The following is a 60,948-nucleotide window of genomic DNA, read 5'->3' as shown; positions in this document are numbered from 1 at the left end:
TTGCTGTTGGCCCCCATGCGCAGCAGCACTGAGGGCCTGAAGCGGTGGGGCTAGGAACCGTGGGGGCTGCAGGGGTTTCCAGGGGAACCTGGAGGTCCATGCTTGTGCGTTGGGTGGGCAGTGGGACTGGGAAGACGGAAAGAACGGAATTGCGCAAGCCCCTAAGGAGCCCCCTTCCCCTCGCGCCCTAGGCCTAGGAATGAGGAAGAACAGCTTCCAAAAATGCCCCTGTATGGGAGAAGCGGCACCGCCTTCCGGCCTTGCTGGCTTCTACACCCTCCCCGCCTCAGCAGAGGAGCCCGGGTGTGCAGGTGCGCGATGGCGCAAATGCGCGGGCTCTGGACCCACAGGGCCAGCCTAAGGACCTGGGATACCCAGAGGGAAATCGTATGACTGGTTGCGTATCCGGTCGCAGGAGGCGCGGGGTCTCCTAGGGGAAATATTGAATCAGGAATAAGCAGCCAAGGCGACAGGGTCTCTTTCGGGGATGTGGCCATAGGCTGAGGAGGGTTTCAGGCGAGCTTGGCGCCGCTGGGTAGCGGAGGCTGCCGCAGAACACGCTCCCTTCGGGAACTCGAAGGGGTCTGGCCTCCTAGGAAGGGGGCGCGCGGCTTGGAGCGCGGGGCCACCCAGCGGAGGGCAGTGGACCTAAGGCGGGGCGGGGTAAGACCTCCCGAGGAGACCTAGCCGCTGGGGGCGCTGGGCGCGGTTTTCATAGCAGTGGGTACGGGATCTGGGGCAGGGCATCTGGCGCAGGGCGGGGCCGCACTACAGCAGGCGCGACTCGGAGCGGCTCTGTCCTCCAGACTTGAGGGTCCGGCTCAAGGGCGCGGGGCGGGGTCTCCCGAGGAGAGGGCGCGGCTCAGGGTGTGGAGCGCGGTTTCTCGGACAGAGCGCGGTTTCTCCAACCCAAGGCGCGGGCTCTGCGGCGAGGCGGGACTTCGCTAGAAGACTCTGCGCCAGGGATGGGGCGGGGCCTCCCAACGAGGAGGCGTGGCTCAGGGCGTGGGGCGATGTCCACAGGAGGGAGGGCGTGGCTCAGGATGGGGGCGCGCGTCCTGGGGCGGTGCAGGGTCTCTCGAGGAGAGGGCGTGGCTGGGCGCGGGGCGGAGCCGGCGGGGCGGGGCGGGGCCGGCGGGGAGAGGCGGGGCCGGAGGGAAGTACTTAAGAAGTCGCGAAGCGAACGGACGCCCCGCCATGGCTGTGAGGCGCATCGTTTCTGCGTTGCGCCGCGGCACTTTCCGCATCGCCCCGCTGTCCACCGCGCCGGCGGCTCGCGAGCAGACTGCCGCAGGCCGGGAGGCTGCGCCAGGATGCGGGACTGCAGAGGCCGCACGGCCGCCGGTGCCTGTCGTGGACTTCGGCAACACTCAAGAAGCGTACCGCAGCCGGCGCAGCTGGGAGCTGGTGCGCAGCTTGCTGGTGCTGCGCCTGTGCGCCTCGTCCGCGCTGCTGGCGCACCACGAGCAGGTGGGTGCGCGGGCTCGCGGGCGCGCGGGCGGGCGGGCAGGTGCGCACCGCGGCGTGCAAGCAGGGACACGCGCCGGATCCTCTGTGTGTTGCCGGAAACTTCATGAAGTTTTACTGTAAAGCGCGGGCCCCTTGAGCATCGCTTGTAGCCGGGAAGTCAGGAAGGGAGGTGTTTCCTGCATTCCCTTTTGGGCCTCGTGAATTTTCCTATATTCCAGTCACTACTAACTAAAAACAAAGACCAGTTTCTGAAGCTTTAAGGTATAAGCTGCTTGCAGTAATGCAAAGTTGTCACCAGAAATTTAAATGGAGTGTCTTCCGTGTGGCCCGCAGGGAAATCTTGGTGGTGTCAAAGGGCTCATGGCCTGGGAACCCAGAGTTCTCAGAAGATGTGACTCAGGAGTTCACTAGATACAGCCATTCCGAACAGTTCACTAGATACAGCCATTCCCCCAGTGTTGGGGGAAATGGGAAGCCACTTGAACTACAGTTTTTATTACTTCAACATAGTGACTTGTGGAAAGTGTGAGGGCTTTGGGGAAGTAAAAAGCAGAACACCGTCTTAGCCACTGTCAGTCTGGACGTATGGAAAAGGCAGTTTTTCAGGATCCTGGGAACAGTTTGCAAGGGTGCTGTTGTTGGTGCTAAGGGTCTGGAAGGCTCTTCCTCAAGTGAGACTGTGCTGAGTGTGTGGTATTGCCTATCTTGGCCCCTGGAGAAGGCTGGGGAGGCTGGACCAAAGAAGAGCACCAAGCCACACTTGAAGAAGAGCACCAAGCCACACTTGAAGAAGAGCACCAAGGCACACTTGGTGAAGATGAAACCACAGTGGGTGGGAGGTGAGGGTACAGGTCAGAGTCAGAGTTGGGAGGGTCTGAGGGCATGGTGAGGCCAGCAGAGTGTTGGACTGGGTCTTTCCAGAAGTTGTACTCTGATGCAACCTGGGACTGATGGTAGTGGAAGTGGAAGGGGAATGTGGAGGAGGAAGGGATAGAACTGGAGAGGTAGAGGCTTCTGGGAAGCCATCTGTGTTTGTGGTAGACGAGGATGCCCTTTGGCAAACTGGTGGCTGTGGAGTGTCAGGCCAACTGGTGAGGAGGGTGGAAAGGGACACTCACCGGTCAAGGAACCTGGCTGGGGGGGTGGTGAAGGTGATGAGAACCCTCTGGGGAGCACCAGCGTCTGAGGGGCAGCCTGAAAGGAGCAGCAGGTTCTCGGGGTGCAGTGGTCAGGAGGGAGGAGGTGGCTGAGGGGTGGGAACACCTAGGAGAGGGAGTGGCTGGCTGTGAGGTCTCTGTGGAGGGCAAGGGCAGGGACTTGGCTCCTGCAGTTGAGGTGTCATGGGACTCTGGGTGGGACTGCGATGCAAGGGGCAGGAATGGCGAGGGCTGCCGTCGTGTGGAAGGGAGGGAGTGAAGGCTTGGAGCCATCCAGGCCGTATTTCTCCCATCTCAGCACTAAGCATTCTTCCTTTGGATCAAAGCCAGAGGAGAAGCTAGCAGAGCTGGAGACTATTGGGTACTGTGGGTGACCGCTGCCCAAGGGCCAGAAAGTGCTGGAGTGCAGGGACCCCGGTGGGTGCCTGAAGGTGTGGGAAGGCTTCTCCCAGGCTTCCCTCCCATCCCACCTGTGCCCTGAGGACGCCTTCAGGGAGCCCTCTAAGGGTGCTCTGTGTGCCCCCTGGAAAACCTGTTCCACCCCAACATTGCCAGTGGTCACACTGGTGTCGGTGGCCTTGGTGGCTGGCACTGGAGGAAATGGGGCAATGGGGCAGACACCAGGCTGCAGGCTGCAGAACCAGTACTTACTTACCCTGTCCTCTGGCCTGGGGTAGAAATTCCTCCTGCTGAGGGGCACGGGTCTGTGCAGCTCCTGGGGAGGGGGGCAGTTGGGGAATCATCAAATCTCTTCCCAGGGAGTGTCAGCCTAAAGCAGCCCTGTTTGAGCTGCTGCATTGGTTTGGGACCCCCTCCTTTGCCAGAAGATAAGGGTTCAGAAAACTCAGGTCTTTCAAGACGAAGGCTCCTGTGCTTGGGTGTAAGCCAGTACAGACGGGGGTAAAAGAAGAGGAAGGGGACAGTCTGGATGGTGTTGTTGGCCTTGGAGGACAGGGAGGAGAGAGAACCGGCTTTAGCCCTCCTTACTCTGCACACACCTGTTTGAGTCTTTTTCAGTGAGAACAAGTATATGTGTTCTTAGGGCAAGTTTCTAAGCCCACGAAGGATGCCCCCATCTGGAGAAGAGTGTGGGCTGCCTTCCTCTCAGGCTGTGCACCCCAGGGATACACCTGACGCTAGGAAGTTTTTCAAGGGATGGCTTTGCTCTGGAGTTAGCTTTGGAATCGCCAACCCCACCCCATGTGCTTCCATAGCCTTCTGTGATGGGCTGGCTTCCTATTGCCAGGGTGGGGGGGTGAGTGACCTGATCAGTGACCTGGGCGGCCTTCCCTGCCATTCCTTTTGAGCCCCGCCTTCCCTTGGGGAGCTGGTCAGTGCAAAGTGTGGGGGCGGGGGAAGGTATGGGAGTGGGAGGTTACCAGCCCAGGGCTCCCCTGGGCCAAATTCCAACATCTGCCTGGATCCTGCTTCTTTGATTAACATTGGCTGTGGCTGCTTTCATGCTTCACTAGCAGGGTGGAGTAGTTATGACCATTACCGTGGGGCCCACACAGCCTACGTTATTTATCATGTGGCCCTGGACAGGAGATTTGGCTGGCCCGAGAGTAGACGGCTGGCCTGTTTCTGCATGGGGTGGCTCCTGACCCCTCTCAGGACTAACACGTACCATAGCCAGGTGATGGTATTCAGGTGTCCAATTGTGCCCCACCTACCACTGGGGTGATCTTTGATCTAATCAAGACCCTGCTTTTCCTCTGGCCAGGCTGTTGTGGCCCATGGATTCCCTGACCTCTGGCCTGGGCTTTGTGGGGCCAAGGCAGTCTTCTCTGTTCTCCCTAGTCGGTCTCTCATTTTCCGTTACTCATCCTCTTTACAAAAACAGTGAGATGCAGTGGAACGGAGTGCACAGAGAGGCTGTGGCAAGGCAGAGGGGATGGCCTGGAGACTCAGGTTTATTCCTAAGGGTCTCGACCAAGTGCCAACCTGTGATTCCAGGTATGTCTCCCCTCTGGCCAGTGTGGGGCTGCTAAGGATTGGTTTGGGTGTGAAGGTGTTGGATTTGCTCATACTTCTTTTTAGACAAGGGGTTGTTCCCCAAAGGGGTTCTGTTATCTATTGGGTTTGGCAGACCTCAGGCTTTTTCTGTCTCAGAGCTAAGCCTGGGGGACAGTGGACACACAGGAATTCCCAGATGTGCTCTCCCAATAGCCTTCCCTTCCAGCCTGAGAGGACTCCGCTGTCTTCATTCCTTCCTGCCCTGGCTATCCCAGTGCAGGGGATCTTTGCAACTTCTGTGTCTTGGCAAGCCCCCTCTCTGGATCTAAGTTAGCAGACATCTCCCACCCATCATGCCCTCACCACTGTTCTGAATCACTTTGTGGAGGTGACTCTCTTCTTCGAGGTTCCTCCCCTACTGGGATATATGCTCCTTATCTGTTTTGTTTAGCCTACCCGGCACAAAGCAGCGGCTCAGGACTTGGAATGAATGACAGCAGAAATTGGGGATGTGGCAAAACGTGATTGGAGGAGAAAACTGAGTGGTTTATGGGCAGCTGTCTTCCTCAGGGGCACGTCCACTCGAGCTGTGGGTTTGCTGTGGCCCTGGATGATGGTACTGAGTCCCCAACTGGTCCTACAGTGGGCTCCCATCTCCCAGACTCCGTAGATGCTCACCTGGCTTATTGTTAGCCCAGGGCTCACTCCAGCTGAAGTTAGACTCCTTCTGAATTTAGCTTGTGCTCCTCTGCTCGGCAACCACTGGAGGGCTGGCCCCTTGCCAGGCACTGTTTTAGGGACTTGGAATAAGCAGTGAACAAAACATTGAAAAATCTGGGTGCTCGCCTGCTAGGAAGCTGTATCAAAGTCTCCTCCCACCCGGCATAACCCGCTGAGGTGTGGATACAAAGAATGTTAGGATGAACACGTGCACTGAGATTCCCAGAGAGACCTGCTATTCATTTCTTTATCCACCGAGTGATGGTCAGACACCCGCTGGGTGCTGCTGGGGTCACCTGTGAGCATGCAGGGCAGGGCGGTGAGTGGCTGTTGGCGGGGCTGGGGGGCGTGCCCTGGGACCTCTTCCTCCACGAGGAGTGGATTGACAGTAGCTACAGGCGGAGAAACGAGCTGCTGCCAGTGGTGTCCACTGCTAAACCAAGGCCGGGAGTCGAGTTTGGCCCAGGGGAGAGTGTGCCAAGGTTTTATGGTTGGAGCGAAAGGGGTGGGGGAAGCAAGTGTGTCCTGCTGGGGACAGGGGAGGCCGGGCAGCCAGGACAGCCCTCTCCTTCTGCCTTTCAGCTGCTCCATCTTGCCAGGAGACTTCTGGGGCAAGGGCTGTTCGAAAAGCTGATGAAGATGACCTTCTATGGGCAGTTCGTGGCCGGCGAGGACCAGGAGTCCATCCGCCCCCTGATCCGGCACAACAGGGCATTCGGAGTGGGCTCCATCCTGGACTATGGGGTGGAGGAGGATCTGAGCCCCGAGGAGGCTGAGCGCAAGGAGATGGAGTAAGGCGCACCTGGGCATCTGGTCGTTACCCTGAGGCATCCTGGGGCCAGCTGGGGCTGGGCTGGGAGAAGGCTCCCCCCAAGGCTGGGAGAGCTTGGTCAGCCTACTCACCAGCGACCTGCCTGGGCTCTGCCCGGGCTCTGCCTGGGGTCCTGGCAGTTTTGTGCCGTGAGATTGACAGCTATGGGCTTTCACAAAAGGCCTCCTGTGCACAAGGCTGGAGGAGGGGCAGGGACTGGGGAAGGCAAACCACAGTCCAGGGCCCGATGTGGCCTACCTGCCTGGTTTTGTGCAGTTTGCAAGCTGAGATGGTTTTTTTTTTTTTTCTTCTTAAATGGTTGAAACAAAGCAAGAATAATATTTTGTGATACGTGAAAAGTATTTGAAATTCAAATCACTTTGGCTCTAGAGGGGCAGAGTTGAGTAGCTGTGGCAGGTGCCATATGGCCCACAAGGCTGAAGATAGATGCTGCCTGAGCGTTTATGAAAGATGTTTGCTGACTCTGGCCTAGGAGGAGCTCTGGTTTCCTGTTCCTAAAGCATCTCTTCAGAGGGAGCGCTGACCTGCTGAACAGGGGCCCACTGCCTCAGCCTCGCCTAGCTCCTTTCTGTCTTCTTCTTTTTTTAAAAATTGTCTTTGATTTCTTAATTTTCTTTTATTTTATTTTTAAAGATTTTATTTATTTATTTGACAGTGAGAGAGCACAAGCAAGGGGAACAGCAGGCAGAGGGAGAGGGAGAAACAGGCTCCCCACCGAGCAAGGATCCTGATGTGGGACTCAATCCCAGGGCCCTGGGATCATGACCCGAGCTGAAGGCAGATGCTTAACCATCTGAGCCACCCAAGCACCCCACCCTGCCCCTTTTAAAGACTTTATTTTTTTTAAAGACTTTATTTATTTATTAGAGAGAGAGCATGAACCAGGGAGGGGGTGTGCAGAGGGAGAGGGAGAAGCAGACTCCCTACTGAGGAGGGAGCCCAATGCAGGGCTCTATCCCAGGACCTTGGGATCATGACCTGAGCCAAAGGCAGGTGCTTAATCAACTGAGCCACCCAGGCACCCCTTCTGGAAGGGTTTTCTGATCAGAGGGTGGGCTCTGCCTGATGAGTGTGGAGCCTGGCAGGCCTGGTGTGTACCCAGGGGTCCCAGAAGGGAAAGGCAGCCAGGAGCAGTGTGGCAGGCTGACCTAGGCTCTTCTCCTGAGGTCACCAACTTGCTGCAGGACCTGTTCTCTGTGCAGTGAGCATAGGGACAGATAGGTACCTCCCTGACCGACCCTCTGGGCCACAGAACAAAATTAGAGAACGAGGCCACCCTCTGCTTCCTGGAGAGGTGGCCGCACAGGAGATCCCGGCAAGACCAGCCCTTCCTCTTTGCAAAATGCCCATTTCTTATGCTGGTACCTGCACCCCTCCATTTCAGGCCTTTGCTTGCATTTGGGGCCCTTAGTTCTGAGAGCAGCTGTGCCTGATCACGTGAGGCTTGGGATAAACCTGCTGAGTAACCTGTCCTGTCTCAGGCTGGGGTGTTTGCTCTGGCCTGGGGACAAGAGAGGCGGGGAGTAAGGAGAAAGGCATCACATGAGGCTTCTGCCCTGGGAACGGAATGTCCAAGCCAAGCAGCAGCAGCAGAAGCAGCAGCGGATTGGCCTGGGGAGCCCAGCCCCTGCCTCGCCATTTGCTGTCTTAAAGACGGGGTTCTCCAGCTTGGCACCCCTCTGTGTACTCCTTGTGGGGCTGCTGCCTTCAGTGGGGCTGCCTGTTGAATGAGTAATGAGTTCTCTGTCCCTGCTGTGTCTGGGTTGAGGGCTGAGTGGTTTCACAGTGGGATTTTCTCCCTCTGGTAGGAAGGCTCCTTTCCCAGGGCAATCCAGCTGGCTGGCTGCCTATTCTGCGGGGGGAACATGGGGAGGTGGGCCGGCCTTGCCCTGTCATGGAGCCAAGGAGCCTGTGGCCCAGGGCGACCCTGATGTTTGTGCCTCTGATGCTGTAAGAATCCCTACTTGGTGGACTTTGGGATGTGAATGTTGGCCCCTCCCATCCTAACATGGGGACCACCATCCGTTGTTGGTGACAGGTGTCAGAGACTCACACCCAGCTCTGCTGCCAGGTGGCTCAGTGCCTTTGGAGAGCTATACTGTCAAACTGCCTGGCTTACTGGGTGTTCCTGTTCTGGAGGGGCTCCGAACCATGCAGTCCCCATCCACACAACCCCCATGTGGAGAATTGCTTCTGTGCCCTGGTGGGACAGGGAGCAGAGGTCTGTCTTGATAGTCTTGTCTTGAGGCCCATAGACCCCGCTCTGGGGAGTGATAGAGAGGCTACCACCCCAAGTTAAGGCCATAGGAGTTGGGGAAGGGAGGGCACAGGTGGCATTGGGCCTGCCCTGGGCATGAGCATGCAACGCACAGAGAGGATGGACATGTCTGAATGCACAGGGTGCCCAGTAGCCTCCCCGAGGGTCTGAGTAGGGAGCCCAGGAAGCAGGAGATGGGAGGCTGTAAGTGCTGGACAAAGAGAGTAGCCATCTAGGACTGGGGTGGGAAGGTGTTTCCCAGAACACCTGCTAGAAGGCAGAGGTCTGGGCCCTGGCTCTAGAAGAGCCCCGCAGAATCTCCCCAGCAGGCTGAGAGCTGTGGGGAACAGGGGCTAGGGTATCTCCCGATGAGTGGCTGTGAGAAGGACCCCCAGGGACAGTGTGGACCGCAGGTGTGTCTGTCGTGGCTCTGCAGACCCAGGGCTAGCTGGCAGCTCAGAGCAGTGGCAGCTCTCTCCGGGGCTGGTGGTGCAGGGTGCACAGAGCACCTGGGTGCTGCCTAGAGTCAGGGTCTTGGGGGGCCAGGGAGGTAGGTGTGCAGATGGGAAGGAGCCCCATTGGACTTCTCTGCGGTTCTCTCCCTCCGGTCACCTGCATTCCCCAGCGGAGACCCAGAGAGGGCTCTCCTCACTTTTTGCTTTGTTCTAAAAGGCATCCGACCAACACATCCCCCAGTGTAGCAGGTGGAGCTTGGAGGCGGCCAGGGGGATGGACGGTCAGGCCTTCCTGCCACCTGTCCCCTGGGCCGCTGGGATTCACCCTCCTCTGCGCTCTGCCCCTGGGTGCGTTCTCTTCTCTCTTTCACATCCTGGGCTTCGCAAGTGTGTGTGTGTGCACAGTTGCGAGTTTCCCTTGGTGATGTGACCCTTCTCCCCTCCACTGCGCCTGGCAGCTGCCATCTTAGTCTTCTCGTGACCCACCCTCCAGGCCCTGTTGAGAGTGTGGCCTGGATCCTTGCTGGTGCCATCTGCTTGGAGACAGGCCGCTGCCCTCTGACCACACGGCAAGGCAGCCAACCCGGTTCTCCTGCTCAGTCCATTGCTGAAGTGCTTCCTGTCTGGTCTGTGCCCGGGAGGTTCATTGATGGAAGCAGCCACAGCCTCTGCTTTCCTGCCGCTGGGCCTGCTGGCGGCGAGGAAGGGAGTAGCCAGTGATCCCCTGTGCCTTTGGAGCCTGGCTGGGCTTGGAGGGTGGGCAGGCCAGTGCTGGGCTACTGGGGGCCTTTTAGATAATGATTTCCCATGTGAATGGAATGCGGCCCTGCCTACAAGGCAGGAACCTTGGAGACGAATACCTGTGTTTCTCTGAGCCATGGGCTGTGTGGTTCCAAAGATGATGGGGCTCGAGCCATCCTTCTGCCTGTTTGTACCTGGGCCAACAGCCTGGGGCTGTTCTTATGGGGCCCCTTGTTCCCGGTGGAGATGTTATTGCATGGGGCCGACCTCTCTCTCATGTTACAGAGTCAAATGTTGTCACACAGTGATACCTCACCCTCTTCTCTTCTGAGCATCAAGCACGTGTGTCTAGCTGGCATGAAGTGGCTCCTGTTCCCCATCCCCCGGTTACGGCCCTGTGGGCTGTGCAGCAGGGTGTGGGGGGCCTCCTGCCCCTGGAGTCCTGGGTCCTGACCTGGGGCATCCTGGCTCAGAGTTGCCAGGTATGGGCACTGGGGTCACGCAAGAGCCAGGGTCCAAAGGGAGGGCTCTCTGGAGGGTGGCCAGCTGCCCCCGACTTGCTGTAGGAGTAGGGAGGTCAAAAGCTGCCTTGGTTGGCTTTTTGACTCGACTTGAGGCCACTGCAGGTGTGGTTATCTCTCAGCAGCATCGCTAGCTTTACCTCTGTCTCAAGTGGGTGGGTGGGGCGGGCTGGAATAGGTCTCCTTTTCCTGTGAAGTATGAGCAGAGCCTCAGGGACCCCAGGGTCTGAGCCTCTGGGAGGTCACTGGATAGCCGCAGGGCTTTGGCTGAGCTCTTTCTGTGGGAACTGACTTAAGAGCCTTTAAATACAAAGTCACATGATATATGAAGCCCCTCGAATGCCACCCCCCAGGCCTGGGTAAGAGTGATGGTGAGCCGCTCCTTCCTCTGGGTGGGCTTGGCCGGGACATTTGCTGTCCCAGACAGCAGGACCGCTGAAGGGTGGACAGTGTCCACTGTGATTCTGGCAGGGGTCCAGGATTGGGGTGCCGTAGGGCAGGGGCAGGCCTGATGGGGGTGGTGAGGGCACAGCTGAGGGACTGCAGGGAGGCCAGGGTGGCGGGGCTGAGCCTGAGTTCTGGGCAGAGGAGCCATAGTCTCAGGCTGGCCTCACTGTCCTGTCCTCATGAAGGTGGGGGGTGTTATTTGAGTATGATGGGAGGGCTTGCATTTTAAAAGAAAAATTCTGGTTGTCACTTGAAAGATACACTGGAGGGGCAAGAATGAAGCAGGGGGCTGTCAGGTACTGGCCGGAGGTGGAGCTAGCTGTGGGCCCACCCAGGCAGGAGTCCAGAGCCGGGCCTAGGGCTCCTGGTGGTTGGAGGGGCCTGGATGTAGGGGGCATAGAGCAAAACGAGGAGCCTTGCTCCTCACCTTTGGGAATTCTGTGCACTGGTGGTTGCTCAGGTCCATGCCTTCTCAGCGCTGGCTGGCCCCCGAGGCTCCATCTTTCTTTGAGAAGAAATGCCGCCACAGCTAGCTTTCTTCAAGCACCTGTTCCATGCTTTGGGCTGTCAGCTAGTTGTACTCACTCCTCACCTACCCACGAGGAATCTGAGGCTTCTCCAGGGTGTAGGGCTTGTAGGCCCGGTGGGTCTGTGAGGCTGCTGCCCCACCCTGCTCAGGGAGGTGACCCTGCAGGCCTGGGTTGCGTGTGTGGGGAGGAAGGTGGGGCATGTGAGTCACTCTTAACCTGCCTGGGCTAACCCAGCCCTTCTTCTCCAGCCCTCCTTGTTGGGTCAGTTTCAGTGCTCAGCCTCTGGCTTCCTCTCACCCGCACCTGCTCAGAGGGAACCTGTGCTTGTCACTTGCTGCCTGAGGTGGCCTGACCCACCCTCACCCTCTTCTTCCTTCCCACAGGTCCTGTACGTCAGCTGTAGAGAGGGAGGGCAGTGGTGAGTAAGAGGAGGCTGCTCAGGACCAAACACTCTCTCTACTTGTCCCCTCCCCTGTTCCCAACCTCTCCCTGGGAGACCTTGGTTCAAGGGCACAGGCGAGACTGGGGGCCGAGGCTTCTCCCTGCGTGCGCGTGACTTCTCCCTGTACGCTCCCAGGCTGTTGCCCTGAATCTGCTGACATCCTCAGGACGCTCCCAGGGGTCCTGGTCCCCTTGGCCTTTGGGGGATCTGGCCTCTGCCCTTTTGGCCAGGTTTGCCATGTGACTAGGGCTCAGCCGGGGAGAAGGAACAGTGAGCGTAGAAGCAGGGAGTGATGGGCAACACGGTGCAGGGAGGCCTCATGGCCGCCGGGGAGCCAGTCCCGAGGGCAGGGGGCTGGGGGCCATCAGCAGGTCCTGCTAGAGGCCGGGGAAGCCCTGTGTTTGCCCAGAGTTGGGCGGGACCAAGAGCACTGTATGCAGCCCGTGTGTACTCAGGCCACATGCTTGCCCCTCCAGGTACAAGTAAGAGAGAGAAGCAGTACCAGGCCCACCCGGCCTTTGGAGACCGCAGGGACGGAGTCATCAGTGCCCGCACCTACTTCTATGCCAACGAAGCCAAGTGTGACAGCCACATGGAGACGTTCTTGGCCTGCATTGAGGCTGCAGGTGGGGCCCCCCTCTCTGCTGGCTGGACACCTGCCAGGGAGGGCTGACCCCCCATGTGTGGAGATGCTGATGGCTGAAAGTGAGGCCAGGCTGGAGCACTCGCCTGGGGCTTCCCCTCTGGGTGGCCTAGACAGTCAGTCATGGGGATGACATAGGCTAGGCTACAGTCATACCGGGGTCACGCCTTAGTCCAGCCCTGTCCAAGGAGCTCGGCACCCCCTGCCTCTTCCCAGTGCCTGGATGGGAACCTCAGGAAGGCTGTCAGCAGGCTGAGCTGCCTTCTGTCTGGGTCAGGGGCTTGAACCTAGCCACATGTGGCACTTGGGTTTGCCAGTGGCAGCATTGTTCCAGGAGCTGGTACCAGGGAGGACTCCTTCCCCACCCCTGCCCCCACCTCTGGGAGGGGTGCTTGCCTAAGGAGACGAGTCAGGTGGGCATGCCCCAGCCCCACCGCGTGGCCCCAGCAGCCCTTCCGTCAGTAGGCTCTGTACCTGCCTAATGTTGGAATGGGTGGGAGTGAGTGGTGCTCAGAAGCGCCCTTGTGCGAGCAGGGCTGGGGAGATGCCGGCTGGTCAGGCAGAGACTTGGCTATGCGGGTCCAGAGCAGGGGGGCGCCTCCTTCCTCTGTGCCCGCTCTGCCTAAAGCAGACATCAGAGAAGTGAAGGCAGGTCATGGGTTTCTGGAAGGGAGAAGAGAGGCAAGTGTGGTTGAGCACCCTTTGTGTCCACCCTCTATTCTGCTGGGTGGTTCTGGGTTCTGTGAACCCTAGGGCTCCCCCCAGCCCCATGGGCAGCCTGGGTGAATGGTATCATGGGAGAGGACTTGAGGCAGGGGCAGAATGACCCAGTCTTGTTGGCTCCTTTGTCCACTGGCTTCCGGGATCCATGTGGCTAACCAACCCTGCCAAGCTGCCTGTTCCAGCCTCTGAGGTGGGGTGCGCCCATGTATTTATGGGCTCAGTAGGAACATCGTCCTTCTGTCTATAAGTGGTTAGGCAGCCAGCCCAAGATACTTGGCCACTTGGGCTCTCCCCTCATGTTCAAGGCTGGGGGGGAGGTGGTGGTGCCTGGGAAGGGCCCCTGGTGCCCCTCAACCTTAGCCTGAGCTGGCCGAGCTCCCACTAGGGCTGCTTCTGGGGAGGGTAGGAAGGCCTGTCCAGGAAGTGTGGCTGCTGTGGACATGGCCGCAGCCCCTGCTAGGGCCGGGTGGGGAAGGGAGGAGTGATCTGCTGAGGCCTTGGCACCGTTAGCAGTCTGACCACTGGATCATTCAAGGCACCGTGGTGGTCTTGGGACCCATCTGGAAGGGAGACCCAGTACTGTGTATGTGGCAGCTGATTGGTAGGAAGGGGGCCATGCCCAGCCATTCGCAGTCCATCACCTGTCTGGTGAGAGCTAACTCTTGAGGGGCTTGGATGCTGGGCCCAGGCTCCTGGACCTCCCCGTCCCCATCTAGAGCCGTAATGGTGTGGCTTCTGATAGGCCAAGCCAGTGAGGACGGCTTCTCAGCCATCAAGCTTACTGCACTGGGGAGACCTCAGTTTCTGGTAAGTGCCAGAACCTTCCACCCGCAGAACTGGTTAAGAACTTGGGGTTGCTGGGAGCCGGGCACATAGGTGGAACTGGGAGGGGGCCCAGGGGCTCTGCAGGGGTCTTGGGGGTGGGAAGCTGGGCATGTGCCGGAGACGATGGCTCAGGCCTGCACTCGTAGCTGCAGTTCTCAGATGTGCTGACCAAGTGGAGACGATTCTTTCACCAAATGGCTGCAGAACAGGGGAAGGCTGGTGTGGCTGCCGTGGATACGAAGTTGGAGGTGGCTGCATTACAGGTGGGACAGCCTTGCCCTGGTGGGTGTGAGTGGGTGGGCACTGTTGGGGCTGAGGGGATGGGGGGAGCCCTGCCCAGGAAGAACTGGCCAGGAAGTGTTTGAGGTGGGTTTCCAGAGACCTGTAGCGCGCCCTGCCCGCCCGCACAACGCTGGGGGCTGCTGGGAAGGAATCTGAACAGAGGCTGAGGGCATGCTGGGTGGGAGGGCTCGGGGAGAAGGGTTTGCCTTTCAGAGTACTGCAGAGCTGTGGGTCCAGGGAGGGGCACCAGGAATGGGTAAGAATAGACCTGTCTGTGAGGCAGGAACACCCAGACTGTATCCCGTTCACATTAATGGTGTAATAAAGTCAAAAGAGCAACAGAGACGTATGGAGGTTGGGGTAGGGGTGGGTAGGAAATGTTAATGAACGGGACTGGGGTGGGTTCATGGGCCTGGCAACTCCTTATTTCCCAAGGAAAGCGTGGCCAAGATGGGCATCGCATCCAGGACGGAGATTAAGAACTGGTTCACTGCAGAGACCCTGGGCGTGTCTGGGTAAGAGTGGGCCCTGAGCCAGGAATTTGGGAGTATCTGCCCTGATTCAGCCATGGTTTCAGCAGAGCCCCAATGGCTTCTCCCACTCCTGGTTGCCCTCCTAAAGAGCATGGGCCTGGGGTGATAATGCTGAGGGACCTTTTCCCTGAGACGCACAGGAGTTGACCAGGGAGCCTGGAGTCCCCCCTATAGCTGGGTAGGAGTGCCCCTGAACTAGCAGGGCTGCTCATAGAATTGCTTGGTTCCTGAGTAAGGGTGCCACACTCGGTTCTCCCCGGGACCCACATGGTAGGCCGACAGAAGGTTGGGACAGCTGAGATCCTGCAGGGGCCCACACCTCATCCCGAGGGGTCTGGAAGCTGGGACTGAGATCACTAGGGCCCTTAGGGTGGTAGCAGCTGTCCTCTTACATTCAGGGTCTGTCTTCATCCTGGCCTCCCATGTTTGGCTATTTCCCAAGCCTGACAGGGCCCATGGTGTTCTTCGTGTTCAACCCTGGTTTTTTTTTTTTTAAAAGATTTTATTTATTTATTTGATAGGGAGAGACACAGCCAGAGAGGGAACACAGGCAGGAGGAATGGGAGAGAGAGAAGCAGGGTTCCCGCTGAGCAGAGAGTCTGATGCAGGGCTCGATCCCAGGAGCCTGGGATTATGACCTGAGCTGAAGGCAGACGCTTAACAACTGAGCCAACCAGATGCCCCTCAACGCTGTTTTTTTTTTTTTTTTAAATATTTTATTTATTTATTTGACAGAGATCACAAGTAGGCAGAGAGGCAGGCAGAGAGAGAGGAGGAAGCAGACTCCCTGCTGAGCAGAGAGCCCGATGCAGGGCTCGATCCCAGGACCCTGAGATCATGACCTGAGCCGGAGGCAGAGGCTTAACCCGCTGAGCCACCCAGGCACCCCCAACGCTGGTTTTTTTTTTTTTTTTAAAGATTTTTCTTTATTTATCTGACAGAGATCACAAGTAGGCAGAGAGGCAGGCAGAGAGAGAGGAGGAAGCAGGCTCCCTGCAGCGCAGAGAGCCCAATATGGGGCTCGATCCCAGGACCCTGGGATCATGACCTGAGCGGAAGGCAGAGGCTTAACCCACTGAGCCACCCAGGTGCCCCACGCTGGGTTTTTAATAGCTGTTGCTGCCCCAGTGCAAGAAGGTTCTTGTTTTGGTTTCCACTTTGGTTTCCATTTTTATCTGTCTTTTTTTTTTTTTTTAAGATTTTTATTTATTTATTTGACAGAGAGAGACCACAAGTAGGCAAAGAGGCAGGCAGAGAGAGAGGGGGAAGCAGGCTCCCCACTGAACAGAGAGCCCGACGCGGGGCTCGATCCCAGGACCCCGGGATCATGAGCTGAGCCGAAAGCAGAGGCTTTAACCCACTGAGCCACTCAGGCGCCTCCATTTTTATCTGTCTTAAAACTCAACACTAAGGCGGGTTGTGTGGGGGTTGGGCTTGCGGAACTCTTTTAAGGTATGGGCTGGTTTGGGAACTGGGCCCCCCAACATCCTAGTGCCCCTGAGCTGATGCAGCTTCTCCCACAGCACCGTGGACCTGTTGGACTGGAGCAGCCTCATTGACAGCAGGACCGAGCTCTCCAAGCACCTGGTGGTCCCCAATATGCAGGTGACTGACCACGCCTCACTCTTATGGCCTGTCTCATTTCGGTGCAGGGCTGAGAAGGGAAATGTTCCCTGTCCCTTACCCTGGGGGGTAGCTGCCAGGGACCCAGTTGGCTGAGACCAGTGTCCTTCCTGGCCGCACAACACCCCTGTAGTCCAGAGGAAGAGGCCAGATCCCCGAGTGCCCTGCACAGGGGCACAGAGGACCCCGTCATCTGTCCTTGCATGCCGGGTCGTCCCAAACCTCAGTGGCCTGAAATGGCGGTAATCCTGTTATCCCCCATCACAGTCCTGGACTGATGAGCTGGCTGGTTGTAGCTCCCTTGCCATTCTCAGAGGGCGGTGGGAGCTGGGGTCATTGCGGAGGGGTCCCACTATGGGAACAGATACCTTGGGTGCAGGCCAGACCTGGGGCAGTTAGCCCTGTGAGTCAGAGGGTGCTGGCTGGCAGTAAGGTTCTGGGGTACCATGGTGCCAGGTGGCCTCAGGTCAGGGCACAGATGAGGGAAGGGGTGGGGACGAGGGGCCTTGCTGGTCCTGGGGACCATGCACTGGGTATTGGCGGGGACCTGCACACATGGGCAGGAGGGTGCCCTGGGGCTGGGGATGTGGAGGCTTTCAGAGGTGGGAGCTTGGAGCCCTACTGTGGCCTGACTCCATGCTGCCCCAGACAGGACAGCTGGAGCCACTGCTGTCGCGATTCACCATGGAGGAGGAGCAGCAGATGACGAGGATGCTGCAAAGGATGGATGTCCTGGCCAAGGTCGAGGACCCTGGGATGTGCACAGAGCGTGGGGTGGGGAACCTGTCTCACCTGACCCCAGTCAAACCCTCTGTTGGACCCCTGTGCCTCTCAGAGAGCCACCGAGATGGGCGTGCGGCTGATGGTGGACGCCGAGCAGACCTACTTCCAGCCGGCCATCAGCCGCCTGACACTGGCAATGCAGCGCAAGTTCAATGTGGGGAAGCCACTCATTTTCAACACATACCAGTGCTACCTCAAGGTACAGCCCCTGCCCGCCAACTCCCTGCCAGCCCTTGGCTGGGGGGATGCCCCTTGTCTAAGTCCCGTGCTGGTGTGGGGAGAGGCCTCTATCTGAGTGTGACTGACTCTGAGCAGGAAGAAAGGCCCAGGGCCCTGTCCCCAGCTGTGTGCCAGCCCCTTCTCTGGGACTTGGATCCCAGAAGGGGTGTCTAAGTGGTAGGGGGAAGGTGAAGGAGCCTTTTTACAGTCTGCTTGATGTGCCTTAAGCCCCAGATTTTGAAGGCCTCACAAGTCACTGGTTTTTGCTGCCATTCTTTTACTTTGGGTCCCATAGGATAGATGAAAGCTCTGGCCCCTCCCTATAAAAAGACTTGCTCAGAATTTTGCATGTACCGGAGGCAGCCGGGGTGCTTCTGGGTGGGATTGCTGAGCACAGACCTAGCCTGGGTTGCTCTGGGACCAGAGCATGGTCCCATGGTTGGAAGACATGGTGTGGGATGGGTGTCAAGGCTCTGGGGGAGCGGGGATGTGGGTGGGTGGGTGGGGTCTAGGCTGGTGTCCACAGCATGCAGCACCCCTGCCCTCGAGTCGGTCCAGGGGAGACTCTCGAGTGCACCGTGGCTGCGGCATGTCATCTATCCCCCAACAGGGTTGTCCCAGGCTGCACAGAAGAATCCCCATTTCTAAGAAACAGATCAAGGGGCCTTCCTCATCCCTGCTTGTCTCCCGGCTCCCCTAAGCACCTGTAGGTCAGGTGGCTGCTGCTGGCACTGGTGTCCCACGGTGACTGTACCCTGCGAGCACCTGGGCCTCAGCGGACACAGGCTGGAGAGGGCCTCATCCCGGTCCTCCTCAGCTGTTGGCCCTGGTCCCCCAGGATGCCTATGACAACATCACCCTGGATGTGGAGCTGGCTCGCCGCGAGGGCTGGTGTTTTGGGGCCAAGCTGGTGCGGGGGGCATATATGGCCCAGGAGCGGAGCCGCGCTGCAGAGATTGGCTATGAGGACCCCATCCACCCTACGTACGAGGCTACCAATGCCATGTACCACAGGTGCGCCAGCCCTCCTTGGCCCTCAGGGCCTCATGGCTTCCTGGGCGGGGGAATGAGAAAGCAGGGCAGGGGTGCTGGTGATGACCCCACATGACGCCCATCTGGAGGGGGAGCAACCCTGCACATCAGAAGCCTCTGCAGGAGTGAGACCTATGCTTGAGACCAGAACTGATGAGCGCCTCTGCTTTTTAATTTACTGTTTCTGTTTTGGATCCCCTGCTTTTGTTCTTCCCTTTTCCAAAACTGTTAAGGTACATTTTTAGCACAGAAAAGCCTACCGAATAAAACTAAACTCGCTCAGTTCCCCCAGCCAGCTCTTGTTGACACTTAGGACAAGGGAGGGATAAGCCTGAGTGGCCCTCCTGACTTGTATACAGCTTTTGCTTTTCCTGTTATGCATCGGGGTAATCCAGACATTCTGTGTCTGCTTTGGGTGTGTGTGTGTGGCTGATGTTGCCATGCAGCAGGGACCGGCCGGGCCTGTGCCTTCACTCTAGGAGGTTGTGTGTGCTGCAAATTCAGACCCCGAGCATCTGCCTGGCTCCTGCTTCCTCCCTGGTGGGGCCCTCTACTTTCCCAGAGCTTCCGCAGTGGCCATGTGCGCCCACATCAGCTTTGGCATCATGCATTCAGCCCCGTGGCCCTTGCTTTTCTACGTGACGCCCATCAGGATCCTCCCGTGTCTGTGTGCAGGCCCACGGTGTTAGCACAACAGCTAGCAGTGTGCCCCTCGGGGTCATTAAGGTGGTGGCCTATGGCACACCTGGCCCCCGAGTGCTCACAGGGACACAGCCGTGGCACATTCCTAGCAGTGGGGTTGTTGGGCCCGAGGATGTGCACCGTGGCTGCCACATGGTAGCACCCTCACACTGTGTGCGGAGGGAGGGCCCCCCCAATCCCTTGTGGACTCCTACCCAGAAGCGAAGCTGCAGGTGTCACGGGTGCCTGGGCCCCTTTGTCCTGGCTAGTCCCCTGTCAAATGTGTCCAGCCCTGGGTGCTGCTCACATTGTCTCTCGTACCTACGAGGTGCTGAGGAATGACAAGTACAGCCTTGGCTCCACTGCTGTGGCCACGCTTGGGAGGGGCGGGCTTGCTGGATGGCCCTGGGCCTGCCTGCGGCCTCTGCAGATGGGGGCTCACGTGGCACTCCCCTCAGGTGCCTTAACTATATCCTGGAGGAGCTGAAGCACAACACCAGGGCCAAAGTGATGGTGGCCTCCCACAATGAGGACACAGTCCACTTCACGCTGCGCAGGTAGGCACCCCCCTCCAGCTGTCTGGTGCTCCCCAGTGGGGGAGAGGCCCAGGAAGCAGGAGCGCTGGCTTCAGTGTCCTGCAGGAGCCTGCCTCCCATGGCCCGCTGGGTGTTGGCGCTGCAGTGGCAAAAAGGCTATTTGCAGTTCCTCTGGTTTATAAAATTAATACCTGACTTATTAAAGTTGCAAAGTCGAAACTGAAATTTCATTAGGTGATGTAAACAGCTTACTGAAATGCACAAATACAGCGTGTAACGTCCGCACCCCTCGGGGGACCTCTGGTGCGTCACCTCGTTTCTAAATAATTTCTCTCACTGCTTTAAACTGCATTGGAATTTAATATAGTCTGTTTTCTCTTTAAACGCCTGTCCTGTGGAGGAAAACTCTGGTAGGATCCATACAAGTCAGATAGAGAAATAAGGTGAAGTAAATTCTTAAGTGTCCCAGTGTCATTACCCTGTTTTTGTGTGTTCTGTCTCAACCAAAGCAGCATCACATGGGGGCGGGTTCTAGCCCCGGTTGCAACCTTCCTGGGCTTGAGGCCCCACAGAAAACACAGCGGCCCCGGTCTGGCTGGCCCGGGTCTGGCTGGCCCCGGCCTTTCCCAGGTGCAGAGCAGGGCGCCCAAGGCCTAAGCTGGGCTCTAGGCAGGAGGACCGGGGAGCAGCCAGGGTGGGGCGCTGCCTGACGAGCTGACTCTGGTTGCCCCCAGCCCAGGCAGGGATGAGGCACTGATTCTCGGCTTATGAGGGCTCTGCTTTTTCACAGCCTGAAACTGCAGCCAGAAACCATGACTTCTAATGCACAGCAGTCATGGCCAGCAGGCTGGGGACGAGAGTGCTGAGGCCACCGACCGAGGTCCCTCTACCCCCACCCGTCCTCCGGCCCAGAGTCCCTGCCAGGGTCAGGTCTGACTGCTTCCGTAGGGTGGGTGGGGGGCAGAGTGGAGTCCCAGCTGGATAGGACTGTTCTGCCTTCTTCACTCTATCCCTAGGCCCTTCCCAGGTGCTCATTTCCTGCCTCGGCTGCACCATCCTTGTCATTGGATGTCAGAGGGCTAGGGGCACCATTTGTGCTCAGTGCAAAAGAAAAAAAGGTTTTTTTAGGTCTAGGCTGACTTTTAAAACAAACACCTGGTAAAGTTATAACTCTTAAAACCTGGTTTTCCCTTAGACTTAAAAATATTACTGTGATGGAAACTTGATCAAAGCTTGAACCCTTAGGCACCAGGGTCCTCCATGAGACGATGTACACAAAGAGCATCCCTGCACCCCTGGCCCAGCCCTTGGGGACCTGCACCCCTGCACAATGCTGGGCCCCTGTGTGGCTCAGTGGTATGGGAGGTGGTGCCCTCTTAGGTTTCTGTTACAAACTCAGCAGGCTCTGCTTGGCCACTCACATTTAATGGAGGGATCATGGGTGGTCCACTCAAACCCCAGCTACATAGAGGGCAGTGGAACCCTGAAAGCTGTAACCTGTCCCCAGAAAGGCTTCCTTCTTCCTGTCTTCTGAATGTTCCTGCCCAGGACATGTCTTAGCAGAGGCAGCTTCCTGCCCTGACCACGTCATCCCACCTCCCCCTGGACTGCCAGCTGAGCATGCTGTCCTTTCCTTGCCTCCTAGGCCCAGGCCAGGCTCCACAGATGCCACTATCGTGGGTCTCTGATGCCACATCAGGGATCTCAGTCTGACAGCCTGGGTCAGCCCTGACCACGTGGCAAAGCAACCTAAATAGTGTATTCTGAACAACAGTGTATTCTGTGGGCCAGCAGTGTGAGCTGGGCTCAGCTGGGGCTGCTTTTGCTGGCCTTGCCTGGGGTCTTTCTTGCATTTGTTGTCAGCTGAGGCCTGACTGGACCAAAATGGCTCCCCCTGTTGGCAGGGGCAGCAAAGGGGGACTGCATCACGCGGCCAGTTTCCAATAGGCCAGCCCAGGCTTTGCCTTATGGTGGCCTCAGGCTTTCAGAAGCCACGGAGAGGGCAAGGCTCTCCCACATCACATTTGCTATTGTCCTGTTGGCCAAAGGAACTCAGGGGGCCCAGCCTAGATGGCAAGTGGCAAGCCCCCACCTGCTGGGAGAAACTGCAGTCACATGGCACAGGGTATGGCCAGGGGTCAGCAGCCATTACTGCGGGAGCCACCGGAAGGTCCCCACCACCGTAGTCAGGTGGGCAGCAATACAGTGGCAGCTGTGCTCTAACAGGGTTCACGTTCACATTCCAGTGAGGACCAAAGATACTTAAACGGGAGACCAGGGCAGCATGGTAGAGATTGTGGCCTGCTTTATACTGGGTGCTCCCCCCTGCCCCAACGTCGGAGTGAGAATCTGCAGGAAGGAGGAAAAGGGCTTGTGGGATGTCCCTCATGCCAGGGTGAGGTGTCCTCAGTGGTCCAAGGGCCAGGGGCCTGAGACAGAAGAGGGGGACCCTGGAGACAGTGAAGCACACTCGTGGCCGACGGCCTGGGTGTGTGTGTGTGTGTGAGGATGACCCAGGCTAACACGCCCCTGGAAGGAGGTGGAAAGACGAGGGCGGGTTCCAGAGCGCTGGTGCAGATATGTGGTGTCTGGACATGTGGATACAGGAAGCTGGAGGTAAAAATGTGGGAATCCTCAGCACACCCGGGAATTTCTGTAAGATCCTACGAGGGGGCATGTGAGGACAGGAGGGGATGCTGGACAGGGTTGGGGGCCATCCACCCCAGCATCTGAGCAGCAGTAACAGAAACACGAGCCTCATCTATTCTAAATGTTCCATTAGCCACACAAAAAAAGATAAAGTTAATTTCAATAATACCCTTCAGCTAGCCCAGCATATCCAAAATATTACCTATATTCAGCATTTCAGAAAAATAATGTATTCTTTTTTCCAGTTTTCAAAATTCCGTGTGTGGGATACTTACAGCCCCTCTCAGTTTAGGCAAGCCGACTTCTAAAGATGGTGGCTTGCCCAAAGGCAGTGGCTAATCCTGGTCTATGGGACAGAGCAGCCAGCAGGAGGAGGACAAGAGACTGGGTCAGGCTGAGGGACTGAGGATGTGGCTCTGAAGCAGAGAGGCTCAAAAAGGGGCAGGGGAGGGCCTCTGAGAGCCTGGGCAGGCTTGCCTCGCTGGGTCAGGGTGCCAGAACAGAGGTCAGGGCAGAAGAGAGGGAAGGGGGAGAAAGTGTAGTGGGATGGGGAAGAGGGAACTTGGCGGCCATGGGCTGAGGTGGGAAGGAGGGCTAACTTGGTTTGGGCAGCACGCCGTCTACAGCCATGCCCGTACTGCAGGGGATGGAGGCTGTAGTGTATGCATGAGGACCAGGTGGCTGGTGGCGGGGTAAGGGGCTCACCTGCCACATCGTCTGTCTGCAGGATGGAGGAGCTGGGCTTGTACCCTGCAGATCGCCAGGTGTACTTCGGACAGCTCTTGGGCATGTGCGACCAGATCAGCTTCCCACTGGGTGAGCTAGGCCTTCCTGGGGAGCAGGGCTGGGGATGCCTGGGGCCGGGACTCACTGCTTGCACCCGTGTACAGGCCAGGCGGGCTTTCCTGTGTACAAGTACGTGCCCTATGGCCCTGTGATGGAGGTGCTACCCTACCTGTCCCGCCGTGCCATGGAGAACAGCGGTGTTATGAAGGGCGCCCGGCGGGAGCGACAGCTGCTGTGGCAGGAGCTCAAGCGGAGGGTCCGCACAGGCAGCCTCTTCCACCGTCCAGCCTAGAGTTCATGGGCAACCATCGTCATCTACCTTCACACTTGGCCTCCAGCCCTGGCCTGGGAGGGGCTCTGGGCGGCCCCAGGCCATTGCCACTGCTATAGCCCAACCCCAACCTCACTTGGACTCACTTTTCATGCCTTGACTGAGACCTGCTAGAAGTGGGGCCTCAGGGCTCCTCTGGCCCCAGCTCTGGATGTGGGTGCTCAAGCTGTGTCTGATGCCTGCTAGAGCCACCGTGAACTGCTAGGAACTGCCTTTCACCAAGTGGGCACGACCATCTCTGCCTGCCCCCATGACCTTGGACCTGAAGTACCACCTTCTGCCAGGGTTCATCCAACCCACGTTCCCCTGAGCCCCACAGGTGGGCAGTCGCCAGGCTGGGAAAGCCAGCCTGGTCAATAAACCACTACTGTAGCCCTTAACTTTGTGCCTGCAGTGCCCTCTCCCTTGCACCGTCATGTGGGGTCAGCAGCAAAGATGGAGTGGCTCTGATGAGTCTGCCTCCCTGGCACCATGTGTCCCTGGGGACCAGGCCCACCGTGGGTGGGGTGGACCCACCAATCCCTTCCTTCAGGCTGTATCACAGGTTTGGCTCTGTGGGGTGCTAGACACTCCCACCCCTCAACTCCACAACCCAAGATGACAGGAGGGTCCCTGGGCTTGGACCAGTGCAGACAGGATGCTCCTAGGGGTGGGCTTGGTGCTTCTCTACCTGGGGATTCTCTCCCTCAGACTTTTCCGACTGTTCTGACCAGAGCAAACTCATGGCTGCCTGCCCCCACCTCCAACCTCCCAGAGCGGACTAGATGTGGTCCTAGTATCTTGGGGCTTACCCTGGGGGGAATGTGGATGGCTGAGCCTGCAGCTCCATGAGGGAGCTCCAGAGGGGGTGCCCCTGGGAGAAGCCTCCATGACAAAGGGGGTAGGGCGGGGCGCATCTGCTGTTTCCTCCCCACAAGCTACAAGGTGAGGGCCCCAGTTGGGCCCCGGTCATGGCAGATATCAAAGAGCTAGCACACAAGTGACACGCAGGCCACGCTGAGGTACCTTTATTTCTCTCGGCCTCACAGGACTTGGCGCTTGCAGTGTCTCCCACTTAGTTTGAGGCTGCACCTGCCAGGGAAGGGGCTGAGGCCAGAACATGGGGCATGGCGAAGGTGGGGATGTGTCCGGTGGAGTGAGAAGGTGCTAGGACCTCCAGCCCCACTCTCCCCTGACTCTGGAGCGGCCAGCCAGCAGAATGGACGCACTCTTCCTTTACCACACCACCCTAGCTCTGGGCCAAAAAAAAAAAAAAAAAAAAAAAGTGGATGGCAGGTGCAGCCAGGGTCCACCTGGCCTCTCCTCAGAGCGTCGATCCCTCCTGCAGGCAGCTGGGAAGGTGGTGGCCAGATGTTGGGAAGATAAGTCCCACTCTCAGCTTTGTGCTGCCTGTGATGACAGGAACAGGGCTGTCTTCTCAGCCATGATGGGCGGCAGGTGACTGGTGGAGAGCCCTGCTGGTCACAAGGCTGTCTTCCCCACCTGGCAGCCCCTCTGCTGCAGCTTCCTGATGAGCTCCAACAGGTTCATCTGCAGTGTCAGTTCCTAGGACGCAGAAGGCTGCTGTAACACCAGAATGCCACCCGGTCTCTCCTGCCCTGGCAAAAGCCCCCTTTTCCCTGGGGCCCAGAGGCAGATACTGGGGCCTACAGAGTGCCAGGAAGTGAACCTGCCAGTGATTCCTGGCCATGGCTTGCCAGAAAGGGACAGAAGCAGGGATGTCAGCCTGCAACAGGGCCCACAGGTACGCTGGGCTGGTGCACACAGGTGTACGCAGGGGCGGAGCACATGAGGGCCCTGTGAGGAGCAGGCCTGGGGAAGGTGGGCAGTACCCCCACAGCCAGTTGGCTTGCCCTCTTATTGGCAGAGGCAGTGCGCCCTGCCTTACTAATTCTTCCCTCCTCCCCTCTCCTCACACACTCTGGGGCTGGCTCCCCAGGGGCCAGTGATAAAACCCTAGAGGGAACTGGGCCTTTGGGAACCAGCACCCTCTGGGCTGGGCCAGGGCAGGCTCGAGGGACCGACCTGTGGGTTGGTGGTCACATAGAAGCCAGCAACCCCAGCCTTCTCCAGTGTGCTCTGCTGGTCTGCTACCTTCCGGTCCAGCTCTAAGACAATCTTCTGGTCCATTGCTCGCTGCTCCTCACGGATCCGGTGTTCCACTGCCTGCACAGTGAGGGCGGCTCAGGGGGTCAGCCCCCTGCCCGTCGCACACTACCTCAAACACACACTGGTGGCCTGCTACTTCCTCCAACCGTTCCACACTCCCAGTGGCTCCAAGACCACTGATGGTGCCCTTACTGCATGCAGGTTGCTCCCTTCTTGGCTAAATGAACCCTGCGGAAGGGCTACCCTGCCCTACCCGGAATGCTCTCCTTTCCAGGACCCCCAGCCAGGTGTCCTCCCTTTGCTGGGCCAGGCCTTGCCCAGCAAGGACTGCTCGGGACCACCATGAGCTGGCCAGATGCCAGGTCCACTTCTGCTTACCATCAAGTTGCCAACTATCTCTGGGCCTTTGTATATGTTCCCTCCCCACTGGGGCCGCCCGCTAATCCCAGCTCGGTACCTCTTCCCTGTGCATCCTGGCTCCAGGCTGCTTGGGACCCTGCATAAGCCTTTCTATGCACCCCCACCACCCATAGCTTCTTGCTTACATATGGGTCTCCTGGTTGTCCTGAGCAACTTGGGAGCAGACTGGGTCTCCGCTGGCTGGCCCCACCATCCCACAATTGCCCTGAACAGGCCCAGCCCTTAAACAGCTACGGTCTTGGGACACAGAGGAATCACACTCTCTACCTGATCCTGCCACATCCCAACCCCCACAGCAAAGAGCCACATTTGGGGACTCATCAGGCCTCCAATGGACCACCCAAGTTGAGGCCCAGAGCAGCTCTCTACCACAGCCCAGTCAGCACAGCCCAGGTGATACCCACCCGGCCCACACCCCTACCTCCAGCTCACGCTGCTGAGCTGCCTGGAGCACAGGCAAGTTGTGGGGTCGGCAGGCCTGCTGGGCTTCTTGGTGCTTCTGTCGCAGCGCCTGCCTGAGCACTAGGAGGAGAGGAGACCAGAGAAGTCCAGCAGGTGGTGGGGGTGAGATGGAGAGGGGCGGGCAGGGAACATGTCTCACCTCGGCACCTACCCTGGCTGTCCCACCATGGGGCAGCCAAGCCAAGGTGCAGAGATGAAGCCCTGCCTGATGACCCAGCCTGCCTGAAGCTCTATACTAGAAACGGGGTGGAGTTTGGGGGGATGTCTAATCCCCTGGCTCACTCAGTCTTGCCTTCACCCAGGGCAGGGCCTTTCTCCAGCAGCAAGGGTCCAAGGGACTCCTCTGGAGGGTGCAAGGCAACTGAGGAGGGTGAGACAAGGCAGGCTGGCCAGGGCTGTAGCCAGTGCTCAGAAGACCAAGAGAAGTGGGAGACTAGTCCAGAGGCTTCTGGGTTCAGATGGCCATAGGCAGTCCTGGGGGTGAGCTGCCCATCACCCATGGGACATTCACTGAGATGTCCAGGAGATGACCTAGGCAAAGTCTGGAAAAGGACTCCTATGTGGAGATAAACATAGATCACCCACAGGAGAACAAGAACTACTCACTGACAGCAAGACAGTAGGTGACCATGCCTGCGTTTGGCAGAGACTCAAGCACAGGCAGGAGACTTGGGAAAGCGGGAAGCAGGAAAGCTTTACGGTGGCCAAAGGGGGAAGGTGCATCCTGACGGGAGGCTGCTGGAGAAGCTGGAGGGGGGCCGAGGCAGGGAAAGAAGAAGAAAGATGATCCCAGACACCTTCTTATACAAGAAAGCAAGGAAGTACTCCAAGAATGATGGGGGCACATCAAAAGGACAGAGGCGGCAGCCCAAGAGCTCTCCCACTGACCAAATGTGGCTCTGTTTGAGCATTACAAAGAATAATGAGCTATATTCTTTGGACTTGTGACTGTATGCATCCCACACCTCACCAGAAATATTTACAAAGACAGCCATTCCCACGGCAGGAAAAAAGGTAATACCAATTCTATAAACAAAGCAAAACAATCTTCTAGAAAACAGAAGAGAACACTTCCCCAACTCACTCCATGAAGCCAGCCTTACCCTAATATCCCATCCAAAGACATTAAAAGAAACTACAAATCAATGTCCATTATGAACACAGAGGCACATATTCTTAACAATAGTTTAGCAAATCAAATCCAACATAAACAAAAAGGGTAATGCATCCTGACCAAGTGGGATTTATCCCAGGAATGCAGTTTATCCCAGGAATTACCAAATGAGTGTAACTGACCAGAGTTAACCAAAAAGCCATGTGCCCATCTCCAGAGATGCTGAAAAGGGGATGCAACAAAACCCAGTGTCCACTCCTGAAACACTAGTTTTTGCCACAAACGTTTAAGCTGCCTATCATTGTGTCTTGACCTGCTGTCCAGTTTACAGGAAACACAGAGGGTGGAGAAACGGTTAAATGACAGCATGGGGAAGCAATGTGGCAGATCCAGAATGGGGACATTCTACAGGTAGAGTGCCCCAGACTCTTCAAAAAGTCAATACTATAGTGAATGAGACTATTCCAGAAGCACAGAGACCAAAGTAACCAGCTGCAATGCATAAACCCACACTGGCCTCACGAAGCGAGTTTATGACAAGTTGGACAATATGACAGTGGACTGAAGGTCAGAAGACACCCTGGAATGGTTAAGGTAATGCTATTCACCGGGCTCACATAGGAGAGTGTTCTTGATCTAGAGCACTGGTTCTCAATCCTGGGCCAAGGTTGATCACCAAGGATGCATGAAGAGAGTTCTGTTTGTCACTGGGGGAATACACCCCTGTCATCTAGTGGGTAGAAGCCAGGGATGCTGGCTAAATAGCCTGCAATGCACAAGACACTGTCTTACCATAAAGACTTGTTCAGCCACAAATAGCAATGCTGCAGTTGAAATCCTCAGTCCAGAGAGATGCTGAAAACTCAAGGTGAAGCCCTAGGGTGTTACATATATTTAGGGGTATTAAGGCTTGGGCAAAATGTTAATTACTGAATCTGGCTGGAGAGGATACAGGTATACACCACTCTTTCAACTTAGCTGAATGTTTTAACTTTTTTTTTTTTTTTTAAATAAATAAGTTGGGTAAAAACAAAATAACAAAGGTGGGAAACTGACGGGGCAGGGAGAGATGCCCAACACACCTTGGAGGAAGGTGCTCCCGGAGACCCCTGAGACCCCTGAGTAGGGATGCCTAGGCGGGGCTAAGGCTCAGGAGGCTTTGGCTTAGGGTGTGGTTCGGGTCCCAAGGGTGCCACAGGGCATAGTGCGGGGGAACTCAATGAGCAGGTGGTGGTGTGGCCCTCTGCGCTGCCGAAGGGGAACTCACCCTAAAGAGCACGGCAGAGCTGTCAACACTTTGGGATATCACTGGGGGTGGTCAACCTCTACCGCTGACCGCCACTACCGGGGATCTGTCGGTGGACTGACCAGGCAGGGAGGCCTTGGGCCGTCCTGCTTGGAGGAGGGTGGAGACACAGGAAAGTCCGGGCAGGGAGTGTCTGGATATTATGATAACAAGGGGCTGTGCAACTGAAAAAAATTTAACTGCCTTAACCCCTTTGTCACACACACAAAAAAACCGCTAGCAGTCTCCAAGCCCTTGACCTGGTCAATTGTAGGGATATCATCTGAGCTACACCCAGGTTAGGGCTCGGCCTGCACAGAGACCGAGAGCTAAACTCCCGGAGGAAAAGCGTGCGTCGTCCCGCCGCCCCCGCGCACCTCGGTGCTCATTCTGCAGCCGCAGGCGCTGGTTGTACAGGCTCTTTTCGGTGAGGTGCTGGATCTCCAGCAGTCCCTGCACGATCTCGAACACGGTGCCGTCGAGAAGCGCCAGAGCCAGGTCGCTGAGCGTGGTGTAGGACAGGCGCTGCTGGAAGGAGCTGCGGGCAGAGGGGCGCGGTGAGCGCGGGCGGGACCCAGGGCCATTTCAGCCGCCCGTTCCGCCCCGCGGCCGCGCACCTGGGCAGCTCTTTCACGAGGCTCTGCAGCGCAGAGAGCAGCTGGTAGTGCCGTTCCTGCTGCCGGGCCCCATCCACCGCCTCCTCGAAGGCGCCGGTGTAGCGCTCCATAGTGCCCCAGCGCCGCCAGCCGCCGGCCGGAGCAGGGTGAAGCCCCTCTGCGTCCGTTCCTAGTGCGGCGCGTCCCGCCCACTTTACGTCCGTCGGGAACGCGGTGCGTCCCGTCCCCTTTTACGACAGTTAAGCACGGCGCCGCCACTCTCTTCGCCCTCCAGAACGAAGCTCTCTCCGCCCCTTTCCCGAGGTTCCTTGGAGGGTCCTTCATTATCCCCGCCTCTTACCGTGCCGTTTTGTCTTCGCGACTTCGGAGGCGTAACACCACAGCCTTGAAATCGCGAGATCTCAAAGAAGCCCGCCCTGCCCCCGCAGAGCGGGTGTAGACCCCTGTTCTGGGGGGAAGAGGGGATAGGGAGGGGCCCCGTCCGGCGCTTGCCCCTGCTGGGGCGCCGGGTGGCCGATGCTGTCGCAATCTGTTTCCTCCCGTTTGCTTTTTCCAAAAAGGGCTTGAGTCACTGATCGCTGAGCTCCGCCGATACAAGCGGTGTGACCTTGAGCCATTTTCGTCACCTTCAGGCGCCGGTCTCCTTGTTTTCCATTCATTGGACATTTGTCTGTGTTGCGTTTCCAGAAAGCCCCCCACCCCAAACACACACACCTGCGCGGGGTCTGGGAGCTCCAGCAGCAGCGGCACCTGCGCTCTGGAGGAAGCGCCTGGCTGAGGAAGCGCCTGGCTTCGGCGGGGATTGATCCCCACTGCCTTTCCCAACCCCAGCACCTTCCGGGAGGATGCCGTTCCCCGCCTCACCTGTGCCTCCATCAGTGTTGTGAAATGTCAAAGAAAACCTGGCCCAGTGTCTCAGTCCGGCCTTGAGATAAGTTTCCTGGAATCCACAGTCACGGTTTTCATAGGCCACAAAAATCTACAAACCAAAGTTTGCATTGCTGAATGTCTTGCTGGGCTCGTGGGGCCAGGGGATTCGCGCCTTGGAGAACGAGCACTGTGTCTTTCTCATCTCAGCGGGAGGAGGGTGTTCAGTGCTGCCAAAAATAGGGATGGGGCTGCTGTATAGCGAAATGTAAAAGTAGGTAGACTCCTGAAGAAGACAACCAGAAAGAAGGATTGTGTGGCTAACTGAGGCAAACAAATCCAACTGGCCATGGACAGAAAGCCCAGACCTCTGGAGAAGAGGGCATGCTTAACCCCTGGGGGCTCTGTAGGGTAGGGCCAAGGAGAGGAGTTAGCCTAACTTAAGTCATTCCCCAGCATGATCCCTTGATGAAGACTCATTGACCAAACTTTGGGCACGCTCCTCTGAGTGCTCTTCTGACTAGGCCTGGTGCTTGATGATGTGGGAAACAAAGGCAGACGAAAATTAAGTTTTCTTACTACTTACAGCCTATTGACAAGTCCTTGAAACAGGCAGAGTGACAGAGTGACAGAGGGACTCAACTGCCTCAATATTAATATTTTGCTAAGGGGCAAAAAGCAATCCTAGCCCAATCCTCCCTCCGCCCCGCCCCTGGATCCTGTAAGTCTACTTAACATACAAAAATTCCTTTAGAAATTTCCTTTATCTCTAAATCCCTGCCCCCACCCAGGTACATGTTGGCCCAAGCATATGGCCTGATGATATACATCTGAAGGGTCTTATGACCGAGGTTTTATTAGAGGTAATAAATGACATTTTCCCAATGATAGCTGGCCCCCTCAAGGTCCTGGAAGCCTTGCTTCCAAGTTCTTTACAGGCTTAACGCTATCCCTAAGCTCCTCCCTATTTGAAAGTATATAATGGGCCACTCCTCGTGACCCTAGTGCAGCTTTTTCTGCCTACGAGTCCTGTCCTCATGCTTTAATAAAACCACCTTTATGCACCAAAGATGTCTCAAGAATTCTTTCTTGGCCATGGACTTTGAACACTACTGTTCTTTCCTATATCACTTGGCCTTGTCTTCAGCCTGCCTGGTCCAGTTGTAGCAAGAATCCTGTTAAGTCAGTTTAGAGAGAAACCCTTACCCTTGATATCTGATTGACCTTGAAACTGATCAAATTCTTTGTCCCCCTACTCAAGAGGACTTATGTGGCTGGGCGGCAGCAGCCAAAGGAAGAGTGTATTGGGGTACGTGTTCCACAGGCTCCTGAGGGCTTGTCCTAAGAGCAATAGGGAGATCTAAAGGTTTAGGGGCATAGGCATGATCAAATTTGCCTTTCACAAGTTACTCGGCAGCCACCATGGTGGGATTTGAGGTGACAGGGCTTCAAGTGGGGACGGGTGGAAGGAGGGCAGCACACGGAGATGGGAGGGTTTTAGAGCCATCTGAGGTTCTACTGAAGTCCCCACATGGTCCTCACAGTTTTCTCCAGGGTGCTTCCTCAGTCCTGGCAGGGTTGGCTCTCCCTTCCCCACATGTTCTTGTGATCCTTTTGGGCCTGGAGCCAGGAATGAGTAGAATGAATGAATGGCAAGCAGGCACAAGCCACAGCGGAGAGCACCCGGGCACGCTGCACTGTACTTCTGACTGGTGACAGGAGCCGGAGCTGCCATGGGGGAGCTGAGCAGCTGCGAGTGGCTGCAGGAATGGACTGAGTCTAGGCCTGGGCACTGTCACCTCCCTGGAGCTCACTGGCCGTGGGCAATCACAGCATCTGGGTGGGGCTGCCCACCTGAGTCCTTGAAGAGATCTAGATGGCGGGAGGTGCTGGGATTTCAGTCTTGGACCACCTCTTTGTTCCCCTTCTTTGAAGGGCACCCGCTTGAAGCCTGGGTCTGAGATAGAGATTCATGCTCTGGCCAAGTGGGTGACCCCAAAGCTCCTCTGCCCAGGCAAGCTTGGTGTACCTGATTGCTCCAAATCCTGAAAGTCCAGGTGGGCAAAGTCAGGAAGGTCTGGATTTGGAAGCTGCTCCAGAGCCTTGCTCTGCTGCTGGAGCAGGAAGGCTCACTCTGGCAACCCTGGCCTGACCTGCATTAGCAGCACTCCTCCCTAGTGTGGACATAGGTCATGGGTCACTCAAAGCTGTAGATTCCTGGGCCTCCTCTGGGTCACCAGTGGGGGTCTGGTCTGGAGGGAGAGGTTCTGACCCCCCTACCTCCTAGACTCCTAGATCCCTAGGGCTGGTGGTGTTGACACCCTGGGAGGTATGTCTGCAGAAACAGGGGGCTGGCATGTAGATGGGACATGCAGACAAAGGCATGAACCATAGCTGGTGTAAGTATTGGCAGAACATTTGTGATCCTTCTAGAACACTGGAGGAGGCCTGCAGAGGCCTCTTTCAAGGCCGCTTGTCACTTACCCCCTGATTCCCTAGGGGCTCTTCTGAGGTGGGTGCTCCCTGCCCAGTCACTCAGAACAGAGTTGCAGCTGATAAAACCCTCTGCTGCCATGGGGAATGGGTTTCTCAGTGCTGGGGTGTCCCACCACCTGTGCTGCGCTTCTGGCCCTTTTATTTCCTTGTCATCCTTTTTGGTGTGTGGGGCAAGAACAAACATGCGATTGGTTTGTCAATGTGTGCTGTAGATTTTTTTGTGTGTGTGTGCTGTAGATTTTCATGAACTTAGTATGTGGAGAGTTAGCTCATGTTATTATAGAAGCTGACAGGTGTGCCATCTGCAAGACTGAGACCCAGAAAAGCTGATGGTGTAATTCGGTGTGAGTCTGAAGGTCTGAGAATGGGGGAACTGATGGTGTAAGTCCCATTCTGAGGGCAAGAGATGTAATAATGAGTTGTTCTAGCTCAAATGGCAAGTCAAAGAAAAAAAGATTGAATTCCTCCTTCCTCCCCTTTTGGTTCATTCTATTCAGGCCTTCAGTGGGTTGGATGGGGGCCACACACCTGGTGGGGGGCAATACGTTTTGGAATCGATTGATTCAATGAAAGTGCTGCTCTGACCTGGAAATGCCCTCAGACATATCCAGAAATATTGTTTAATCTGGACTCCCCGTGGCCAGTCAGGTTGACACATAAAATTAGCCATGACAGGTCTACTCCTTGTCAACGTGACATCCATACACATCTCAAGAGGTCATGATTCTGCCTAACATAATATAACCTTTGCACAACAGAAAAGGCACTAACTCTTTCCCTAGAAGAGGAGGTAGGTCCTTGAGTGATGTTTACTTTTCTCCTCAGAAGGTATCATGTAACTTAAACACAAGGAGGTGGAATTGGCCATACTTCAATCCCATGATAAAAATTGGTACATCTTATGCTACATGACAAGAGCCCAAGAGAGGGTAAAAAAGATACACACAAACTTATTCATAGTAAAATAAGGAGGAAATACTCATGATTATGGTCCTCGTTTCCGTAACCAATCATGGGGCTGTTAGCTGGTACCTACAGTTACCTTCTTTCTCTCCCCTTCTATATTCCCTTCACCTTTAGTGAGCACTTCAGCTGGTTTTGTTCTTTACCCAGTGGGTAGACCCAACCCTTCATTCCTGCCTGTTACTTGGGTCATTGTAGTTTTACATTAACCTGGATCGCAGGGCATGGTGAAACCGAGAAAGGCCCTAAAGGATCTCCTGTACTCCAGACATACTGTATCTTACTTCTATCATGGAGTAGCAGTGCAATTTTCCCTTGGTAGTCAGAATTAGTCACTCCAGGCAACACCACAATTCCTTTCCTTTGTTTATTGTTTCAGAGGCATAAAGAGACCAAAGTTGCCGAGTGGCAATCTTAAGCTCCAGGTCAATGGAATCATTGTGTCTCCTGGTGGGAGCTTTTCTTACCTTGTGTTTTAAGACCTTCTGGCCAGCAGAACATGAGGCTGTGGGACTAGGAATCAGAAATGTTGCTAGTGGGTGACCTAGGGGAATGGGAGTGGTGACATTCCTATTTACATCCCTTGCTTCCTGGACCCATGACTGCTGGCTGTCGAACAAACAGTACCATATGTGGGTCACTGATTCAGAGACTATACAACCTTCTGGAGAACCATGCCTCAGCCCCACAAGGTATTGCCACCCAGCTGGTACTGTAACTGAGTCTTCAAAAGACCACTTTAGCATCCTGTCAAGCCAACTGGTTCAGGATGGTGGGGAACATGGTGAGATCAGTGAATTCCATGAGCATGGGCTTATGACTGCCCTTCTGGGGCTGTGAAATGAGTTTCCTGGTTGGAAGCAATGTGCGGTGATACACATGACAGTGGATAAGGGATTCTGTAAGTCCATGGGTGGTAATTTTGGCAGAAGCATTGTGTAGGGAAGGCAATCTGTATCCAGAGTAGCTGTATATTCCATTAAGGACAGAATGCCACCCCTTCCATGGTGGAAGGAGTCCAGTGGAATCAACCTGTCACTGGGAAGCTGGCTGATTACCCCTGAATAGTGGCACAATATTGGGGCTCAGTGTTGGTCTCTGATGCTGACATACTGGGTACTCAATGGTGACCATATCCAAGTCAGCCTTGGTAAGTAGAAGTCCATTTTGCTAAATCTATATATAACCATCATCCCTGCCACCATGGCCACTTTGTTCACAAGCCCAGTGGGCGATGACAGGGGTGGCTGGGCAAACAGGCTGACTGGTATCCAGAGAAGGGATCATGCTGTCCCCTCAATGATGAAACACTCCTCTGTTGAGGTCATCACCATTTGGTGAGCATTCACATTGGACACAAGTATCTTCATCTTTATTTATTTTTTGCCTGTTCGGAAAGGTGTATCCACATACCTCTTTCCCCACGTTTTCCACCAGTTTTCCAGTCGTGTTCCTTCCAAGTTCCTGACTATCCAGCCAAGCCATTGGCCATAGCCCATGAACTGGTACTGGTACATCTGACCCTTTCTCCTTCCTAGCAAAATGCACAATGAGGGGCACTGCTGGACTGCACACTGGGAGGGTTTCCCTTTACCACTGTCCTTCGGGGAGGGTCCCAGAGAGGGGCTGTAGTATGTTGCTCTCCATTTCCAGGTGGTGCCTGCCCATCGTGCAGAACCACCTAGAAACCACACCCGCATCAGCAGCATTGGAAACTCCCCATGCAGGCCATGGGTGCTGGCTGGGAGAGAAGGCTATAGCAGGAGTGGGGACCATGGGCATTCGGGCCATGTCTTCATGTAACTTATTGTGCCTTTTGGGATGATCAGTCCCAATGACAGCTGTACACTTCCACTTGATGAGGAGATGTTGCTGTCATGCCTGTTACAGCTTGGTGGATCAGATGACATCCATGACAGGCATCTCAGGGTGCGTGGTGACTTGGTAGCCACAGTTCAGTAGTCAGTCTCTACTGAGACCCAGCAGCAGGTCAAGAACGGCTTCTCAAAAGGAGTGTAATTATCTGTAGGCCTTACTCTGAAATCCTGAAGACCTGCATGGCGGTTCACCAATAGGTACCTACCAAAGGCTGCAAACACCATCTGTCTCTGCTCTTGCTGGTTCAAGCACTGGCAGGGATTGGAGGTGAGCACACCTTAGAGGATACTCTGGGGACTGCCAGCCTCAAGGCATAGCCTTCTCCTTCTGTCCAGGCCCTGCATGGCAGACCTCCTGTGGGGGGAGCTGCCCTCTTCCCCAGAGCCTCTCTGGGTCCCTCCCCTTTTAAGAGCACCCCTTTTGGATACTCTTGGGAAAGCCCACCCATGAGGTCCTAGTCCAGGTGGATGACCATTCTGAGTCAGGGTAACTGGGGTGGATTGCTGTCCTCTGGGCATGCTGGTGGCTCCAGGTGTGCAGGGCAGGTTGGGTCTGCGGAAAAGGGCTGTACTTAATGCCACTGCAGGGTAAGCTGAAAAATTGTTACAAAACCAAATGTAATATGATATGCAATTCCCCCCACCCCTTTTTTGTGGTAGCATGTGGAGGAAAATGTCTTAATGGCTTAGAGTGTAAAATCCTTAGTTCAAACAAATGATTGATTTATAATAAAGTGCAGATGAATCTCAAAACTACAATGCTGAGTGTAAGAGGTCAGATATAAAGGCCATATATTGTATGGTTTCATTTTCATGAACTCTCCAGGCAAATCCATAGATACAGAAAGAAAACAGATTGGTGGTTGCCAGGGCCTGGGGAGAGGGTAGAATGGAATGTAAATATTTCATGGGAGGCAGTTTCTTCTTGGAGAGGTGAAATGTTCTGGAATTCGGTAGTGGGGACAGTTATACAGCTTTGTGAATCGACTACAAACCACTGAATTGCTCAGTTTTTAGAGGGTGAATCTTACGGTATAGGGATCATATCTCAATTTTAAAAATTGGATGTTAAATAAATATGTATGTACATTTTTAAAAATAGTTCACCTGGGGAATGGGTATGACTCTCTGTCTGGTTCCCCCCCCCCCGCCCCCGCTACTGAGATCCAGGAAGACCTCCCAAATGATAACAAGCACCCTTTGTTCAGAGCTTGCCCTACGTGGCCCCCGGGGTCAGCCACCAGCATGTGCAGACATTCCAAGGCAGGCAGAGGAGTGGGGAATATTTCTGGTGGAAAAAAAGAGGAAGGCATGTCCTGATGGGAGGGTCAGGCTCACTAGAAGAGGGGCATGATTCATGAGGTGGAGCAAATTTGGCTTTCTCCTATTTGCTGTGTTGGAAGACAGAGCAATATTGAGGAAAGGGTTGATCAAGTCCTGACCACTTGGGACCAGTTGTTGCAGAGACTGTGGTCTGACCTTCCAGGCTGGGAGCTGCAGCTTGTGGGTCAAGGCCTTGCTAGTTGGAGCAAGCAAGTTCCTGGGCGCCTGAGTGGATTTAGAATATTCTGTGGACCAGGGTGCCTGGGTGGCTCAGTCAGTGGAGAGTCTGCCTTAGGCTAAGTTCATGATCCCAGGGACTTGGGATTGAGCCCTACCTTGGGCTCCCTGCTCAGTGGAGAACCTGTTTCTTCCTCTCCCTCTGCCTACCACTCTGTCTACTTGTGCTCTCTATTTCTTTGTCAAATAAATAAATAAAATCTTAACACACACAAAAAAGTAAATTCTGTGGACCAAATAGAATATTACTCAGCCATAAAAAAGAATGAAAGTTTGCCTTTGGTGCTGCAAGGTCCATGGATGGACCTTGAGGGCATTATACTAAGTGAAGTAAGTCAGGCAGAAACAGATAAATACTGCAGGATCTCACAATATGTGGAATCTAGAAAAACAAAACTAAACAAAAGCAAACTCATGGATATAGAGAACAGATTGGTGGTTGCCTGAGGAGGGAATGGTGGGGTGGGGGGAGCTCCAGGAGGGCCAAATGGGTGAAGGGAGTCAAAAGATACAAGTTTCCAATTATATAAGTGAGTGTCATGGGGATGCGTTGTACACCACGGTGACCAAAGTTAATAATAACATATTGCTTATATGAAAGTATCTAGGAGAGTGGACCTTGAAAGTTTTCATTACAGGAAAAATTCCTATAAGTATGTATGGTGACAGATATTAACCGGATGGTGGTGATCTGTTTGCAAAATATACAAAGATCAAATCAGTACATTGTACACCTGAAATTAATATACAATGTTCATGTCAATTATATTTCAATTCTTAAAAAAATTCGTGGACCGGAATCCATGATTCATCATTTTAAGTCAATTAGTCTTCTTGGATGGAGAAACTTCAATGTTTTATAACTACGATTAACCAGAAAAAAACAGTAACAATTACGATAATGACGAACGCCGGTAAGGTCAATAGTAACAATCGTCATTCCCCATAAATCTCAGGATTTCCATTCTCTATTCCAGTAAACCCCTTCAATCACTTGTCTTCATAATGTATTTTTCCTCGGGATCCGCTAGGGATGCTAGTGCTTCTCCCGGCCCAGCTCAGTATTTCTCAGCAAGGAGTGTCCTTCCAACTCACTGCCTTGGGCAGGGCTGATCCGTGTCCCTGGAGTGAGACATGGAAAAGTTCCCTAGAAGGTGCCTCTGAAGAACGGGCCCCAAAAGGGACAGTGGCCACGCTGGGGGTTCCCTTCCCAGTACTCAAGGCGGCTCTGTGAATGGGGTCTTGGAAAATTTTCTGAGCAGAGCCTCCAACGACTGGAGTCCAGCAGTACAGGGCCGGGCCTGTGGACCACTGTGGTGAAGGGCACTTTGCGCTGGTGGATCCTTAAAGCGCCAAGCCAGCAAGCCTCTCGGGAGGGTGTCGGGAACGGGCACTCCCTCCCAGAACTGCAGGCCCAATCTCCGGGCTCGCTCCCAGTCGGCTCCGGAAGGCCATTTGAGCGACCCCGCCCTCGGCGATGGTATCTCAGGGCTTTGCCTGGGGCATCGCAGCACAGTCAGGATCCCTCGACCTTTTCAACCCCAGCTCCGGGAGTAAACTGCATAAAAGGGCCGCGGGTGGCGCAGTACCACTGAGGTGGACCGCACGGCGGTGGATCTGGGTCCCCAGAACCACGAGGGAGCGCCGCCATCCTTGTGAGCCTGGACTCAACGTTGCGGTTCCCAACGACGAGATGACGGGAAGCAAGACGTGGAGGCCCAGTAAAGCCCTCCGCAGGCCTCGTATCGGTCATCCTGGCCAGGCCACAGCTCCGGAGAAGGGACTTGGAATATTTGGGGGGCGTTCCGAAGAATGGGTCCCACACAGACACACGCAATGGATGGGGCGTCCTATCTAGACTCACCCGTGGGGCTCAAGCTGGTCCCCACCTCCAGAATGGGACTCGGAAAAGCTGATGGGAAAGTCCGGTGACGGGGACCCACGCAGGCCCGCCTCCAGGCCCCGATACACCTTCAGGCCATCTGTGTGGGTAGGGCCGGTCCGTGTCTCTGAAGGGGAACTTGGGAAAACTTGGAGGCACCTCCGACCACCGGACCTCGAGAAGGACTGCAGTGCAGCCAGGGCCCTGTACTGTCCCTCACAGACGGCTCCTACCAGGTGCCACTACGAGTGGGAGCTTCGAAAACAATTTCAGCAGGTGCCTCTGACAGCTGGGATCCACGCGGACTTGCGGCTGAGCCTACCATGAGCAATCCGGTCCTCCCCGAATGGCCGGGTCCCACCTCCCGGAGGGAGAGTGGAAAAAAAAAAATGGATAGCATGAAGACCCGAAGGCCGGATCACACGCTTTCCCGTTACCTCCCAGTGGCTACGGTTGCTTCTCGAGGGCGAAGGGGCACCAGCAGGGTGTGGTCCACACCAGCACCCGGGGGGACAGCGACATGGTCATTCCCCCAAAACCCTGCCTGTGCATTCTCCGGCGAACGGAGGACGCGCCAATGCACAGATTCCCAGCAGGACCGAAAAGATTCCGCTAGCGCCACCGGCCTTCTGGAGTTCTGCCTATCGAGCGTTGGCCAAACCCATTCTTGCAGATTTCTCGGGTATTCCGGGGGAAAACTATATAAAAGCGGCCGCCAGGTGGCTCCCGACAACCGTTGTTACTGTCAGAGGGCGGTCGCCAGATCTTCGGGCCTGCAAGGGTGCACTGCCGCCACCCAAAGGCTCCATCACCTCAGGGCGCACCCCGGCACACATCTCTCCGCCAGGGGTGGTAGGGAGGGGCGGGCTGTGGGCGTGCAACGTATCCAGGGGCGTCCTCCTGGGAGCACAAGGGGAACTTGGAACATTTCTCCAAGAGGCTAGCTGATCCGGCACGCTGCCTAGGTTCTCCTGAGCAACTCAGGTGGTGCCCAGGCTCCCAGGAGACTTGGTCCATTCTTGGGGGGCTTAGCAGAGCAAAGACTGGGAACTGTGGCGTTGAAAGTACTCCTAGAGAACATGGATGAATATTGTCATTTATAATTATGGAGTGGGGAAGGTCTTTCTAAAGCCAGAAAGCCGTAAAGCAAATGATCAATAAACTTGACCTCACAAAGTTTAAACAAAACAGGTCTTTGCACACAGCACAAGCAAAGTCAAATGACAACGGGGTGGGGAACATTTGTGCAAATACATGTAGAATACGATATTGATTTCAGCATTACTTATTATAACAAAACTGGGGGAAAAATACTAGCCCTTTGGAGGGACCAGGTTAGGTAAATTCCAGAACATTAATACCATGCATTTGTGTTTTACTTTATTTTTAATTTTACTGTTTAGAAGAGGCAGATCTAGAGGTACTGACATGGGAAGATGTTGATGATGACATGCTAAGTGAAAACAGCAAGTAATAGAACTTCTCTTGAAAAAAAAAAAATGCACGTAAAAGAATACTTGGGAGGGGGAACCTGGGTGGCTCAGTTGGTTAAGCAGCTGGATCTTGGATTTAGCACAGGTCATGATCTCACAGGCTGTGGGACTGAGCCCTGTGTGAGGGATCTGTTTCAGATTCTTTCTCCTTTTCTCTCCCTCTCTGTTCCGCCCCGCTCTTGTGTGTACTCTCTCTGTCCCAAATAAATAGATAAAAATCTTAAAAAAAAACTTACATGGAAAGGCAAAGGAATTAGAATAGCTACAGAGATTTTGAATATCAGGAATAAAATCTCCCATATCTTAACAGTTATTATGTAGTTAATAAATTCTGTGTGGTATTGGCAGTAGATCAATGGAACAATAGAAACCCAAATGAGTATGTGCAACTGATTTTTGGCAAACATGCACAAGTAATTCCTGGGCTGAAAGATGGTCTCTCCGTCAAATGGAAATAGGGCAAGGGGACACCCACAGGCAAACTGAACTACACTAAAACCCCTGACCTCACACCTCATACAAACATTAGCACCAAATAGATAAAACTCTTATTTATAAAATGTAAAACATAGGAAAAAAGTCTGTGGGAAAAATTGGGGATCTAGGGCTGGCAAAGAGATTTTAGACTTGACACCAAATGTGTGACCCATCAAAAGAAATGGACAAATTAGAGCTTATTAGAAGGAAAAACCAAGGTTCTATGAAAGATCCTTTTAAGAAGACGAAACAACAAAGTACATCCTGAAGGGAAGTGTTTACACAACCAAATAATCACACGAACGAAGGGCAGATATCTGAAGCTACAAAAACTCACAAAATGCACTGGTGAGAAGCAAACAGTCTGATTACAAAATGGGCAAATGACATGAAGAGGCATGTCACTGAAGAGGATACAGATGATAAAGGAGCACATGAAAAAATTAAAATCACAGTGAGGTATCATGACATATCTACCAGAATGCCTTGGACAAAATGTGGGAAAACTGTCTCAGATGTTGGTGAGGACGTGGAGAAACTGGTCACTCATGCACCGCTGGTAGGGGTATAAAGACATTATAGCTACTCTGGAGGAGGTCCTCCACCCTGGCCCCCGCCCTCTGCCCCTCCCCCCGGCCCCAGCTCTACAAATAAGCAAACCACAATGATAAAAACACGCAAGTATGACCCAGAAACTCAATCCCAGGCATCTATTCCAGAGGAAAGGAAATGGATTCAGGCCAGTCAATGATAGACTCAGTGGGTCTGGTATGTTTAGAACTTGCACATTCCAAAGAAAGGTCTGATCTTCACCTGGCTTCTGGGAGAAAATCTCTAAGCCCTTGGAATGTCTTGCCTGAAAAGAGTGTCTTTGTTATGTTGGGGTCTTGGATGGTTGAAGCCAATAAAGTGACTTATGGTGGTGGTGGTGGGGGAGAGGGGATTTGGGCCATGCAGAATCATTTTGACCTCCAGAAAGTCACCTTCATGGACTCCTGTGAGAGTCCTGTGAGTCTCTCCCTGCTGCCCCTGCCCCCACAATCCAGAAATGAACACATTTCTTTTGCCTTTGTTCTCTATGTCATTGTGTTTGGGGCTAAATGAGGTAGCACTTCTCAGTGTGGGGCCCAGGATGACTATGTTGCAGAATTTCTTTTCCTTCGGTGTCCGTGGTTCTTGGTCATGCCACTTCGAAGATTGAAGAGGTAGACCAGATAAAGGGTGGTGGGCAGAAAAACAAAGTTCATTGGGAGATAGTACAAAGCTCCCAAAGAGGGAGGGGCCACTCTCCCTCCACCCATCGTGGGTCTTTCTAGGGAGAGACGCATTCAACCCAAAAGTGGCCTGGAGGACCTCACCCCCAAGTCCAACAAACCTATGTCCACACAAAATACTGGACATGAATGTTCTTTTTACTTATTTTTATTTATTTATATATTAATTATATATATATTTATATAAATATATATTTATATATAAATCATTTATATATATAAATATAATTTATTTATATATTTATATATTTATATTTTATTTATATAGAAAGGGAGAGAGAGAGAGCGCGCGCACAGGCAGTGGGGCTGTGCAGAGGGAGAGGAGCAGAGGGAGAGGGACAGGCAGACTCCCTACTGAGTGGGGAGCCTGATGTGGGGCTCATTCCCAGGACCCCGAGATCATGACCTGAGCGGAAGGCAGATGCTTAACCAACCGAGCCACCCAGGCCCCTAGACATGAATGTTCTTAGCAACTCTGTTCATCACAGCCCTCAAACAGGAAATGACACAGAGGTACTTCAAAGAGTGAAATGTTGAACAGTTGGGTGAAGGGGTGGGCGACTGGGTAGTTGTGGAAATGGAGAGAAGTGTTTGTAGACACGCATCGGAGGAAGAAAGGACAGGAGAGGGCAATGGAATGTCTAGGACACAGGGAGATACAGGATGTATAAATATTTGGGGAGGTTGGATCAGGGTCGCTAGGTGTCGCTAGGTGAACAGTGGTAGATTCTATTTAGACGCGATGTCTGGAGGACCACCCAGACACGGAAGAAGGGTTTGTTAACCTTGAAAATAGACTGTCAGTTACTTTACCAGCAAAGTGGATTTATTTGGGAATAGAAGGGAATTGCAATTCAGGGCACCCAAGCTACAGCAAAACCACAGGCAAGTCTTGAGAATGAAGGGGAGGAGTGCTATTTTATAGAGGAAACAGGAGTTGGGAACGTCTGTTATAATAAACAAACAAACAAACAAACAAAAAGTCCACTGGAGTAAACTGGGAGTCTGCAGTACAGTGACTCCTCATTGGCTGAGTTGTGATAGTCTTTCATTGGCTGGGCTGTTGCCTGCTGGGCTAGAAAAGTAGACTTCTTCCTTTGGGAAATACAAGGTGTATCTATTCCTATTGAGATCTCCAATTTGCCACACGTGGTAGGGCGTGAGAGCTCCCCCTTCTGGCGGTCCAACTCCTTTTAGTGAGGTTTCCCTTTATTCATTTTCCCAGCTTGGACCTCATTCATCCATTCATTTATAAGATTATATTTATCTATTTGAGAGAGAGAGAGAGACAGAGACAGTGGCAGAGATGGCAAGAGAGAACACGAGTAGGGGGTGGGGAACAGGCTCTCTGCTGAGCAGGGAGCCAGAGACACCAGGCTCAATCCAGGACCCTGGGATCATGACCTGAGCCAAAGACAGACGCTTAACCCACTGAGCTACCCAGGCACCCCTGGTAGGACTTTTAAAATATGTCATATCTGTAATACATCCCAGTCAGAAAATGTAGGAATTCTGGATGGAATGAGAAATCTAGGGTTTTTATAAGCACAGAGTTAATAATTAAGGCCTTAGAAGTAGACTAGATCACACAGAGTTTTTTTTTTCTTTAAAGCATAGTTATAAAAGAATAAGGACCAGTGTTGATCTCCCATGAGCTTCAAACTTAAAAACCCAGGGCCTATTACTGCAAACAGCGCTGTGAAGGAGCATTGAGAGATGGGGATAAAAGAAGAAGATCCTGGTGTTAGAAGTCAGCACAAGAATGTCCTCAGAAACAAAGGTGGGCCACCCTGCCTGCTTCTCTGCCCCTGCCCACCACAGCCTCAGGCAGACAGCCCCATCCCAGCCCTTCTTCCTCTCCCTTCCACTCAGACCCAGGGCCAAACTGGGTGGGCAGATCCTGAATCTGCAGGCCTGGACTCCCTGTGTCCTTGGCATCACCCCACATACCTGGCACCCTTAGTCATTCACTCACTGCCCCAGCTGTCCAAAGCAGAGGCCAGCAGCCCAGACCTACTGCACCATAGTCCTCTTTGCAAGAATTGGGCCACTTACCCAATGGGAAGACATTCCCTTCACATGGTGGGGACAAGCCAAGGGGACAACAGTCCTTTTGCACCTGGACACAATCTTCATGTGTCTTGCACACAATCTTGCACATCTTGCACACAAGACCAACTGAGGCCTCAGGGATGAGTGACATGCTTATCACTATTGTTCTCATGAAACAGTCCCAAAACCCATAGAGAAGATTTTGGCTGGTTGGGGATGCTGTGCAGAAAGCTGGAAAAACAGACAGACACAGAAACATACACACATCCCAGGGGACTTTGGTACTCTTGCTGGGGGCAGCAACCATGGGAGTAGAAAATGTTTCAAAAAGCAGTGGCTCCCAACTTCTTGGGCCCCTGGGCCCGAGCTGGTTCAGACAGATTCTGGTTATTTTACTGATTTTACTCTGGAGGGTGTGGGGGCTTGGAGCTTCCTAGTCTGTCATTTCTTTTTTTTTTTTTTTTAGGTTTTTTTTTTTAAATTTTATGATATGTTGAATTCTTTTTTTTTTAAAGATTTTATTTATTTATTTATTTGACAGAGAGAGAGAGAGAGATCACAAGTAGGCAGAGAGGCAGACAGAGAGAGAGGAGGAAGCAGGCTCCCCGCTGAGCAGAGAGCCTGATGCGGGGCTCGATCCCAGGACCCTGGGACCATGACCCGAGCTGAAGGCAGAGGCTTTAACCCACTGAGCCACCCAGGCGCCCCATAGTCTGTCATTTCTTGACCAGCACCCTCCATTTTATTCTGTCCACTCTACTCTTTCTCCTCAATGCACAGTCAAAACTAAAACAACAATAATCTGCACCCATTGTATTCAATTTTCAAATTTGATCAAAGTTTAATAACAGAGGGAAACAGATGTGAACAAGTTTGATAAGGAAATTTTATTTATCTTATTCAAAGTTATCAAAATATTTGAGTATAGTATATAAAAAAGTTTAATATATTTAAAATCAGAGGAAGTAGATAAACAATCCCTTATGGTTCCTTCTGGTCCATCCCCTCCCCTTTCCTCCACCTCCAGGCTGCACAACCTCCCCCCAGCACCTGTGATTCACCTGATGAAGCATCTGCCTTCCCACTGGTCTAGAAACTTCTCTCACTCATCTCTATCTTCTGTGTTCCCCACATGCCCAAGGCCACTTCATTCACTGACATGGTGAATTATTTCTCTGCTGAACCCAAGGGCTGGATGAAAAAAAAAAGGAGAAAGAAGAAAATCTCTCCTATCTGTTCTGTGAAGTCATAACCTTAATGGAAGATGGAACAAGTGAGCATAAATGTTCAGAAAGAGATTATTTCCACATCAGCCCCTGACCTGTCATATGGCTAATGTGGTGGTGAATGTAACTGGTATTATTGACATTTCCTTGGTGAGCTTAGAATATTCAGGACCACAAAGAAACCTGACCATTTGGCTAAAGGTGTATTAACTCAGAAGTAAGAGCAAGTCCTTATTCATTATTTCATTGGCAGGAACCCAGCCACCACTTGTCCTCTGCATTCTCACGCAGGAACATCTGGAAACTGAGCGGATAAAGCTGATAAAGGAGGAAGAAGCTATAAGAATCCAGTCTTTTAAAGCATAAAAGACCACATAGATAGTATCGGTAGTCCTGAATCCACAAACATTCCCCTAGAGTGACCCCTTCCTAACCCAACCCACAGGTTATACGCAGAAGGGTCTGGGACAGACAGAGAGTGAGGCCTCTCCTCTCCCCAGGGTCAAAAGGAAGAAAGGATTGACTACTCTGTATATAAGGAAAACATTCATATCCCCATTGTGCAGATAACAAAATGAAAGTCATAGTTTGTATGAAGTAAAGTATGTCCTCCTGAACTCCATATGTTGAAGCCCAAGCCCTCCATATGATTATATCTGTAGACAGGGCCTTTAAGGAGTCAACTGAAATTAAATGAGGTCATAAGGCAGGGCCTGATCTAATAGGACTGGTGTCCTTATAGGAAGAGGAAGAGGCACCAGGAGTGTGGGCACACAGAGGAAAGACCATGAGAGGACACAGTGAGAAGGCAGTCTCTGCAAGCCGAGGAGAGAGGTCTCTGGAGAAACCAAATCTGCTGGCACCTTTATCTGGGACTTGTGGCCCCCAGACTGTGAGAAATAAATATTTGTTAAGTCATCCAGCCAACTGCATTTTGTTACAGGCAGCCGCAGGAAACTAATATATAGGGTTTTATACTTTAATTAGATCTGTTCTAAATTATTATTCAATTAACATTTAATTTCTAAGATTAACACCAAATCCTAGGAAACCCTCATACTTGTCACATGGGGATTCTTGTCTCCAAGGTAAGGACTTCACTCTGGAATTTCTGAGTTAATAATTCCTGGTTAAATGTACATGCATTGCTTCTGTAACATCCACTCTAGTTCTTTGGAGCCGCCCTCCTCCCTGCTGTGCCCTGCCCCCACCCTCTGGATGCATCTTGGCTCGTCCACATGTGGGTTTCAGGCAGCAACAGGACAGCAACCCCAGTTCTGCCCTCCGTAGCCTTGGACATGGTCAGGCTATTTTAGATCTATTTAATGGTGGGAGGAACAATCCAAGGACTCATTTCTTGCTGGAGGTTTGGTGACTTTCATCATGCAAATCAGGCACTTTTTAAAAGGACTTTGCATAGGTGAGAAACTGAAGGACAAACATCATGGGTCTACTTCTGGGTACCACAATCCCTGTGGGGCAGACAGGCAAGTACAGAATGAAGTTTAGTTTGGGAGGAAATTGTGTTCACTCCTTCAGATATCTTAATGAAGTGGTAGCTGAGTTCTGTCCTAGCACTTGAAAGCACTTGTGGACTGTGAAGTGCTACTTAAATCAATGTTAATAATTAAATGGACTGCATGGACAAATACTGTTAGAGTGTCAGGACCAGGCATAGATGATAACCCTTTGACCTGGGAAATACCAAGAAAAGGAACCATTTTTGGTAGTGTTGAGACCCTCTGATTGGGATTTACATGTATTTACTCATTTAATCCTCATTATAAGCCTGTTAGTTATCGATTGGTCATACTTTTAACAAGGACAAGAGCTAGGTTCAGAAAGCTTTATTGAAATGATGAAATCACATGTCTAGAAAATGACAGAACTGACATGTAAGCTCAGCTCTGCCTGTCTCTGCATCTCCAATCCCCAAACATGCTGGTCCCAAAGGGTGAGTCCCAGACCTAGGTTTTCCCTGGATATGTCACCTCTGTAGGACAGAGCTCAGGGATGGGAAAGGTCTTATCACACCCTTCACCGTTCACATGCTGACACCAGGTGCCCAGCTTCTCGCACCACAGAGTACTCTCCAAGGTGCTGACCTAACTTCCTAAGCCAGCTCCATCTCTCTCCTCAGTTCATAGATCAGTCTCTCCCACCGGGACAATCCGCAGCCTTTATGACCTCTCAGCACCCATGCTGGTCCAGACCCAAACCCAGAGGACCAGGATATCTCCCTGTCTTAGGGCTGCATCTGTCATAGCCCCAATACATTCTATAAATACATGGCATCCCTCTAGGCCTTGATAATTAAATTATTCTTCCTGCTTTATAGCATTTTAGATATTCACATTGTCTTGAATCTCAGAGATTCTCACCCATTCCTTCACTTTCAGAATGGGTTCCCCACCAACTACACAGATGAATTAGACCATCTGAAGCAAAGCTGCAGCTCATGGCCATGAACCCACAAATATCTCTGCATCCCTCCTCATTGAAGGTCATATCTATCCCTGGATAAGTCCAGTTTCTCAAATGTAGCCCCTTCTATCCTGTTCTCTAGAGAATTTTTTTATTATTAATTAGGAGCTAATCTCCTTTACCGGCCTCTTCCCAATCCAACCCTGTAAACTCCTTCAGTCTCTTCTTTCTGGAAACAGATCCTCCTCTGAACCAGTTTATCTCTAGTTCATGCCCAGTGTATTTCTTCCTCTTCAAGTGAACCCAAAGAGCTGCACCCAGCAACAATTCCTGCCTCCCCTCAGCCTTTGGGGGGCTAAAGATGAGCTCCATGAGGATTTTGATCTGCAGACTTACAAATCTTCACGACAACACCGTTACTTCCCATAATCAAATCGGAAAAATTTTTCTCAGTCTTCCACTTGGAACCAAAGCAGTTGGTTTGGAGAACTTTATGTTTCCCTTGTGAGACTTCCTTTGGGGAACTTTGGGCAACTTTATGTTTCTTAGGCTTATTTGATATCTCAAACTTCTGACTGAAAAACTCATGCAATCCAGTTTTCCACTTTTATCTCTATGGTGACAATGTCTAAAATTTCATGTCTGGATTTCATTTCTGAGGAGCCATCTATAATTGCATGTTAACCAGGCACTTAAAATGAAATGCATCAGGATGCCTGAGTGGCTCAGTGAGTTAAGCCTCTGCCTTTGGCTCAGGTCATGATCTCAGGATCCTGGGCTCTCTGCTTGATGGGGAGCCTACTTCACCACCCCCCTCTCTGCCCTCCTCTCTGCCTACTTGTGCTCTCTCTCTCTCTCTGTTCAATAAATAAATAAATAAATAAATAATCTAAAAAAAAGAAATGCATCTCACACTAAAGCCAATAAATTCCTCTCCAAAATAAAAATTACTTTTCCTCTAGTCTCTAATCTTAAATTGTGGTTCCACTCTTTATTCAGGGATTAATCTTTGATAGATCTCAGGACCATACCAACACAATTAAGCATGGCCTTTATCTCCACTCACTTCCAGCCTGACACCCATACACATACCCCTGCCTGCACTCCAATAGTTTCAGTTGCAGTTACAGTGTCAGTTCTCAGATACTCCTTCTTTTTAAAATTTTTTTATTAACATATATTATTTGTTTCAAGGGTACAGGTCTGTGATTCGTCAGTCTTACACAACTCACAGCACTCACCATAGCACATACCCTCCCCATTGTCCATCCCCCAGCCACCCCACCCCTCCCAACCCCTCCCCTCCAGCAACCCTCAGCTTGTTTCCTGAGAGTAAGAGTCTCTTATGGTTTGTCTCCCTCTCTGGTTTCATCTTGTTTCATTTTCCCCTAGACATTCCTTCTTTAAATTACTCCTTAAGTGTTGTAACTGTCCCTCAGAACAATGTATTACTTAACATATAACCCATGAGAAATTATACTAGTTACCAAGCATGTTTAGATATAGCCCTAAGAAAAACATATATAGGCAACAGGCCTCTGAGGGAAAGGACGATATACATCCTTGAAGCCGAGCAGCTGGGGATGCCCAGCTCGCTCAGGGTGGAATGCCTCCTGCTTCATTTTTCCGTTATCTACCCTTCCTCATGAGAGCACCTATGGCTAATTAAATGAGCCCTTTAAATGTGCTTGCTCAACTATAAACTTTATACTGCTTGACCAGATATATTTTGCCTTCCTTCTTGTTTATCTACAAGGAAATGTGTAGCCTTCTTTGGCTCCTTTGTTGATTACTGTCTATATCTAATAAAAATGGGACTGAAGAGTTGTTCGGGGCAACAGTCTTTTCTACTGTTGTAGAACAGCTTTCTTTCTCTTGCAACTGACTTGTTTATGCCTCATTCCTCTCCCGTGTGCCGTCAGGAAGCAGCAAAGTCTAGAACCTGCAGGACATTCACTTAATTTCTCATTGTATCTTTATATACTTTTTTGTTCTTTATTTCCTGTATCTCCCACTGGCCTACCTGTAGAAAAGCCAGCTGCAGATTCAAAAGGCAAGTTTCCCTTGACTATTACGTGTGAATTAGAAACTCACCAATTCCATGTACACAAGAGCCTGAACTTCTTTCAGATGATCTGTCACCAAAGGCCTGTAGTCAAATTAAACCATCATCTTCATATTAAACATTTCTTGAACAACAAGTATTGGTGATGATGTGGAGAAAAAGGAACACTCATGCATTCTCAGTGGGAATGCAAACTAGTGCAGCCCCTGTGAGAAACAGTACGGATTTGAGGGGGTTCCTCAAAAAGTTGAAAATAGAACTACCTTCTGAAACCCTCAGTTTTTATACACAAACAATGAAACATGCAACACTAAATCAAAAACTAATGAAGTACTCTATGGTGACTAACATAACACAATAAAAAAATAAAGTATATGATTATTAAAAAAAAAAGAAAACAGAACTACCCTACAATTCAGTAATTGCAGTACTGGGTATTTACTCAAAGAATGTGGAAACACACTAATTCCAAGGCATACACACACTCCTATGTTTATAACAGCATTATTTACAATAGCTAACATATGGAATAAACCAAGTGTCCATCTATAGATGAATGGATACAGAAGATGTAGTATATATAGACAATGGAATATTCTTTCAGTTTCTGTCTTTCCTGGAAGCTGTTTATTTCTTCTTTCATTTTGAATGACAGTCTCTGTCCCTTTCTGGTCTACTACTTTTAGGGTGTCTCCTTGCTTAGAGGACCACTTTCAATATTTCCTGTAGAGCTGGTTTGGTGTTTGCAAATTCTTTCAGTTTTTGTTTGTCCTGGAAGCTTTTAATCTCTCCCTCTATTTTCAATGATAGCCTTGCTGGATATAGTATTCTTGGCTGCATGTTTTTCTTGTTTAGTGCTCTGAATATATCATGCCAGTTCTTTCTGGTCTGCCAGGTCTCTGTGGATAAGTCTGCTGCCAATCTAATATTTTTACCATTGTATGTTACAGACTTCTTTTCCTGGACTGCTTTCAGGATTTTCTCTTTGTCACTAAGACTTGTATATTTTACTATTAGGTGATGGGGTGTGGACCTATTCTTGTTGATTTTGAGGGGGGTTCTCTGCATCTCCTGGATTTTGATGCTTGTTCCCTTTGTCATATTAGGGAAATGCTCTACTATAATTCTCTCCAATATACCTTCTGCTTCTCTCTCTCTCTTCTTCTTCTTCTAGAATCCCAATTATTCTAATGTTGTTTGGTCTTGTGGTATCACTTATCTCTCGAATTCTCCCCTCATGGTCCAGTAGTCGTTTGTCTCTCTTTTGCTCAGCTTCTTTATTCTCTGTCACTTGGTCTTCTATATCTCTAATTCTCTCTTCTGCCTCATTTATCCTAGCAGTAAGAGCCTCCATTTTTTATTGCACCCCATTAATAGCTTTTTTGATTTAAACTTGGTTAGATTTTTGTTCTTTTATTTCTCCAGACAGGGCTTTTATTTCTCTAGACATTGTTTCTCTAATATCTTCCATGCCTTTTTTAAGCCCAGCTAGAACCTTAAGAATCGTCATTCTGTACCTAGAAGTAACATATTACCAATGTCTGTATTGATTAGGTCCCTATCCTTCGGTACTGCCTCTTGTTCTTTTTTTTTTTTTTTTTTTTTTTTTTTTGTGAGTTTTTCTGCCTTGTCATTTTATCCAGATAAGAATACATGAAGGAGCGAATAAAATGCTAAAAGGGTGGCAAAGACCCCAGGAAAATATGCTTTAACCAAATCAGAAAAGACCCCAAATCATGGTGGGGAGAAAGAGGGTTAAATAGAAGTTCAGAAAAAAAAAACTGAAAAAAGAAAACAAGTGAAGAAAATATATAAAAAAGAAAAAATATATATATTAGACTAGTGACTAGAACAGGGTCACCCACTTAATTTTGGGAGTATTTTGGTCTTAAGAATGAAAAACATATATAAGGCTAAACACAATGAAGGGATGGAATATGACTATAAAGATGAAAAAATCTTTTTAAAAAAATTTCTAAAAAAGGAGTTTATAAGTTGGTTGGGAGAATAAAGAAAAAGAAAGTGGAGAGAATTTGCTCAGGGTAAATAAAAGCCCTGTGCTAGATTTAGGGTGTATTTTGATCTATTAGAAGTTGTATCTCCAATTTTTTTTGGAAGAAAAAACCCTATGTGTATACAAAAAAAAAAGTTAGATACAATGAAGGATAAAATAGGAGTATAATAATGAAGTTTCAAAAAAGATTTTTTGTTTTTAATGAAAGGTATTGTTAAGATAAATTAGTTAAGAAATGTTAAAAGAGGAAAGGGTAAAAGTTAAAAAAATTAGCAGAAGAAAAAAAAAGATAAAAAAATTAATTAAGTTTGCAAGACTAAGGAATCATGGGGAGAAAGCCATGAATTCCATGCTTTACTTTCTCCTCCTCTGGAATTCTGCTGTTCTCCTTGGTAAGTGAACTTGGTCTTGGCTTGATTTCTTGTTGATCTTCTGGGGGAGGGGCCTGTTGTAGTGATTCTTGAGTGTCTTTGCACAAGGCAGAATTGCACCGCCCTTACCAGGGGCCAGGCTAAGTAATCTGCTTGCTGCATTCACTTTCAAGAGCTTTTGTTCCCTGAATGCTTTCTGTAGAGTTCTGGAGGATGGGAGTGAAAATGGCAGCTTCCCAATCTCTGGCCCAGAGGAGCCAAGAGCTCAGGTCCCCACTCCTCAGTGTGTCCTTGGAGAAAAGCGCTCAATTACCCCCATCTCTCTGGCCTCCGGCTGCGTGAGTTCACCCAGCCTGTGACCAAGCATCTCTGTTTCTGGCACACAACTTCGCCTGGAGTCTCTAAACTCCACAGATCCCTGAGTTCTTCAGGGGGGGTCTCCCTGGATCTTGTGGGGTCCCCACTCACAGAGCAGTGGCCTGTGCCATGGATCCTGGTTCAAAGTAACCCTGAGTTGAGAGCTCACTCCTTGGCTCTGTCTTTGTAGCTGGCTTCCCCGCTCTGTGAGCTCTGTGACACTCAGATACCCCCGATCATTCTATGACCCCACGGGACCTGAGACCATGCTTTCCCTGAGTGGACTTTTCCTTGGCTTAGCCTCTGGAGCAAGGTCCCTCAGTGAAGCAGACTTTTAAAATTCTGATTTTGTGCTCTGTTGCTCCGCTGCTCATCGGGAACCGGCCCCTCCCCCTGCAGTCTATCTTCCCGTTACTTTGGATTCACTTCTCCACCGGTCCCACCTTTCAGAAAGTGGTCAGTTTTCTGTTTCTAGAATTGTTGCTCTTCTTCTCTTTGATCTCCTGTTGGATTTGTAGGTGTTTGGAATGGTTTGATAAGCTATCTAGCTGATCTCCTGCTACCTGATGTCGTCTCAGCCTGCTACTTCTCCACATCTTGACTCTTCTCATGGTCACATATTCTTTCAGTTTCTGCTGGTCCTGGAAGCTCCTTGTCTGTCCATCCATTCTGAATGACAGTCTTGTTGGATATAGTATTATTGGCTGCATGTTATTCTCATTTAGTACCCTGAATATGTCTTGCCAGCCTTTTCTGGCTTTCCATGTTTCTGTGGACAGGTCTGATGTTATTCTAATGTTCCTCTCTCTGTATATAAGGAATCTATTCCCCCTAACTGTTCTTAGGAGGGCTTCCTTGGTAAGATTTATAAGTCCTACTATTATATGCTAGGGCACTGGTCTGTTTTCATTAATCTTGGGAGGGGTCCTCCCTGCCTTTTGGACTTGAATGCTTGTTTCCTTCCCCAGATTAGGGAAGTTCTCAGCTATGATTTGCTCAATATACCTCCTAGTCCTCTTTCTCTCTCCATCCCCTCAAGGATCCCAATATCCTTGGGATGTTTCATGACATTTAATCAATCTGGGCCTATTCTCTTGGGTTTTTAGTTGTTTGTCCCAGGCCTCCTCAAATTCTTTCCTTTCTATCAGCATAACTTGTAGATCACTAATTCATTCTTCTGCTTCATTTATTCTAGCTGTATCCAGTTAGAGTATCCAGTTTAGACTGAATCTCATCCAGAGCATTTTTAATTTCAGCCTGATTAGCTCTCATTTCTGCCCTTAGATTCTATATTGCCACTAATGGTTTTCTCAAGTCTAGTTATTGACCTCATAATTGCTACTCTGAATTGCTACACTGAAGTCTACCTCTGACATCTTGCTTATAGCCATATCCATTAGGTCTGTGGGAGAGATCATTGTCTCTGGTTCTTTTCTTTGTTGGGAGGTCCTCTGCCTTCAATCTGTTTGAAGGGTGGTTGAGGGAATGTACACAGTCCAAAATATCAAGCACGACCCAGACAAGATTCACCCTAGGGAAATCCAGAGTGATTGGAAGCCACCATGGAAAAAACAAAGCTAAGATAAAACCCAAGACTAAAATTTATAAAATTAAAAATTTAAAATTAGAAAAGAGGGGTGAGTGGAGTGGATCTAAAATTTCTCAGTGGGGGCAAGGTAGGGTGTTTCAGTTCTTCTTGGGTGTATTTTGTTCTCTTTGTTAAAGGACATTACTTCCCAGAGTTACAGGGAATAAAACTGGGAAAATTTATGAAATTGGAAATGTTGGAAGTTCTGCCTAATTGTGGCAGGTGCATTCCTTACTGAGATAAGGAGTGTAAAACAGGCTCTTCTAGGGACTACCCGGTCTTCCCAAGGGTCCAGGAGATTGGCCACTATTCCAGCAGCTTTTGGCCTTAGATATTCTTGGCTGGGAATTGGATCTTACAACATTGGATGAGATCTTTTGAGATATGGGCTGAGATCTCATGAGATTTGGATGGAAATCTTGTGAGTTTGGATGAGATCTCACAAGATTTTTACCAAGATCTCATGAGATTCTCCAAAGATAATGTGATATCCACCTAAGGAAGGAGGTGGCCTTTCTTCTTTTCCTGGGGTGTTGTGGGGCTAATAGAAGCAACCTTAACTCATTGAAAGCCTGGGACAGGCCCCAGAGAGCTTCCTTGTGGCTCACCAGTCTTGCTATGGGGCTATTTCTTCTCTCTTCTTCTCCTGTTCTCCTGTTTCTATTACCTCTGGTTGAGTGTGAATAAGCATCTGCAGGGCCCATTCATCCTGAATTCACTGCTCCCTACTTTCCTTCTCTTCATTCAGGTTGTTGAAACATCAGGGATTTAGGTGTGAGACACCTTGTGTCTGCTGCATGTCATGAGTGCAACAAATTATGAAATTGGAAATGTTGGAAGTTGTGCCCAATGGTTGCATGTGCATTCCTTACTGACGTAGTGAGCACACAGCAGTCTCTGTTAGGGAATGCCTGATCCACCAAATGTCCATGGAATTTAGCCACTGTTCCAACAGGTTTTGGAGCTAGATCTCACTGACTGGGAATGGGATCTCCCAAGATTTGGATGAGCTCTCATGAGATTTGGACAGAGATCTCAAGATATTTGGAAGCCATCTCATGAAATTTTGATGAGATATAATGAGATTTGGACTGAAATGTCATGAGATCTAGAGTATATATCACAAGATTTGGACTGAGATATCATGAGATTTTCCCCAAGGTAATGTGAGGTCCACCTAAGGACCTCTTTTTTTCTTTTTCTTTTTTTTTTCTGGGGTGCTGTGAGGCTATTAAGCTCTGTGAAATTGTATTTTTTTTTCAAGAAAAGAACACTATAAGGTTTTGTTTCCTGCTCCCCTCCATTCTCCCTTGTGGTCACAGTGACTTTACATTTCACTTAGTTGAATGGAAAGACTGTGGGGTCTGGAGAAGGAGGTCTGGGTTCAAGTTCCAATGCAAAACCTCACTCACTGGGTGACCTTGGGAAAAAGACAACCCCTTAAATCTCTGCTACCTCTCCTTTCTGCCTAAAAGGGTGGCAATATCCATTATGAAAATTCAAATCAAAACCACATTGAGATACCACCTTACTCCGGGAGTTGGGGGAAATTGGAAGGGGAGGTGAACCATGAGAGACTATGGACTCTGAAAAACAATCTGAGGGTTTTGAAGGGACGGGGGGTGGGAGGTTGGGGTACCAGGTGGTGGGTATTATAGAGGGCACGGATTGCATGGAGCACGGGGTGTGGTGCAAAAATAATGAATACTGTTATGCTGGAAAAAAAAAAAAAGAATGGCAAAAATGGACAAAGCAAGAAACAACAAATGTTGGAGAGGTTATGGAGAAAAGGGAACCTTCCTACATTGTTGGTGGGAATGCAAGTTGGTACATCTTCTTTGGAAAACAGTGTTGAGGTTCCTCAAAAAATTAAAAATAGAACTACCCTATGACCCAGCAATTACACTACCGGGTATTTATCCCAAAGATACAGATACAGTGAAAAGAAAGGCAATATGCACCCCAATGTTCATAGCAGCAATGTCCACAATAGCCAAACTGTGGAAAGAGCCAAGATGCCCTTCAAAAGATGAATGGATAAAGAAGATGTGGTCCATATATACAATGGAATATTACCCAGCCATCTGAAAGGATGAATACCCAGCCTTTGCATTGATATGTATGGGACTGGAGGAGATTATCCTGAGTGAAATAAGTCAATCAGAGAAAGTAAATTATCATATGGCTTCACTTATTTGTGGAACATAAGGAATAGCATGGAGGACATTAGCAGAAGGAAGGGGAAAATGAAGAGAGGGAAATCTGGGGGATTGGGGAGACAAACTATGAGAGACTATGGACTCTGGGAAACAGACTGAGGGTTTTAGGGGGAGGTGAGGGGTGATGGGTTAGCCTGGTGATGGGTATTAAGGAGGGCACGGATTGTATGGAGCACTGAGTGTTATATGCAAACAATGAATCATGGAACACTACATCAAAAACTAATAATTACTGTATGGTGACTAACATAACATAATAAGTAATAATAATAATACAACAATAATAAAAGTAAAACTTCCCTAAAACCATTGCCCTATTAAAGATACTTCTTACATATAAATGTCAAAACTTTTAGGTCACTATACTACTCTGAAGCTGTACTAAATCCCACTTTGATGGCCTGTTTCTAAAGATGTAATTTTGATGCTAAGGATATATTTTTTCTTCTATATTTTAGACTTCCAGAAAGCTGATACAATTTCCATTAAAACATTCACATGATTTTTATTCTAAGATAAACCTCTATGTTTCAGTCCTAACAAAATGGGTCATCCTTATTGTACCTGAGGCAAGATATTATCAGTTACTTTATCATGCTCCTTTGAAGTACATTTTAGATATATTATCATGAACTCTTAGTAATATTAGAGGAGTTCATGGTGTCACATCTCTAATGTATATCTGAATTGCTCTTTTTCATCAGATAACATGATTTAGAGTAATGAATGGGGTCCACTCTTCAAAGGCACTCATTTTGAGAGATATTTTCATAATTAGGGTATAAAACAACTAAGAGCATATCATTTAGTAATGATGTGCTTGAATTATTAAATACACCTCTTATCTGAAAAAAAAATCATTAGGAAAATGAGACCTAAATAAAGGTAAAGACATCCCATGTTCATCGACTGAAATACTTAATATTGTTAAGATAACATCCCCCTCAAATTGTATCAATCCAAATTGATCTACAGAATCAACGAAATCCCTATCAAAATCTGTGAAGAGAAAAGTTAGTATAGCAGACCTGAGAATGTTATCATCTGAAAATCCTGCAGGCAAGTTTGACCCTTAGCTAGGATCTAAGAACTTGGATTTGGGGAGGGTTCCCACCAACCTAACCCATAAAAGTAGCTCACTATACCTTAACTGTGCAAACAATATGGCTTATGGTTAACATAAGATTTCATCCCGGAACTTTGGGCAGAGGGTGCCTTGAGGACCAGCCTCCAGCAAAAATCCTTGGCACCAAGTAGTAACTAGAGTCCCTTGTAAACATAATTTCACACATATCATAACTCTATACTGAGAAAACTTATGCCAAATGAAAGAAGTCAGTCACAAAAAAATCACATTCCAAAGATTCCATTTACAGTAAATGTTCAAAATAGGCAGATCTATAGAGACAGAAAGAAAATTAGTGATTGCCTAAGGCTGTGGATAGGATTAGGATAGGATAAGGGTAGCTGGGGTGTGAGGCTAAAGGGTATGAGGTTTCTTTTTCTGGTGAAGTTGATTATGGTGATCCACAACTCTGTGAATACACTAAGAATCATTGAGCTGTGCACTTTAAATAGGTAAATTATGTGGTATTTGAATTATATTTCAGTGAAGCTATTTTAAAAATTAAAAAAATGTTATTTGTAAAAGAAAAAAAAAAAGACTCAGATCATACTGAAAATTCTATTTACCCAGGGCACTATCTGAAGACAAAGCTCAGGGAGACAATGCAGTGTTTCCGAATTTATGTAATTTGATTCTAAATCATACGTAAATTCTAAATCATTCTAAATCATATGTAACCTGGCAGAGACCAGAAATGTATGTTTTCTAGTGTTCATAGGTGATTCAAAGTACAATCAACCAGGGAGAGGTGCATTGCTATAGGCAATGCAGGGGTTAGGGAGAGAAGGGGTACAGACATTTGGAAGACTTAAACTTGGAAATGAGAAAATAAACTCATTCTTCATAAGTGAAAGTAAAAGAACACAAGAACACAACATGTGAACACAACATGTGAATTTTAAGAAAAAAATTACCCCAATTATGTATACTTGTGGATATACATATATAAGAATAATTCATAGAAAGAAGTAGGTGCAATCCAAACTTCTGAGAGTTTTACCTTTGAGAACAGGATCAAATGTGAAGGTTAAGACTGAATGGGGGAAGAGTAGTTGAATTGTCATTCTGATACAAGGGAGAAAATACAAAAAAACCCCACAACAAAGGAGTGATAAGAGACAATAAAGTTAATTTTCCCTCACATATCTCTCTCTCATGAGTTTTGTGAAACTGAATAAAGGAAACTTTGTTTAAAAATGCGCTGGGGGACGCCTGGGTGGTTCAGTGGGTTAAAGCCTCTGCCTTTGGCTCAGGTCATGATCTCAGGATCCTGGGATGGAGTCCTGCATTGGGCTCTCTACTCAGCGGGGAGCCTGCCTACCTTCTTCTCCCTCTGACTGCCTCTCTGCCAACTTGTGATCTCCGTCTGTCAAATAAATAAATAAAATCTTAAAATAAATAAATAAATAAATAAATAAATAAATAAATAAATGCATGCATGCGCTGGGCGCCCAGAAGGGGGAGCCCTCACACTATACTACTCTTCGGAGCTCTTTGCAGAACCCGTAGGTAGAGATAGATGTTCCTTGCCTTCTCTTAGGAAGAAGCCTATATTTTACTACCCCTGTAGGAGGAAAAATGGATTTTCTCCTTGCCTGGCAATAGCCTAGCCAGTGAGAGATTCAGAATTCAGCCAATGAAAAGCCACTATGCTTTGAAATCCCAGTAGACTTTTTGTTTGGCAGCCCCTCCCAACACCCCCTTCCCTTTAGAAAAGAAAATTCCTTTCCTTTGTTTTCTGGACTTGCCTATGGTTTGCCATAACGTCCTTGGCTCAAGTTGCAATTCTCTATTATTTCTGAACAAATCTATTTTGTTGATAGAATAACTAACAGCTTTATTTTAAAGTTAACAGTTTCATTTTGGAAAGTGAAGCATGAGAAATCAGGAGGGGTCAAGTAGATAGCAAAATATGGAAAGTATAAAAAACTGTAGGTCACATGAGGGCATGTTCAGAGGGAATGAGTTAGCAAGATGATATTAAATGCAAGGTAGAAAATGTGGGGTGGAGTGAGAATGAGGTGATATAGTATTTAAGTAGAAGACTAGAAGAAAATTAAATAAATAAAAGACCAAGAAATGCCCAATCCATTGTGGTGCTGTCCTTGCCTGAGACAGTTTCCAGAAGAGATATAGGGCTATAAGGGCATTGGAAAATGGGAAAATTTAGTATCACCCTATTACTAACCAACCTCATGAGTAAAACCTCAGTTCAGAGAACTCTAGTGATTGGACTAAAGCAAACTTCATTTGTTCCACCTCTTGTTCTATACCAGTGGATCTTGAGCTTACAACAGTGGTTCTCAATGTTACCACACAGTCTGACTGGAACGTTGTTAAAAAATAGTAATGTTCTAGGCATAGCCTAGATATACTGAGGATACATTAGAATCACTGGGGAATAGGGTCTAGTCAGGTATATATTTTTTAGAAGTCTTTGCAACACCCAACAGAAAAGGACAAATCAGTGAAATCTTTGGATCAAACAAGTTCTGTCAGCTCTCACCTTTATAAGTAGTGTCACTTCACAAGTAGCTCCACCCTGTAGCGGTCACTCTTGATTGCCCACAAACTTACATGCCATGAGAATCCCTATTTGTTCAAGGAGATAACTCTCTTCATGGAGAAATCCAATTTCCAGGTCAGGGATGGAATCTAATTATTTCCAGTCAATAGGGAGCAGGTTGTCCAGTTCTGATCAATGGGATGTGAATGGCAGTCTGCAAGGGGCTTCTTGAGGAAGTCCTTGGTCTTAAGAAGTAGGCCTTGGGACAACAGACCCACATCTTTCTCTGGATGTTGTCATCACTGGAAGAAGCACTGGGAGTGAGCAGCAGTCTGTGGCTATAAAGGACATGCTCTAGAGAAGGTAGATACTCTAGAGGAGGGCTGGGAAGACCTGCATCCAGGGGGGTATGCTGGATCTGATGAATTAACCAATTACGGAACTATCTTATCTCCAGACTCTTCAAATAAGCCTAAGAAAACTTGGAAGCAGGAACAGGGAACAGAAAGATGAAGTGAAACATCACTCAATAGATAGCTAATGCCAGATAATGTTAAGAAGCTGCACTAAATCACCTGGCCTATTTTCATTTATTCCTTTATCCTTTTCTCATTCCCATCTTCAGAAACCATTGGCACCAGCACGTGCAGCAGTATCGAGAGTCAAAAAACCATCTTGTCCAGTCAAGAGGTTGAAACCTTAAACAGAGCTACTGCAACTCTGGGCAAACTTTTCTTGTAACAAAACTAACATCTTGCCTAAAAAGGAAAATTGGAATCTGAAAATTCAAATCCAGCACTATATTCCATCAGTTTGGAAATTAGCACATTTACTCCACTTTCCAGAATTCCCAATATGTATAAAGCAACTTTACTAATCTTCTTGCTCTGTGGCACCAAGACATGTACTAAATTAGATTTTCAGTCAAAC

The 60,948-nt window shown here is 50.8% G+C and overlaps 2 protein-coding genes across 4 annotated transcripts; one reads left to right on the top strand and one right to left on the bottom strand.

Annotated features, from left to right (window-relative positions):
- Positions 1 to 290: 290 nt before the first annotated feature.
- LOC116571698 (proline dehydrogenase 1, mitochondrial) lies at positions 291 to 23,554 on the top strand. Of its 3 annotated transcripts, none has more exons than XM_032309891.1 (14): positions 291 to 516; positions 5,886 to 6,094; positions 11,470 to 11,504; positions 12,005 to 12,154; positions 13,637 to 13,701; positions 13,866 to 13,982; positions 14,437 to 14,516; positions 16,058 to 16,139; positions 16,806 to 16,898; positions 16,993 to 17,139; positions 17,998 to 18,173; positions 19,331 to 19,429; positions 22,785 to 22,873; positions 22,948 to 23,554. In XM_032309891.1, exons 2-14 carry the CDS (start codon positions 5,937 to 5,939, stop codon positions 23,133 to 23,135), a joined length of 1,479 nt encoding a protein of 492 aa, XP_032165782.1. In that variant the 5' UTR covers positions 291 to 516; positions 5,886 to 5,936; the 3' UTR covers positions 23,136 to 23,554. The 3 variants fall into 3 exon arrangements, 2 of the variants coding, with proteins under 2 accessions (XP_032165782.1, XP_032165781.1); XR_004277951.1 differs by lacking the exons at positions 291 to 516; positions 22,948 to 23,554 and adding exons at positions 1,164 to 1,470; positions 19,643 to 19,851; XM_032309890.1 differs by lacking the exon at positions 291 to 516 and adding an exon at positions 1,164 to 1,470.
- A 611-nt stretch (positions 23,555 to 24,165) lies between these two features.
- On the bottom strand, positions 24,166 to 29,397 carry DGCR6L (DiGeorge syndrome critical region gene 6 like). The gene is made up of 5 exons (XM_032309893.1): positions 29,182 to 29,397; positions 28,942 to 29,102; positions 26,125 to 26,225; positions 25,200 to 25,340; positions 24,166 to 24,719 (listed from the first exon to the last, which is right to left on the bottom strand). The coding sequence occupies exons 1-5, from the start codon at positions 29,289 to 29,291 to the stop codon at positions 24,636 to 24,638; spliced, it is 597 nt and encodes a 198-aa protein (XP_032165784.1). The 5' UTR covers positions 29,292 to 29,397; the 3' UTR covers positions 24,166 to 24,635.
- Positions 29,398 to 60,948: the final 31,551 nt, after the last annotated feature.

The sequence above is a fragment of the Mustela erminea genome, chromosome 13, assembly GCF_009829155.1.
Source record: "Mustela erminea isolate mMusErm1 chromosome 13, mMusErm1.Pri, whole genome shotgun sequence".
NCBI lineage: Eukaryota > Metazoa > Chordata > Mammalia > Carnivora > Mustelidae > Mustela > Mustela erminea.
The sequence above is the reverse complement of the archived record's forward strand: the minus strand, read 5'-3'. Positions and strand labels throughout refer to the sequence as shown.

Excerpts from the sequence above, each read along its gene's own strand:
- LOC116571698 (XM_032309890.1), top strand. The coding sequence starts at position 1,198 with ATGGCTGTGAGGCGCATCGTTTCTGCGTTGCGCCGCGGCACTTTCCGC. Across the intron at positions 13,702-13,865 it reads TGGGGAGACCTCAGTTTCTG|CTGCAGTTCTCAGATGTGCT; the intron begins GTAAGTGCCAGA and ends CTGCACTCGTAG. Across the intron at positions 16,140-16,805 it reads TGGTGGTCCCCAATATGCAG|ACAGGACAGCTGGAGCCACT; the intron begins GTGACTGACCAC and ends ATGCTGCCCCAG.
- DGCR6L (XM_032309893.1), bottom strand. The coding sequence starts at position 29,291 with ATGGAGCGCTACACCGGCGCCTTCGAGGAGGCGGTGGATGGGGCCCGG. Across the intron at positions 29,103-29,181 it reads CTCGTGAAAGAGCTGCCCAG|CTCCTTCCAGCAGCGCCTGT; the intron begins GTGCGCGGCCGC and ends CTCTGCCCGCAG. Across the intron at positions 26,226-28,941 it reads GCTGCAGAATGAGCACCGAG|TGCTCAGGCAGGCGCTGCGA; the intron begins GTGCGCGGGGGC and ends CTCTCCTCCTAG.